We start from the raw sequence: 69,488 nt of genomic DNA, 5'->3' as shown, positions 1-69,488 counted from the left end.
ACTGCGATGTCCCATGGGTGCCACGGTGATGTCTGAGCATGTCCCATGGGACCCTGCAGCTGGCCAGTTGGCCCCACATGGCCTGCAGTCCAGCAGGATCAGGCCTGGCTGGCCAGAGCAATGGCTGCAGAAGAAAGGCTGAGTCCAAATGGGATGAGGTGGTTTCAAAGAGAGTTGTCAAGAGCTGAAATCTCCTCCTCAGATGAGCTTGGGGAGGTGGTCAGGCTCAGCTCCTCCTGCCTCTCCAGGTCAGGATGATCAAGCAGCTGGGGACACTGCTGTAGGAGCAGTGATGGAGAAAGTGTCTTTCCAGGCTTGGAGAGATGACAGCACTACTGAAAGACACACTCCTCCTTCTGAGGAGAGTGCTGGCAAAACTGAAGACCCCTTCTTTCTCAAGCAGCTCTAGAAGATTGCTTGCAGTGGTAAGTTTCAGTCCATTTGGTAGGCTGATGATGGAGTCTTTGTTATCACCAACAAAGAACGTTCAAGAAGGAAATGGTGGCAAGAAGGGGACTTGGGTGAGCTGTGGAAATGGAGAGCATGGAAAGTTTCCCTCAGCAGCTTGACCTCCATGAGCTGCACGAGCTGCCAGAGGTGTCTGGTTTGTCTAAACCTGTGGATGAATTTCCAGCAGAAGCAGCCACTCCTGCTCCCATAAAGGTACAGCAGTTCCTCTGCACAGGAACTGGCAGGAGATACTGATGTTCAAAGGCAACAGAGGAGATGGGGATGGCCATAAATGTCCTCACTGTCATTTCTTTCTCAGGGCATTTCTCAGGTGAAAACCTGGGGCTGGTGATGACATACAGAACCATATCATAATGTTTGAGACAGCCCCAGTGTGGGGTTTCAGACACCCCCATGAGTCCTTTTCAGTGCCCAAGTTTGGCTTTCGTGGTTCAGAGTCGTAGTTCTCATACATTTGCTCTTCCAGGACTGAACTGATTGCAACTAACTCTTGTCCTTTGCATTTTTTACTCTCTATTTTATAGCCCCAGCTTTAAGAGGGACCATCCCTAGCTGCTGGCAAGGTGCAAGCCAAGAGTGGGTCACAAAATGAGAACTGCATTGTGCCTGGATGTGGAGCTGGAGGAAAGCCAGTCCAGAAGCCACCAAGATCTACAGCCTGTTCAAGGAGCAGTGGCTGGGGGGGAGGAGGAAGCGTTCATGCCAGCTCCACCACAGGACACATGGGCATTTCCCCCTTGGGGGTGCCAGGCTAAAGCACATCCTGGCCAAACCCCTTCCCAGGCAGCTTCCCCCCTTCCTTTCTGAACACAGAGCACAGTGCAAGCCCAGACCGAATTTATGGCAACAGGGCACAAGCACTTTAATCATTTCATTAAGTTACCTGCTCACAAGGTCCAAGCTTGTACAAGCAGGATGCAGAACAAGAGCCCCAGCTGCCTTGTGTCTGGATGCAGAGTTGGGGGAGAAGCACCCCAGAAGCCGCCGAGATCTTGGGCCTGTCCGGGGAGCTGCGGCTGGAGTGGAGAAGGAGATGGTCACACCAACCCCACCGCAGGACGCGCAGGGGTCTCCTCACACCAAATCCAGGCTTCCCAAGGAACCTCATCACCAAAGCATATCCCCACACCCACAGACCCCCTACACCTCCGGGTGCAGTTGCTCCCACAACTTCCCAACCCCGCAGGGGCAGCAGGCAGGGAGAGCTCCAACCTTAAGGTTGTCAGGGAAGGCAGCAGGCCTGCCAGCAGCCTGACTCTCCTCACAGAAGACACAGGCCCTCACAATATCCTTGAGTTCCTGTGAGACAGGAAAGTTCCTCAAGCTGAGAGATATTTGGTAATCACCTTCTCAAAACACAGCAGCCTTGATGACGGGGTACAGACTGCCCTACACCAAGGAGGAGTTATGGGAAGGCATTTGGGAGTAATGGAACATGTTAAGAACCAGCCAGAATAGATGGGCGAAACAGCCGGTGTGCGGATGCCTTTAGACATCACAGGTAAAGTAACGATGTTTGGCTGTAAGAGATGCTTATCAGAACTTGTTATAATCACTAACCAATCAGTTTGGTGTGACCAGTGTGTGTAACCAATTAGCAGTTTCTCAGCTTGCCACGTTTGCAGTAACAAATGTCCCTAATCTGTGTGATTCCACCCAAGAAATGGCTTCACCTAAAATTCCTATCGAGTTGCGTGTTGCCCATCACCGACCTCCACAGGTCTAATAGAGTTGGTAAGAAAGGGAGCCAAATAGAGCTGGTAATAAACTCAACACTAACCTTTTGCAGTTGCCCTGTCCTCTTTGGACAGTGGCAGGCACTGTTCTTATGTAGCTTCACGTGGCTTTAATGTTCCCATTTGTCCTTTAGCGGTTGTAGCAAAAGAGACATCCCAGCCAACGTTGTGGTAACGCCAAGGAGTCCAGAAAAGGCTAAGCTCCTGTTCCACTGCTCAGGAGAACATCCAGGTGCCTTTCTTTCTCTGAGGATGAGCTGTTGGAAGGGGAAATGAGCCATTCAAAGAAGCAGCTGGTTTGGGTGGTGGGCAGTGGGTCTCACTGTCTGCCTGGAACTGGCATTGAACGGACCACTCTTCCCTCCTGCAGTTAAATTTGCTGCAGAAGGGTTTGGCTCTAGAAGCTGCTGAGAGAGGAGAAGGAAGCTGCAGGGGAGATGGTCAGGTGGATGCCACAGAGTTAATTCCAGTTGGAGCCATGATGTGGAGACAGGAAATGCAACAGGCAGTTGGTGGTGTTTGGCCCTGGTTGTGTTGATCTGCTGTTCCCCTCCGCAGCGTGCAGGAACGGCGTGGAGAGGAGAGCAGGTGGCTACCCTGGGTCTTCAGAAGGTGCAAGGCCACTGGGAGCATCGAGAGGGCATCTCAGAGAGGGCATCCAGAGAGGGCATCTCAGAGAGGGCATCTCAGAATGTTGTGTGCTTGCCCATGCTGACCAAACGTGGTGATGTCAGCAGGGGTTTCTCTGGAAAGGCTGTTGTCCTCCTGCCCACTCTGCTCTCAGCATGGCTGGGCACGGATCCTTTTGGCTCTTCCCATGTAATCCTTTGTGTGAGAACTGGATGCCCTTCAGCACGGGCAGACTGAGGCCATCCTCTGGTCTGCAGTGAGGGTCCGGCCTTTGGATATTTTGGGACAAAGACTTTTGACAAGATTGAGGGCTTAAAAGTTAAGACCAAATGTGACCCAGCCCAGTGGGCAGTGTTGATGGGCAAGCAGGCTGACAGAGTGTGGTGAAGAACTCAAAGCATGCTCTCCTGGCTGGTATTACCTCCCTGGTGTGTGAGGAGAGTGGTGCTGGACTGTGCAGCATTACTGTGCTAGCCAGGCTTGCCCCAGTGCCAGGGTCTGTGTGGTAATGCCCCTGCCAAGGGGGAACTCCACCTCCCAAAGGTCTTGGCTTCACTCCTGTGAACTCTGTTGGCATTTTCCTGGTACCGATCTCCATGCACTTTGGGTTCTGGCTTGATGCAATCGTGAGCTCAGCCAAGTGTGAACTCTGCTCACCCTGGCAGGCAATGGCAGGGAAAGTTCAGGGGCTGAAAGCAGCCACCTGCCTGTGGCCAGCAAGCTCAGCAGGGGCGCTGGGGGCTTAGCAGGCACCTACATTTTAGTAAAACAAAATGGCTGGGGAGCCAAGGAGTTCAGGGGTAGCCTGTGATGTGGGGAAGAGAGGGCTTTTATTCATAGTGCCAAAGGTGAAACCTACAGACAAAAGAGGTGCATGTGTCCAGGAGTCATAGCTCTGTGACTTGGGACACCATGATTAAGGACAGACCTTAAAAGAGGGTTTGATCTACATTCCAGTAACAGATTTGAAGATCCTACGGTGGCTTAAGACACAAGAACCAAAGCAAGTGGTCAGAAACAGCTTTGTAGAGGCCCTGAAAGCTGCTGGTGGGTAGTAGGCTGGATCCAGCTTGCCAGGAGCTCTCACTCCTGAATCCTTCCTCCTTAAGGACGGTTCTGGAATCTGTAGCTATGTGTGAGCTCCCTTCCCTCCACCACTCCTGGATGGCTGCAGAACTGTATGGCTTCATGCAGGCAGCAGCAGTGTGTTCCTGGGGTGCTCCAGGACATGTCCTGGTGTCGGTAGGTCTCTGCCCTGGTCACCCTCACCCTCACCACTTCAGCTGCAGTGATGTGCAGTGAGAGTAGTTCAAACCACCCGCAAAGGCAAGGCAGCACATCAGATACACCACTGCAATTAACAGGGCGCTTTCTGGCTCTCTGCCTAGCGGATGCTTTGGGTCAGAGACAGCCAAATTTTCTCTTAAGAGGCCCAAGCAGCTCCAGAGCCTGGGCTCTGCTCACACTTTGCTCTGCAAAGGGTGCTGAGGAGGGGCGACGGGCTCCCCCAGCCCTGTCCACCTTCTCCAGCGGTTGCTATAGTCAGCTTATATCACCTTCCTCCCTCTCTCCAAGGCTCTGATACCAAGCACCTAGGACAGCCCGGTGACCTTTGGCTGAGCTTCCTCTTTAAACTCCCGTGGCTTTTGCTCCATTGCCTGGTTGTTCCGCAGCAGTAAAGATCTGTTTTGATAGCAGCAGAGTCTGCTCCGCTCCCTCTTCCCCTCTTACACCAGATCAAAGCCCTCTGAATCTGCTTGAACAAATTTGCATTTAGGTCAGTGAGAGCTTTACTTGAAGAGAATTTGGGGTTTTTTTCCTGTTTCACTCTCTGAGAAAAGAAAATAAGCACAAAGGCAGGAGGGATAAAAAAAATCTGTGGGCTATAAATAGATGGGCTTGGTCCGCATGGGAGGGTGAAGTCATTATTAAGAAAGAAAATGAGTGATGTGGCAGCAAGAAGATGCTTCTTCAGCTGATGTACAGCAGCATTGCCCTATGGAAGCAATGGGACCATGTCATTGTCATCAGCTGAGCATCTTGGGGGACCCTCTGCAGTGCCTAAACTACCTGGAGCTGCCTCTTTCCACAGGAGCAGCAAGGGAAGGGCAGGCAGCAAGTCTCTGGGCTCCACTGACCTTCACCTGCAGTTCCTGGCTCCTCATAGCAATCTCCTCAGGCTGCCCATGTCCCCACTGCTAAATCCTGTGCAAAGGGGCAGTGACAGGGCGGCTGTCCCATCCCCGCTGGCTGGGTTGGCACACCCAAGCACTGCAGGGTTGGTTGCTCAAGGCCCCTGTCTCCATCTGTAGGGCATGTTGGGATGGGACACGAAACAGCCGTGGAAGACCCATGCTGGGATCACTGTGGTCATGGAGACAGGGCAGCCTTGTTCTAAGACTGCTGCTGGTGACTGGGAGACCAGGGTGGGGTTGTTGGTTCTATCTTAGCTTGCGTGCCTTTGTCCTGGCTAACTCTACATGTCTCAGTGCTTTCTCTGAGATGGCAGGTGTGTCTCCCCACTTGTTGAGAACCCCAGCTTTTCCAGGAAGACAGTCCCACCTTGGCTTTCTGAAGCCTGGCACACTGTCCCCCAGTTGGCATTATTCATAAAGCTGCAAGAGCCCATCCCGGGGCTGACGTGCTCAGCAGTTTACAGATTAACAGGACACGTGAGGGCTGCGGGGTTGCAAGGCAGAAGTGGTAAACACTCAGTTTAGTTGCTAATCTTAGGCCCTCTCACTCTAGCGAGAAGTTCAGGGCTTTGTGAATTGGGCTTGGGAGTCAAAGGTTAACTGCGATTTCACGCACGGATGACCTGCCTGAATCCTGGGTGGGTCTGATGCTGCGCAACAGCCCTGCTGCCCAAGGCGGCCACGCTGCCCAAGGCGGGCAGGGACCGCAGCCCGGGCACGGACAGCCCGGGCAGGGACCGCAGCCTGGGCAGGGACCGCAGCCCGGGCAGGGACAACCCGGGCAGGGACCGCAGCCTGGGCAGAGACCGCAGCCTAGGCAGGGACCGCAGCCCAGGCAGGGACAGCCCGGACAGGGACCGCAGCCCGGGCAGGGACCGCAGCCCGGGCAGGGACCGCAGCCTGGGCAGGGACAACCCGGGCAGGGACCGCAGCCCGGGCAGGGACCACAGCCTGGGCAGGGACCGCAGCCCGGGCAGGGACCGCAGCCCGGGCAGGGCTGTGCGCCGGGACACGCGAGGCAGGTCCTGGGGCTTCTCTGGTCGCTCACAGTCATCCAAATGAGCCCAAGGCAGGGCTCGCTGAGAGTTACCAGTGCCCAGGCCGGTGTCTGGAGGGGGCTGGCTCAGGGCTCCTGTCGCCCGCTCAGAGCTGTGGCGGTCTCGACAGGGAAGCTGTATGAAAGCCCCTCGCGTGCTATCCCAGCTCTCCTCCTGGCTGCTGTGCCCTTGGGAAGGCCGGGCTGGAGGCGGCCTGGGCCCGCCCTCAGGCGGCCGTCCGAAGGAGAGCAGGAGTCCGGCTCCTGGGCGCGGGGTGCCGGCGGGAGGCGGCAGCTGGGGACGGGCCTTCTCCCTGGCCAGGGCGCTGGGAAGGGCCTGGCGCCCGGGGCCGCGGCTCCTCAGGGCTGGGAGGATCCCATCCTGCCCAAGCCCGGGGCAGACAGTGCCACGAAGACGCTGAGATGATAGACAGTCAGAGCCCGGGCGGTGCTGCTCTGCCTGAACTGGGCTATCTGAAGACCCCGTCCTCTCTACTGCAGGACCCCGTTGCTCCCGAGGGCCTTTTGTTTTTAATCTAAGACCCTGGCACGAATATTCTTTAATTCTTATTCTTTTGGCACACTTTCTGGGCTGCTGCAGGTGTGACTGTCTCATCAGTGGGCTGATGTTTCCTCTGGCTGCTGCTGTGGTGCAGCTCCAGCCCCGGGCTGAGGACTTGGGAAGTGAAGTCGCCAGCCACGTCCATCACGCTGCTGTTATTGTCTAGAGGGTGGGTTGGGTTTCTTTTGGGTGGCAAAATCCTTCAATAAAAGCCAACGTTCCCATTTCCCACTCTCATAAGTAGGAGCGCAGCCCAATCCCGCTGATGGCTTTTCAGCTGGAGATAAATTAACGTAAGGATTTCTGAGGAGGAGAAAAGCTGTAAAAGGCACAAAAGGCATTTACATTAAATACATGACCAGTTGCTTTCTGGGAATCACAGGGCTTGACCGGGCTGATTCACATGAAGGAAAGCTTCTGCTTCCTTTTCTTGCTCTCAATTAGGAGGAAGAGGAAAGTAATTTCTAGTCCAACTTCAGCACAGCCTGAAACGGGTCTTGTGAAGGTCCCTATTGTGTGGTGAAGGTCCCTGTTGTGTGGCTGCTCTCCTGGGAAGCACAGTGGGTGCTAGAGCCCACCCACACTGCCCTACGTCACAGCAGGCAGCGTTCAGCAGCAAAGCCAGACCTGTGTAGATGTGAAGCAGTTTGGTAACACCGGAGCCAAAAGCATGTTGAACGGAGCTGTCAGTTCCTGAACAGCTGCAGAAAAGGCCGTTTCCTTTCTAACCCAACTCCACACAGCAGAATGAGCACCCTCCAAAAAACCCTCCTCCGCTGTGAGGTCATGAGGCCTCCAAACCAGCAAGTGCTCTGTGTGTATGAACAAAGCAGAAGTGATTCTGATAAAGGAACATCTCCTGCCCAGTAGGTGAAGAGGAAGGAGCACAACGTTTGCTGGTCTGTCGAGCAGCCTGTCAAACGCAGGCAGCGGCACTAGGGGCAGTTCTGCTCTTCATGGGCCCAACGTCACCTGCTGATGTGCTAAGAACTGTGTGGGATGAAAGAGCTGCCTTGGCAGCGGCCTGGGCTACGTGCTACACAGTGAAAAATTACAACTGGCCTGTGCTGAGAGAGGGGAGAAGCCAGGGCACAAAGTCTGGAACAACAAGGGTGACAGTGAGGGTGAGGGAGCCCTGGGACAGGCTGCCCAGGGGGTGTGGAGTCTCCATCTCTGGAGAGATTCCAGCCCCGTCTGGACGCCGCCCTGTGCAATATGAGCTGGGGAGCTGCTTTGGCAGGGGGTTGGACCCCATGGGCTCTGGGGGTCTCTTCCAACCCCTGTGATCCTGTGATTCTGTGAATCATTCTTCATGAGCATGTGGTGCCCCAGCCAAACTGTGGCACCCATATGTGGTTTTACCCCCAGATCCTACACCCTTCAAGCAGGACACAATGTAATTCTTAACCATAGGAGAACTTCGCAAAGCAGCTCGTGTTTCTGCAGCATTCTTGCTGCTTTGTCTGTTGATCCAGACACCCCTGGAGCCAGTTTTACTGGGGTAACTTGTGTGTGATGCTGGGGGGAGGGTTATTTGTTCCTCACAGACAGCTCTGAGCTTCCACACAGCTCAGACCCTATGCCCAGGGCCAGGCCATCCTTCTTGTTGGTTTATATAGCCAAGCCAGAGTCTCCAACAACATTTTGCTACCTCCTTATACCACCCTGCAGGTGAGGTCCCCCCAGAGCACAGCAGAGGGGACAATCCCCTCTCTCATCTGCTGGGGATGCAGCCTGGGATGGGGTTGGCCTTCTGGGCTGCAGATGCACGTTGGTGGCTCCTGTCCAGCTTCTCACCCATGAGTCCCCCCAAGTCCTTTCCCTCAGGGCTGATTCCCAGCACATCATCTGTATGGATAACGGGGGTTGTCCCGACCCAGGGACAGAGCCCTGTGCTGGGCTTTGCTGAGCCTCCTGAGGTTCCCCTGGGCCCGCCTCTCCAGCCCGGCCAGGCCCCTCCGGACAGCCCCCGGCACCTGCCGGGGCCACTGCCGAACAGACACGGGCCCCGGGGGGCTCCGCTCGCCACCGGCTTCCGTCTAGACCCGGAGCCGCCACCACCGCTCTCTACGGGCGCCTCATCCGCGGGGAAGGGCCGCGGAGCGGGGCGCGGGCATTCCCGCCGCGCTAACGGCCGCCGGAAGCGGCCCCGCCCCTTCCGCCCCGGCGCCGCTGCCCGTTTAAGGGCGGAACCGTTGCTACGGGGCGCGTGAGGCGCGGGAACTGGGCTGGGGGGTGTCATGGCCACCGGCTGCCAGGTGAGGGGCGGCCGGGCAGCTCTGCGGGGGGCTCGGGTAGCGCCAGGCTGGGAGGGGAGGGGAGGGGAGGGGAGGGGAGGGGAGGGGAGGGGAGGGGAGGGGAGGGGAGGGGAGGGGGTGGGGGGTGTCCCTGGCGCTGTCGGGAGGGAGGAAGGCGGCGGCCTGGTGCTGCTGGAGCGGGGCTGGGGGCTCGGCTGGGCTGGCCGGGCTGTGGGGCGGCCTCAGGCCGGAGGAGGCAGCTCTGGGGCTTGGGCCGCTGCTGCGGCTGGGGCCGGGCGGGGTGCGGGGGCTCTGGGGTGGTTCGGGGGGGGGGGGGCGGGGGGAGCGCCGGGTCTGGGGAGGGCCCGTGAGGGTGGCTGTTGGGGGGGGGGGGGGGGGGGGGTAGGTCAGCCCCGTTCCCCTGGGGCTGGGTGCTGGTTGGAGCCGGCTGGGGCTGTGCCCGGGTTTGAGGGGGAGCTGCCTGCGGGGGGGGGGAGGGGGTGGCCAGGGGAGCAGGAGCTGCGTGTCTGAGAGTGGAGGCTGCAGGCTCCTCAGTGTCTTCAGAAGATGGGGCGATTCTCAGGGGTTACAGCCTCTTGCAGTGGTTCTCTCTGGGCTTGGTGGGGTTTTGCCCCTGGCCTCAGGCTTTGTTTGGCCTCTGCAGTAAGGTGCTGTGTAGGGCTGTGCTGTGTCCCCCAGGCCTGGGGGAAGGGCAGTGGGTCTGTATCTCTTCCTGCAGTTCTGTTATCTCTTGCTACCTGTCTGTTTCAACAGGTGTGTTCAGTCTGATAAGCTTGGCCCTTCTGTGTGAGCAGTAGCCTCTTGGCTGTGCCTGAGCTGGGATGAGCAGCTGTCAGAGCAAGGTTGAGCTTAACTGCCTGCTCAGGAGGTCACTGACATGGCTGATCTGTTCCAAAGCCAGCTCTGGGGTCTCTGTGCCAGTGGCAAGCTGTGAAGATGTGTGAATGCTTCGTGTGAGATTGGGGGCTGTGGTGGGAAATGGGATTTGCTTGAATAACTTGCCTGCTCTGAAGCTTGTTAATGTGTGTGAATTTCAGATTTTGTGTTGCATGGTGTTCTTGTTTCTGCCTGGCTTTTGTGGGATGAGTGTGTGGCTTGGTTTGCTTGTCACTGAAATAAAATGGGTCTATTGTGCAAAGATGGTTCTATATCTATAGTGTAAGAATTTTATTGTCTCCTAGGAACCTCCATCCCTGGAGAGACACTTCAAAGGGCACCGAGATGCTGTCACCAGTGTGGACTTCAGCCTCAATAAGAAACAACTGGGTAATGTGGGTCTCTGTGTGTGGATGGCCGGATTATAAAGAGCTTCTCTGGCTTAGTTAAACGGGGAGAGCAGTGGGGGTACTGAGCTCTGTAAGAGCAAAGAACCCATTTTTGTGGTGAAGAGATTTCAGAGGCCCTCAGGATGAACACTTGGATGTGCTCTAAAAAACAATCCTGTTGTTGAACTGTAGGGGTGGCAGGCGGTGTGCATCCTGCTCATGCTTTGGAGGCACCTACTGTTCCTCACCTTGCTTTACTTTTTCTTCTCCCTCTTCTGTTTCTCTCCTTTAGACAACTGCCTGTGCTTATGCCAAGGCTTGTGTCCTCGTGGCTGTTCAGGAATCCTCTGCCTGTGCCTTGAGTCAGAACCTGGAGGGGGTTTGGCTCTCACTGAAGAGGCTGTTTGGTCTGTGGGGTGCAGTGGGCATTGCTTTGCCTCACAGAGAAGAGGAGGATGATAGTTTGAGGCGATAGATCTGGTAGGCGGTGAGCGCAGCAGGCGTGAGCAAACAGAAATGCAGCAGTCTAGCAGGTAATAATCCTGGTCTGGATCTTGCAGCCTACACAGTGCTCTGGGAGGTGTGAGGAAATGAACAGGGATAAGCTTGTCTTGGCCCCCTTCTCTCCCTGCTGCTGTTCTTACTGTTGTCTGCTGTGTTTTCCTCTCTGGTTCTGGCGCCTTTGGTTGCAGGGCAAGTGTTTGCTTTGCTCTGTGCCTGTGATTCTGCCTGTGTGTCCCTGAAGCAGAGCTCTGTCTAGCAGGAGTGCTCTGAATGTAACTTGGAGTTGGGTTTGAGTGGCCTTTCAGGGGTGGTGTGGGTGCCTTCACCTGCACTGTGAAATGGTTCTGCTTGGTGTCTTTAGTAAGTGAGGTCAGGTAAGAAAGGGAACCAACTCTGAGAGAGCTTCTTTTTCAGGTACTGTTGGGTCATTCATGTGTACTTGGCTCTTAGGGGATGTTAAAGTTCTTGTTCCCCACTTCTCCCTGCCCTTGCTACTCCATGTAAACAAATGTAGAGGATTCAGCCTTTATTCCATAGGACTGCTTGCCAAATTCAGTAAGCGTGCTAGTGATTGCCAATAAATCACACATAAGCAGTACCATACTGGAATGCTGTATTGATCCAGAGGGATCTTGACAGGCTGGAAAGGTGGGCCCAGGTAAACCTAATGAGGTTCAACACTGAAGTGTCAGGTGTTGCACTTGGGCTGGAAGAATCCCAGACATAGAAACAGACTGGGAGAAGAGCTCCTGGAGAGCAGCCCTGCTGAGAAGGACCTGGGTGTCAGGGTGGGTGAGAAACTCCCCATGAGCCAGCAGTGTCCCTGAAGGCAGCAGAGAAACAGGAGGGGAATCAGCTTGTTAAAAGGGTAGAGAATGGCAGGACAAGGGGGATGGAGTGAAGCTAAAGGAGGGAAGGGTTAAATTAGATATTAGGGGGAAGTTCTTTGCAGAGAGAGTGGTGAGGGGCTGAACAGGCTGCCCAGAGAGGGGGTGGGTGCCCCATCCCTGGGGGTGTTCAAGGCCAGGTTGGATGGGGCCCTGGGCAACCTTGTGTAGCTCCAGGCCTGGAGGTTGGTGGCCCTGCCTGTGGCAGGGGGGGTTGGAGCTCTGTGATCCTTGAGGTCCCTTCCAACCCAGACCATTCTGTGATTCTATGATTGAGTTGTTGGAGCATTAATTTCCTTACATTTTTTAACATGGGTCCTGGGGAAGCTGGGATGCTACAGCTTAATATCCTTGCCAGAGAGTGACTTTGTGTCATTATGACTAATGCTCAAATCTCTTAACACTAGGCTGTGTGCTCAGTCTACTTGTACATACTCCTCTCCCCTTAAAATTTAATATCCCCAAGGAAAGCTGTTGTCAGTATGAAACACAAACCCAACAACTGAACCAACTAATATGTAAGGGGAAACACAGCATCCCTAAGGAACATGCATAATGAATGATGCTGTTTGAACTGAGTATGTATCAATCCCAAATCAACAGCAGGAAGAGGGATGACTTGGGGTTTTTTTGCATTGAATTTACTGTGGAGTGGAAGGACACTTCCAGTGTGATTTGCTTCCTGCTTTGCCATAACACTAACCAACCAAAGTCTTGCTGTAACTGTGGTACTGCCATGTCAGAACTGAGCATCAAACTGCACCTCTTCTCTAGGAACTGATGGTCTCCCTGGTGATGTGCCCCGTTTGGCACTCTGGTAGAGAGCTGCAGGTGCAGCTTGGGTTTGTTGGCAGGTTAAGATATGTATGTCCTGTATTTGCCAGTGGAAAATCTACCAAGTTGTCATTTGGGCATTAAAATTGACTTGAAGGGATATATTTCCTGCCATTGTTTGAGACTTAAGTTGCTGTGGGCATATGTTTGCTGTGGTCCTGGTGCTTCAGGCTTCCCACAGTGTGGTGGGCTTTGTAAGCTTGGGTTTTTCTTTTTATATATTTTTAAAAGCTCCTGAACTGACTTTGATCAACGTTTTGCAACAAGAGAGATGTGTCAGAGGGAGGTGTAACTGTGTTACCTTTAAGTCACCAACACACAGGGCTTCTCTGCTCAATTTGTAGCATGTTTCTTGATACTTAACCTGCTGCAGCTGATAGCAGCCTCTGCTTCCCAAGAAGAGTGAGGAGAGAACCTTCATTCACTCTGTGTTTCCTCTGTGGTTATTTGGAAGAGGTTTTGCAGGCTTTGTGCTGTTGCAGAGCCTGACTCTTGGAAATAAGCTGTGAGGCCAGGCCAGCACGGGAGGCTTTGTTTTGCTTGACCTGCTGATGGAACACACAGCATGCAGCACACTGGTGAGGCTTCAGGGGTGATGAACTGGAGCTTCCAGGGCGCTGTGCTGGTGTGTTGAGTCTCACTGAGAGAGCTAATGTGAATCTTGGTTTTGTGGGGTTTTCTTTTCCCTCTGTATCACAGCAAGTGGCTCCATGGATTCCACCCTGATGATCTGGAGTATGAGACCTCAGATGAGAGCCTATCGCTTCGTGGGCCACAAAGATGCCGTGATGTGTGTTCAGTTCTCACCTTCTGGTCACCTGGTGGCCTCGGGCTCTCGAGACAAGACGGTCCGTTTGTGGGTTCCCACTGTGTAAGTAGCTCTTCCCTTCCCTGTGTCTTGTGTATTAACTGTGGTTTGGGAATTCTCCTTCCTTCTTGATAGTGCTTCTCCAGCTATGGAACTGGGGTCTCTTTGAGGGAATGAACAGAACAGAATCACAAGGTTAGAGACCTTTGAAGATCGAGTCCAACCATTCCCATCCTAAGCTAAACCAGATCCCTAAGTACCTCATCTACCCTTTTTTTGAACACATCCAGGGATGGTGACTCAAACCCCTCCCTGGGCAGCCTGTTCCAGCCCTGACAACTCTTTCAGTAAATATTTTTTTCTAATATCCAATCTAACACTGCCCTGGCACAGCTTCATGTCATTTCCCCTTGTCCCATCTCCTGTCCCCTGGCTGAAGAGACCATCGCCCACCTCTCTACAACCTCCCTTCAGGTAGTTGTAGGTGGTGATAAGGTCTCCCCTCAGCCTCCTCTTCTCCAGGCTAAACATCCCCAGTTCCCTCAGCTGCTCCTCATAGGATTTGCCCTCCAGCCCCTTCCCCAGCCTGGTTGCCCTTCTCTGCACTTGCTCAAGGACCTCCATGTCCTTTTTATGGTGAGGAGCCCAGAACTGCACACAGTACTCAAGGTGCAGCCTCACCAATGCTGAGTACAGGGGCACAATTACCTCCCTAGACCTACTGGCCACACTTGTTTTGATACAAGCCAGGATGCCATTGGCCTTCTTGGCTGCCTGGGCACACTGCTGGCTCATATTCAGCCTGCAGCCACCCAACTGAGAGAAGTACCCCCAGCTCCTTCTCTTCCGGACAGCTCTCCAGCCAGTCTCCCCCAGCCTGTAGTGCTGCAGGGGGGGTTGTTCTGTCCCATGTGCAGCACTCTGCACTTGGCCTTGTTAAACCTCATCCCATTGGTCTCAGCCCATCGGTCCAGCCTGTCCAGATCCCTCTGAAGAGCCTCCCTACCCTCAGGCAGATCAACACTTCCTCCCAGTTTAGTGTCATCTGCAAACTGACTAAGGGAGCATCCAATCCCTTCATCCAGGTCACTGATAAAGATGTTGAACAGAACTGGACCCAGGACTGAGCCCTGGGGGACGCCACTCGTGACCGGCCTCAGCTGGATTTGGCTCCAGTCACCACCCCCCTTTGGGCCCGGCCATCCAGCCAGTTTTTAACCCAGCTGAGGGTCCCTCTGTCCAGGCCAGTGGCAGCCAGTTTCTCAGTCAGAATGCTGTGAGAAACCGAATGATGAACCATTATGTGACACCTGTAACAGAGGAGAGGTAATTTGGTCTTGAAATTGCACTGGGAACAAAACAAGAATCCTTTCCAAATCTTAAAGCCAGTATTGATTTCCTATTCCAGTATAATATGTCACTAATGCAACTCATCCATGGTGAGCTGTTGGGTTTTTCCTCCCCTGGAACGCAGGTTGGGGTTTAGCCATGGTGATGCCCCCACCCTGCACAGAGAACACATTACTAGCTTGCAGGCTTCCTGCAGTACACAACATACTTGGGTGCCTTTAACTTGTATTTCTTGGTCTAAAACTATTAACTCTGTGTTCTCAAGGCTGCTTTGGGTTGTGCATTGACTCTTCTGTGAGGTTGTGCTTGATTCACTAACATTTACTTTCAGTACCTTTGCCTAATTATGAGGCTTCTGTTTCTGAGCCAGAGGGCTTTGTTGCTCTGGCTCCTGGATGCCTGTCAGGGCTTGGTGGTCACAGGCTGAGACACCGTGACTTCTGTTGTCTGTGACATGTCACTTGAAGTGGTAGCGCTGAATGGACATGGAGCACAGGCAGGAGAGCACTGTGTTCTGTATAACGTATACGTGTTCTGTATAACTCAGTGGGTTTGGGATGGATCAACCTTTTCTTCCTATGTAAGCATATGCAGCTCCCATCAAAGTGGTGGTTCCTTGCACTGCTCAGCACCCACAAGCTTTGTGTGTTCAGGTATATGATGTGCTTGCTTCCCTGCTGTGCAGTTTTAAAGTGCTCTTTCCTTCTCTACAGCAAAGGAGAATCTACTGTGTTCAAGGCTCACACAGCAACTGTCAGAAGTGTTCATTTCTCCAGCGATGGCCAGTCCTTAGTTACAGCTTCTGATGACAAGACAGTGAAAGTGTGGACGGTTCACAGGCAGAAGTTCCTGTTCTCCCTTAGCCAGCACATCAACTGGGTTCGCTGTGCCAGGTAAGTGCAGCTTTCTGACAGACAGAATCAGGAGCTTCTCCCCAAAAGCAGGGACCTGTGCATCTTTGATACAAGCCAGTGTGCCCAGGCAGCTGGAAAACCAACAGCATACTGGCTTGTGTTAGACACAGTGTGGCCAGTAGGTCTGGGGAGGGGATTGTGCCCCTGTACTGGGCACTGGTGAGGCTGCACCTCGAGTACTGGGTCCAGTTCTGGGCTCCTCACCATAAGAAGGACATGGAGGTCCTGGAGCGAGTGCAGAGAAGGGCAACCAGGCTGGGGAAGGGGCTGGAGGGCAAATCCTCTGAGGAGCAGCTGAGGGAGCTGGGGGTGTTCAGCCTGGAGAAGAGGAGGCTGAGGGGAGACCTTCTCCCCACCTCCACTGCCCTGCCAGGAGGGTGCAGAGAGGTGGGCGATGGTCTCTTCAGCCAGGGGACAGGAGATGGGACAAGGGGCAATGGGCTCAAGCTGTGCCAGGGCAGGGTCAGAGCAGATGGGAGGGCAAAGTTCTTCCCTGGCAGAGTTGTCAGGGCCTGGAACAGGCTGCCCAGGGAGGCGGCTGAGTCCCCACACCTGGGTGTGTTTAAAAAAGGTTAGATGAGGTACTTAAGGTTATGGTTGGACTTGATGATCTTAAAGGTCTTTTCCAACCTTGTGTGATTCTGTGATCTTGTGTAACACCTTTCTGTTCAGGTGAGTTTTGAAACTGGAAAAATCTCTCTAACCTGCAGGGAGATCCCTTTGGATAGTATTTATGTGTCTACTTTGCTTCTTCAGTGATCTTTTGTCAGGTGGAGACTTTCCTGCTTAGTGGTTGGTTCTGTGTTTTGTTCTTACCTGGTGTTGAGTCATCTGCATCCTGAAGTGGCTGGCAGAAGGACAGTGAGAGGTCTGTGGTACTTTCAGTTTAGTTACTCTTAGCCTTGTCATGCAGCTAGTTAAGAACATCACCAACATGCTGAAAGTGTTGCTATAGTGAAAAAATTACTTTGCAGACCCTCAGAATGATGGAGGTTGGAGGGGCCTCTGGAGATCATCCAGTCCCACCCCCCCAGAGGAGGGTCCCCTCGAGCAGGCTGCACAGGGCAGCATCCAGGATCACAGGGTTTGAGTGTTTCCAGAGGTGGAGACTCCCCAGCCTCTCTGGGCAGCCTGGCCCAGGGTTCTGCCACCTCCCAAGAAAGATGTTGCTCCCCATGTTTGGATAAAACTTCCTATATTCCAATCTGTGCCTGTCACCTCTTGCCCTGTCCCTGGGCACCACTGAACACAGACTGACCAATCTTCCTGACCTCACCCTCAAAGATTTATCAGCATTGATAAGATCCCCCCTCAGCTTTCTCTAGGCTAAAAAGTCCTGAGTCCCTCAGCCTGTCCTTGTAAGAGATGTTCTAGTCCCCTCAGCATCTCTGAGCCCTCTTTTGTATTCCCAGATAACTCTCAGATGGGATGTTTCAGGTGTCCATCTGAGATGTTCTGGGAGGTTTGTCTGTGTATGTGCACGAGGCTTAAAGCCACAGCTCCTCTGTTGGTGCAGAGCTCACTGCTCTGGAGTGTGGGGTGGCAGCAGCAGGTGCCTGCAGTGAGGCAGAAGGAATGGTGTTCTGCTATGTGTGATCCTGGAAAATGTACACCTCTGGAGAGACTGCTTGGTCTTGTGTGGGAAATGTTGAGATAGGAGCTTAATAATATTCTTCTGAGGCAGCTGAATGATGAAGCTTCTCCTGCTGCAGCTGTTGTCTTGCTGTGGCTGCTTGAGGCAGTTCTGAATCACGGCAGTGAACAACTGGAGATACACTTAAACTGAAACAGGTAGGTCAGGACATGCTAAGTCAGACTCAAGACTTCCCTGAGGGTTATTTTATGCACTTATGGACTTGGGGATAGTTTGAGGACTTATGGTGGGCTTTTTTCTTTCCCCTCAATGTAGTGATTGGATTTTTAGTCTTGCTGATGCCAGTGTGACCTCGTGAGGTGTGAGGTGTGTCTGTCTCCACACCTTGACAGCCGGCCAGAGCCAGTGGACACTGTCTGCCTTGTGTTTTGGGGTATTTCCTAATTGCTGTAATTCTTCCCTTAGATTCTCTCCTGATGGACGATTGATAGTGTCAGCCAGTGATGATAAAACTGTCAAGCTGTGGGACAAAACCAGCCGGGAATGTATACACTCCTTCTGTGAGCACGGGGGGTGAGTACCCGCGGTGCACGAGCACCGGCCGCCTTGTGGCTTCTGGAACTGGGAAATCTGGTGGATGTACCCTGGGTTTGTGACTGCAGTTAGAGGTCCCTGTCCTGGCAATCATTTCTACCTCTTAAAAAAACCCTCAGCTCCTATTACAAAAGCAGCCAGCAGAGAATGAGATTCAGAGGGAGCTTCCAGAATTGCTTTCACCTTTTTGTGAATTCTCAAGATTAGAACCTCAAGGGTTTATATTTCAGTAACTGTCCAACTCTTTGAGCCTCAGTTTTTTTTATGCAGACTTATTTTTGGAGAAGCTTAAATTCTTCTAGCTGTGTTTAGCTGTATTATTTTCCTCTGAGTTTGAAGTAAATTAAAAGAGCAACAGTGTACTGGCAGATTGAGGCTCAAATGCTTTGCTTCATCCTCAAATTTTTGAGTAGCAAGGTTATTCCAAAAAACACTGTATTCAGAAAAAAACCTGTTGAATTGGGTGTCTCTTTCATGGAGAATATTGAGCCACAGCAAAAGTTACTATGTCCAGAAACATGTCCTTGGAGAGCTGAGGCTGGAACCTTTCTGATTTCTCGCTTCGTTGAAGTTCTAAGTGCAGATTTGTGATGTTTCCAAGTAATATACAATATCAAACCAAATCCAGAACACATTATTTTTTCCATTGCTCATGAAAGGCCACTTGCACAAGTGATATTCTTGAAATATCCTGACTTCCTCAGCATTTGTTACAAGTATACTTAAAGGATAATTAATTTTATCCTGTTTGTGTGGATTGGTGTGTACAAGATGCTCTTCAGTAGAAGTTTTTGCAGGTTTTAATGTGTTCAGAATAAAAACTGGTTTCATACAGGTCCAGAAAGTAATTTGGTCCTGGCCTTGCTACCCTCTGAGTGCCAGCACACAAGTCCAGGTACTGATTCAGTAAGTCCTACCTTAAAATTAGTTCAGTGTCATAGCAGAAAAGCAGCTGTTCAGTCTTGTACACACCACTCTGGCAATCCAGTGAATTTAATACAAGACATGTATTATGCAAACATTAAGTGAACACTTGAGAATGGTGTTGTGACAGTTGGATCTATCAAATTCCCAGAGGCTTGTGTCTCCAGCTCCCACACCTGTAATGCAGCATGGGACAGACTGCATGCTTGGAATACTCCTACAATCCACTCACAGTCACAAGCAAGGTCCTGGGAGAAATTCAGCCATACAGACTCTCACTTTATCTCCTTGTTACCCTGACGTTCAGTGCATCCTGATGTCCCTTCCCTTCTTGCCAAGACCTTTCCCAAGAGGTGACTGTAAGCTGCTGGGTCTGCCTGTGCTTGCAGGTTTGTGAATCACGTGGACTTTCACCCCGGTGGCACGTGCATCGCTGCGGCTGGCACGGACAGCACGGTGAAGGTGTGGGACGTTAGGATGAATAGACTTCTTCAGCATTATCAAGGCAAGTTACCATCTCAGACAAGCCCTATCTTTCCACCTAACAATAACAAATTGCTCTGAAGTCCAAGGACTTATTTTTTCCATCACCTGCTGCTTTTCCAGAAAGGCACTGGCTCTGGTCTGCCTCTGGAACTGCTTTTTCACCAAACATCATGCTTTGCTTGGAGTTAGCTCTGAGACAGATCCTCACATACTGGTGAGAGACACCTCTGCTCTGATTTCTCCCCCTCTGCCCACCATCAAAAAGCAAAAACACCCCAGTGCTGGAGCTGTCCCATGTTGCAGGTGTGCCTGTGAGATCAAGGGGAGTGTGGCCAGCAGGTTGAAAGAGGGGATCCTCCCCCTCTGCTCTGCCCTGGTCAGGCCCCACCTGGAGTGTTGTGTCCAGTTCTGGGCTCCATGGGATAAAAAAGACAGGGATCTCCTGGAGAGAGTCCAGAGGAGGCTATGGAGATGATGAAGGGCCTGGAGCATCTCCCCTGTGAGGAAAGGCTGAGTGAGCTGGGGCTGTTCAGCCTGGAGAGAAGAAGACTAAGGGGGTCCCTTTATTAATGTCTATCAATATCTGGAGTGTGGGCAGGGGGAAATGGGCAGCCCCTTTTCAGTGTCTGTGGAGACAGGACAAGGGGCAATGGCTGCAAGTTGGAGCATAGGAAGTTCCACAGCACCATGGGGAAGAACTTTTCCCCAGTGAGGGTGAGGGAGCCCTGGGACAGGCTGCCCAGGGGGTGTGGAGTCTCCATCTCTGGAGAGATTCCAGCCCCGTCTGGATGCCGCCCTGTGCAATATGAGCTGGGGAGCAGCAGCTCCCCAGGGGGTTGGACCCCATGGGCTCTGGGGGTCCCTTCCAACCCCCTTACCTTACAAATGGCATCTTCTCCCACTGCCTGTTCTTTTTAAGCTGATTAGTGCTGCTGTTTGGTCAGCTGGATAGGGGAAGGGTGCTTTCCCATCCCTGTGAGCTTCTTGGAATTTGATTGTCCTGCTTGGGCTTCAAAATGAATATGTGCAGATCAGGGCTGCTCTTTCCTTCACTGTTAATGATGTGTAGGGCTGCTGCAGGATCTTGTAATTCCATATGTTTTCAAGCCCAGTTTCCAGTAGTGATAGCTCATTAATCTCAATATTTTTGGCCTTTCATAGAGACCACTTCTGATGTGCCAGGAAAACTGATCAGAGATACAGGGCTGGAGCTTGGTGTATTGTTTGTCCTGCCACCTGCATGGGACACTGTCAGCTCCTGCTGTGACATCCCCACAGCTGAATGCTGGGCAGAGAAGGTGGAGTAGTCAAATAGTTTAGAGTGGATTTCTGTTACCCTCATAAGTTGAGAGACAAAAATTGATTTCTAAATTAAAGCTGTTGGTCCTCCTGACTTTATGTAATTAGAATTGCTTTTTAAATGGTTTCTGGCTGTGTGTCCTTTTACTTAGAAGGCAGTGAAGGAACTTGCAGGTGCTCAGTGGATGTTCTCTGGTTTCCCTTGACAGAGAAAGGCAGTGAAAGTGTAGTGATGTTTAAGGAGTAGAGTTCTGGTTGTCTGGGGAAGATGAGACAATCCCAGAGCAGTGGGAGTTACTCATCTTGAAGCAAATGCAGACTGCAGAGAGGCTAGTAAGGTTACAGAGGTCCTCTGGGTTCTGTAACAAAGTAAACAAATGGTCCCCAAAAGAGGTTGCTGAGGAGCAGAAACAGTCTGTGGGCTTGAGAATGTAATACAGCAGCAGTGCAACAGCAGAGGGCTGTGCTTTTGCTCTTTGCATATAGATGGGAACACTTTGATCATCTCATCTGGCTGTTAGGCACTGGTGGTGACACCATTACTGGAACAGGGGTTTTCTACCCCTTTCCTAACATGAGCTGGCAATGTGTGTTTGCAGCCCAGAAGGTTAATGGTATCCTGAGCTGCATTGGAAGCAGGATGACCTGCAAGCTGAGAGAGGATTCTCCCCCTCTGTTCTGATGAGATGCCCTGCAGTGCTGTGTCCAGCTTGGGCATGCCCAGTGTAAGACAGATAAGGAGCTGTTGGAGCAAGTCCAGAAAAGGCCATGAAGATGCTGAGAGGGCTGGAGCACCTCTGCTATGGAGACAGGCTGAGAGAATTGGGCTGGTTCAGCCTGGAGAAGAGAAGGCTGTGGGGAGACCTTATAGGGGCCTTCCAGTCCCTGAAGGGGCTACAGGGAAGCTGGAGAGGGACTGGTGACAAGGGCAGGGAGGGACAGGACAAGGGAGAAATGGCTTTAAAGAGAGGAAATTAGATCAGGTACCAGGAAGAGAGTCTTCTCTGAGTTTGGGGGGCTTGGCACAGGGTGCCCAGAGAGGCTGAGGCTGCCCCTGGATCCCTGGCAGGGTTCAAGGCCAGGGGCACCCTGGGCTGGGGGTGGGAGGGTGTCCCTGCCTGTGGCCAGGGGTTGGAACTGGATGGGCTTTAACATCCCCTCCAACCCAAACCAGTCTGACTTCAAATGTGGGGTCCTCACAAGTGTACTCTCCCTGTGTAGTCAGGTCAAGGGCTCTGTGAGCTCCCTCAGCTGTGAGCTTGCCCGAGCTCCCTGAGCTCTCATAATGCAATGTTTACAGGTTATTCCTTCAGTTATTCTTCCAGACTCTTGCTTGCTCCCAGTTCTCTGACAGGAAACACAATCTAATGGAAACCCCAGCATCTCCTGAGCCAGAAGGGACCTGTAAGGCCCGTGGAGTCCCACTCCTGGCTCCACACAGGCCCAGCCAGGTCAGAGCAAGGGACTGAGCGCATCATCCAGACACTTCCTGCCCTCAGCCCAGCTCGGGGCTGTGACCCCTTCCCTGGGGAGCCTGTGCCAGCACCCAACCCCCCTCTCAGCACAGAACCTCTTCCTGACACCCAGCCTAAACCTCCCTGTCCCAGCTTCACACTCTTCCCTTGGGTTCTGTCCCTGGTCCCCAGAGAGGAGAGAGATCAGCGCTGCCCCTCGGCAGAGAGCCACAGTCCCTCCTCAGCCTCCTCTTCTGCATTCTGGACAAACCCAGGGCCTTCAGCCTCTCCTTGGGAGCCTTCCCCTCCAGACCCTTCCCCATCCTCACTGCCCTCCTCTGGACACTCTCTGATAGCTTCCTGTCCCTGTGGTGCCCAAACCTGGCCCCAGCACAGGGCAGAGCAGGACAATGCAACAATGAAGCAAAATGTGACTTTGTTGTGGGCCTGTGCTGCATTGTTAACTTGTTTCCAAGTCTTGATGTGGGTCAGGCCTGTCTGAAACTGCATTGCTAAAATCAGTGGTGTGCTTAAGTACCTGAGCAGCCTGTTGCTGTCCTTTAAGGTACTTCCAGCTGCTCAACAGGGGCAATATCTGCAGTGTGAGTTTCCAGCCACAGTATAAATTGGCTCAAAAACCATTTCTTCCTGCTTTCCACTTGCTGCTGTTAAATTGTCCAAATCTAATGTGGTTTAGGCTTAGCTGCCAAGTTCTCCTGTGTCACGGAATGATGTATTTCCCCAGTATCCCACCCTTACCCAGTAGTGTTTTAGTCTGGCACCCTGGCTGTGGAATTGCTTCCTGGTTTTAGTGGTGTCTTTAACAGCTGCTGTGTGAGTGCTAATTGTGTATTGACCCTTGAAGCAGTTGTAAAAGCCAAGGAAACCCAGATTTGTGGTGGTGGCTGTGTGCAGGCACTTCATGCACCTCTGGCTGCCAACTGCCACGTCTGGAACCTGTTCTGGAGGGGTGCATGCAAGCCTTGCTCCTCTGAGGGGTTACACACTTGCCTTTGGGCTACACCTGGTCTAGCTGGTGGTGAAGCTTCCACTGAGTCCCACTAGAGAGCAGCTGTCCCCCCAGGGTGTGTGGGGCTGCCTAGCTGCCTGCAAGGGAACCCTGCTGAAGCCTGTGCTGCTCCAGGGAGTTACAAGTAGCCCTGCTGCAAGCTTTCCTCTTCAAGTTGGGTTGTTCTTTAAAGCTGGCAAGTCTCTCAGCAGTGCTGCCCTCTTTGCCTGGGCTAGTTCCAGGTGTGACATGCCCAAATGAAAGCTGCAGTAGAGAGCAAACTGCCAAACCATTGGTGGTGGTTTGTGTGGTGGTGGTGGAGCTCTATCTGAGTGTGCTCAGAGAGAGCAGCAGATGCTGTATTCAGTCCTGTCCTTGGTGTGGACCTTCTCATGCAGCAGGTCATCCCCCTACAGAAATGGCCTGTGCTGAGCTGGGGGGGGCACACACCTCTGTTGCAGGTGTAGGGAAAGAGATGCTTTAAATTCCTGCTAAAGAGGAACAACTGGTGCTTCTCTACTGTTCCTGCAGGGCTGGGTGTCTGTTGGTGAGGCACTCTGCCTGTCTCAAAGTCCATCCTAATTTAGTGAAGTTCTTGTCCTCACTGATTACAGAAGGCTGGCTTGGGACAGTGATGTTCAGTCACTCTCCAGGCTGAAGTGACTCAATTTTAGTGCCACTGATGGGGGTGAAGAAGGGAGCAAGATCATAACTAAAGGGAAGTCTGCTGAGAAGGGAGGGGTGGGGGAAGGTGTTTCAAGATCTGGTTGCACTTTTCATCACCCGACTCTGGTGTCACTGGGGGTGTAGTGTCATAAATCAGAGAGTTTTCTTTCCTTCACTCTGTGTTAAGTCTGTTTTGACCATGTCATTGGTGACAGGATGATCTCTCCCTGTCCTTACACTGGCTCCTGAGCCTCTCAATAGATCTTTTCTCCCCTGTCCAACTACAAAGGGGAGTGACGGACCGACTTTGGTGGGTGTCTGGCCTCCAGCCAGGGCTGAACCACCACAAATGGCTGTGAGGTTTCTGGGCCCTGGCTGACAGAAGGGTAGCCTTGCAGCAGCAAGGCAGGGGAGATGCCACCTTGTGCTGCACTGGATTTATTGTTTATGACATGAAATAAAGTGAGGCTGCAGGACGTGCTGGCAAGTGTTTGGAGAGGCGTTGTGAATCCTCTCGTGGGAGGTATGAGCTGGTTTGGCAGAAGAAGATGAAGTTTTCTCTGAGCTTATGACAGCCAAGAATTCCTTGGCTCTGCATACAGAGCCCCAGTCTGCCTGATTCCTTTCCCTTATGAAAAGGTTTTCTGGTGAAACTGGAAATAGCTTATTCACTATCTGAACTTTGGAAAATAGATCATTAACTTTGTCTATTTCTGGTGTGATTCCTTTCAGGACTTGCCTTGGTTGACAAAAATAACTGCCTTTATCTAGATGCTAATGGGGTGAGGAATAGTGCAAATCACTTGGAATAAGATTGTCAAAGGAAAGTCTGTTTAGCACTCTTTCAAGAGGGAATGCTCCATGTCACTTCTTCCTCCTTTAATACCTACTCTAGTGCAGGGCTGAAGGGTAGGGTGAGATGCAGCTTGTGATAGAGCTGGTATTTGCCAACAAGAACAACTGTTTAGAAGCTACCTGTGCTGAGGCCTTTTAATAGTCCAGGTCAAGAGGAATTGTGCTGAGGAAGGTTATTTCACACATCTGCAAAAGAGATTTGCTTCTAGTGTCTTTCAAGCTGTATTTTGAGTGGTCCTTAACGTGCAGTTTGGATTTGAAATGCATGGTAGGCTCTCTGGAGAATACAAGTTTAGTTGGGGAGATCTATTAGTAGATTTGAGATACCAGGACATTTGGAGGGCACCTCATGTAATTAAGAATAATTGGGTGGTTGCAACCCTCTTCAAGCATAGTCAGTCTCACTAGTCTGTAATGTCACATATGCTCAGAAGGCTGTGTGTTCCTTAAAGTACTGCACGTCTCCTAAAGAAATATGTTCAAGAGTCTGTTCTGTAAGAGTCTGGGGAAGGGGAAGAAATAAGGCCCATGTTGAGTAGATGTTGAATGTTACAGTGACCTTAAAATTGTAGCTTGACTTTTATCCTAGAGCATTTTCTTCAAGTCTTTTCAAAATAACCCTTCAGGAAGGATTGCTGTAGGGGAATGTCACGCTCCTGGGAGTTTCTGTACTCAGACTTGTTTAAAGCTTTTGGTGAGGCAAACGAATGTCTGAAGGGGTAGTGCTCATGTGGGATCCCTTTCCAGCTGCTGGCTCCTGTTTCCTGGTCTCTCTTAAGCCCAGACATGGTTAGAGTTGGATAGCAAACCCAAAGTACCTGTGTGGTGCCAACTTTGAGTCTGGCTTTGATCAGCACTCCAGTCCTGCTTAATGTGCCACACAGATTTCATTCTACAGCCACCTGGGAGCAAGAGCAGAGCAGTAGTAAAGTATGTAAGGGTCCAGCCCCCTCCCTGAGCTGTAAGGCTTGCTTGTGCACACAGTTATGTTTTGGGGCTGCCCTGGAAGCTTCTGTAGCCTTAAATTTCCTTTTCCTTTTCAATATAGTGCCTATTTTGCAAGAATTGAATACTGCCCTTGTTCTCTAATGCTTTGAAGAGTTATTGGGGAATGTTTTCCCTGTGATGGTTTTCCTGTTAAACTTTGTAACAGAAAATTGGAATGTGCTTGTACTTTATTTCATTCTTTTGCCTTGGGATTGTGTAAACTGGTCTCAGTGATTATCATGTACTTTTCTTTCCATCTTTAGTGCACAGTGCTGTGGTAAACAGTCTTTCCTTTCATCCCTCTGGAAACTATCTGGTTACAGCTTCCAATGATTCAACTCTTAAAATTCTGGACTTGCTAGAAGGAAGACTTCTGTACACACTTCACAGTCACCAGGTGAGACAAAACCTTTGCTACAGCAATGTACCAGCTCACAGCAAATGGGGTGAACTCATCACAGCATCACCAGGTTGCAAAAGACCTTTAAGATCGAGTCCAACTCTTCCCATCCTGTGCTAAACCACATCCCTGAGCACCTCATCTCCCCTCTGTTAAACACACTCAGGGAAGGTGACTCAGCCCCTCCCTGGGCAGCCTGTGCCACAGCCCCACAACTCTGCCAGGGAAGAACTTTTCCCTCCCATCTGCTCTGACCCTGCCCTGGCACAGCTTGAGCCCATTGCCCCTTGTCCCATCTCCTGTCCCCTGGCTGAAGAGACCATCACCCACCTCTCTGCACCCTCCTGGCAGGGCAGGGGAGGTGGGGAGAAGGTCTCCCCTCAGCCTCCTCTTCTCCAGGCTCAACACCCCCAGCTCCCTCAGCTGCTCCTCAGAGGATTTGCCCTCCAGCCCCTTCCCCAGCCTGGTTGCCCTTCTCTGCACTCACTCCAGGACCTCCATGTCCTTCTGATGGTGGAGCTGGACCCAGCACTCAAGGTGCAGCCTCACCAGTGTCTGGTACAGGGGCACAATTCCCTCCCCAGACCTATTGGTCACACATGCTTCAGCCTCTTCTTCAGGGCTAAAAACCTTTGGAAAGCTTCCTCATATAAACAGCACTGGCAGTCCTGACCTCAGAAGTGATTATTACACCCTTCTGAAGGGAAGACCTGTGGGGAAGGAAGGGAGAGGATGAGCCAGTGAGGCAGGAAGGGAGCTGTGGTACTGAGGATGCAGGTCTCAGACTGAAGGGGCACAGTCTCATGTCTGTCCTGTGTTTTCTGGACCACAGCTCTGTCTCCCTCTCTCTGAGTGGTGCAGATCACCCTGGGTCCCCTTATGTAGGTGTTGGGAAGAGAAATGGGATTTCCCTGACAGGAGCCTTGAGGCCAGTGGTGGTGAAATGGAGGAAATATATTTTGGGATGAGGCTGGGAGCACACTTCCAATTCCTTAATGGACTGAATGAAATAATCAAAGGTGATAAATGCTGCTGGCTGTTACAGTTTAACTGACTGGCCTGCTGGTAGTGTGCTGCTGGATGTGTTGCTTGTTAGATGAGTTATATGAATACTTGGAGCTTTCTTTTGGAATGGTAAATGACAATCTATAAACCAGCTTCATTATCTGTGCTGAGTGGGGCTCAAAGGCATGAAAAATCATACCTGCTATAAAGGTTCCCTTTCCAAAGGGATGAAGAAAACAGGCAAATGGGATAAGCCCTAAAGCATGGGAACTAGCTGGGGTAAGTCACAGTCTGAAGTGGTTGAGGGTGGAGGGGATGGTTCTGCCTCAGCTGCTGAAGGGATAATTCTGGTGGCTTATGCCTTTGTTTAGTGACTGCCTTGTCTGCTGTCTGGGAAGGTCAGGTTTGTTCTGTAACTAACTTTGTGGTGGTAAACTTGTCTCCTTTCTTGCAATTGTAATGGAAAAAATAAGACAATGTCATACTTTAAGTTCTATTTCACAGGAAGATAATGATTAAATCTGACCAAAGGCTTCAAATACTGAAAAGAGTGGGGAACAGATAAGAAATGCTGGCTGTCCTAAGGCTTAAACCTCAACTGCATAACACTTCCTTCATTTGGAAGCTGCACTAAGGGACCCTCCTCTTAGGGGCTGCAAAGCTGCTAATGGTTGTCCTGACCTCACATTGAGTTTTGGTTTTGTTGCCTGTGTCAGTTGGCCAGGGGTGTCTTTAGGGAGAGGGTAAGTGTGAGTGACCCCCTCTTGCCCTGCCCTCAGGAGGGGATGTGCTGGTTCTGCTGCTCCCAGGAGGCTGGACCTGCTTGTCCTTTTGCTCCCCCTGCACTGGAGGCTGCTCCTCAGAGTGCAGCAGCACAGAACTGAGTCCAGCTTTGGATGAGAGCTCAAAACTGACAATGGTGGTTAGATATCTTCAGAATTAGGCCATACTGAGTCCCTTCAGGTTGGTGCCATGCTAAACTGAGGGCTTCTGCAAAACACTTTGGGAATCCTCTGCTCAGCAGCAGAATGAAAGCTCTGTGTTCTTCCCCACCACTGTTCCAGAGCTGTAAGGCAATGTCTGCCACTCTTGGGCACCTGACTGGCACTTGGAAACCCTCTGGCTTTAGCACAGCTGAAGGGCAGTTCCCACTGTGGGATTAAACCTCCTTTGGGTTGGAAACAAGTGTTTCCTGGTTGTCTTCAAGGGCATTGCATGGAGATGGCCCAGCCCTCACTGGCATCTTCTCTGCTGGTGTGTGCTCTGCTCTTGTGGGCTGGGTCTCTAAGTGTCTGATTTGAGATACCTACATACCAACCTCTTCCCCTACACGTGTGCTAACTGCTGCTAACAGTAAACAACCATCAGTGACAACAGGCCCTGCTCTTGTCAGGAGCTATGGGGATGAAGGTCTGTGCTGGCTGCTTCTCCAGCCTCATCAGAGAGAAACCCAGGCTACTTAATACTGATGGCTTTTTTTTTCCCCTTTTTCCTCTGTTCTCACTGATTTCTGCCAGTATCTATCCCCCAAGTAGCTCAAAACGAAGGGGGTGTGGATTTTTTTTGGGTCATGAAGTAGACTTGCTGCCTGAAGTGAGAGCTATAGGTCAGTCACCAGATGAGCAGCCCCCTCTGAAGACATTCTTGAGTTGGGACTTTGTGTGGGTGACTACACTGGCTGAGACTTGGCTCCTGCTCCTCTAGCTGGCTGCTGCTGAGGCTGTTCTGGGAAGGCAGCGTGAGAGGGGACACTTGAATGAAAAAAAAACTCCCCTGAAGGACCTTCAGGCAGAACTCTTGACGCAACTGCTGGAGTGCCAGGAATTTGTTAGCAGCTGATTAGCTGTAGTTTACCTAGGGAGGACTGCCAAGTTTACATTGCTGTCTTCAGTTGTAATGTAGCTGGTCCCCTTTGCCAGAAGGATCCTTGGAGATTGCAGCTTGGAGCTGGCATCTTGCAGCTGCAAGCTATCACTCTGCTGTGCTGCATGCTTGAGTTCTGGAGTGCTTCAAGCTGTGAAGTCCTCTTGCCTCATTCCATTGGGATGAGACATGGGGCTGGTACGTAGGTCTGCCTCTGGGACTGCATCACTGTGGGGGAACAGAATGTTTTGGGGCCTGCAGCCCTGCTAGAGCAGGGCAGGGACGTACATGGTGCTGGTCTGATCAGAGCCTTTCCAGGCTGACTTCTGGAGGGCAGTGGGAGGCCTCAGCACATGCTCAGGAAGCATCCTCATGGCTACATTTATAAATAGGAAGACAGGAAACACAGAAGTTCCAATGCTCCAAGCAGGCAGCCTTGACTTGAACATGAAGTAGCTGCATTCTGCCTGCCTGGGTGGTGTCAGTGCTCTCTGCTTTGTTGGCAGGGGCTCTTTTGCTGTCAGCTCTCCCAAGGTGGCATTAAACATCAGTGCAGGCTTAGTCCTCTTTAAAGGGTATGAGCATGTCCCAGGGCTGTGCAGACCTGGACCAGCAAAGGGAGAGAAGGGCTTGTTGCAAACAACAAGTAGTTGCCTTGAGGTGAGTGTTTCTGAGTATTAAGAGGAAATACAAGTACACTATTTGTTGGTCCAGTGATACAAGCTGAGCACTCCCACCTTACCAAAAGGTCTGTTAATTAAACTCTGTCTTCACTGGAGTCTCTTCACTGCTCTCTCTGCTGCTGAAGCCAAGTGGTAGGTGAGACATGTGCATCCAGACTCTGTGTTCTTTGGTGCTCAGATGCCTTTATCAAGACTCACCTGCTCTCTGTGGTTTCCAAACTGTTTTGATCACTTAATCTGCATCTTTTGCTCCTCTACCCTTTGTCCTTCCAATGTCCAAGTGTGACTTGCCCTCTTCTGTGCTACAAAGCCATGGAAAGCACTGTGAAGGGTGGGAATGACTACTCTGTTCAGTAGTCTTCATTGAGACCTTGAATGGGTGATCCCAGTGTATTGGTCACTGTTAGATTTGCTTCTCAGACCTTGTTTCTGCTTGTACAAAGAGAAAAAGGAGATACTAGTGAATCTATTCCCAGAGATGCACTGATTTGTCTTTCCCCAGTTCTATGTCTCCTTTTGTGGGCAGGGGAAGAGGAAGTTCTCCTTTAATTCAACTGTTTGCATCCTTTAGCTATGTCTGTTCTTGGTGCCTCCTTTACTCTTGCCTGGCTTCTCTCTAGGATGTGTTAGTTTCTCCCAGAGAAAAAATAAATCTATGGGCATCCCTGACCCCACTTGTCTTCCCAGCTACCTTCCTCTGTCTCTCCTTTCATTGTGCAGACTGTGCATCATTAAACTACTCTCCCCTGGTTCATTTCTGGACCCTCTCCAGCCTGGCTTTTGTTTCTCCTGTTATGCTGAAGCCCAAAGGTTAGCTCTGTTCTGAACTGCAGCTTGCAAGTCTGGCCTTTCCTGACTTGAAGTGACTGTTGGTGTTGGCTCTGCTGTTCTTGAAATCACGTGCTTTGTGTCTTCCAGCAGCCCTGTGTGGGAGGCAGTGGTGCTGAAGAGGGCTTTCTCTGGGGCTGCTTATTTATAGACAGCACACATTCATCTGCTGTCAGCAGGTAGGACTCTGCTCCAGGCACACTTCCATTTCTCCAAACTAAACTCTTGGCCTTTCTTTTAGGTACTTATATCAGAGAGATGTATTTTCAGCTCCACCTTTTGAAAGCTTTGTGTTCAGGCATGCTGTTCCTGCTCTCTTATCCCTGTGTCAATGCTGTTAGCATCCTGCCAGTCACTTGTTTGGTAGTGTAATCTGTGTCCTGGCTTCAGATCCCACCTCTCCAGGTGATGAATGCACTCCAGCCATCTGGAATAGTGCTGAATATCTCTTCCTAAGGCCACATTAAAGCTGATCAGCCTGGGACTTGCTAGGGCAGCAAAGGCCTTGTGCTTGTTACCCTCCTGTGGGAAGTGGGGAAGTGAGGAGGTATAATCCCCCTTGGGGTGGGTAGTCTGCACATAGCTCAGTTTGTGTGACATGCTGTGCCTCACCCTTCTTGCCTACCTGGGCAGCTAGGAGTGGGATGTCACCTGGTGTTCCAGCTGCCATGGCATGGTTATCTGACCTGCCCCAACTCTGCTGCAGAGGACTAGGTTTAATCCTGTTATCATTCCTCCTGTATGGATTTGTTTGTTTCCAGTTTCTCTGCCACATCCTGTGTGCAGGCCCTTGGTGGTTCTCAAGGCTCCCTGGTGCTTATCCCTGTCCTGGCAGTCCCTGCTCACAAGAGATGAGTATCATTTAGGGGCAGTGTTCTTCCCACTCAGCACACCCTGTGTGCTTTCTCAGACTCTTCCAGCTCTCTCCCAGTATCACCAAAATCAATACTGTAGCTTCAAACTCTGGCATGCACAGAAACTCAGCAGTGTTCCTGCTCTTGGTCAGCTCTGGACTAAATAGGGATGTTCCTTACCACTGACTTGGTGTAACCCTTCTTTCTGCAGCTTGCTCTTTAATCTAAGGCAAGAAGCTGTAGGAATTTGGGGATTAGTGCTAGCAGCTTCTGCAGGCACAATAAGGCTGCAGACCTGGGAATTCTGGAATAACAACAGAAGGGTGCTTCTGTCTGGATGGTCACACTCAGTTGTGGTCAATGGTGCAACATCCACAGGCAGGTGTAAGGAGTGGTGTCCCTCAGGGGTCACCCCTGGGACCAGCACTGGTCAGTATCCTTGTCCTGACATGGACAGTGGGATTGATGCACCCTCAGCAAGTTTGCCAACGACACCAAGCTGTGTGGTGAGGTTGACACACTGGAGGGAGGGGATGCCATCCAGAGGGACCTGGACAGGCTGTGGAGATGGGCCCATGTGAACTGCATGAGGTTCAGCAAGGCCAAGGGCAAGGTCCTGTGTGTGGGTTGGTGCAATCCTGAGCACAAGGACAGGCTGGGGGGAGAAGGGATGGAGGGCACCACTGAGGGAAGGACTTGAGGGTGCTGACTGAGGAGAAGCTCAGCATGAGCCAGCAGTGTGTGCTAACAGCTCTACCCTTTTAACAAGCTGATTCCCTCCTGTTTCTCTGCTCCCTTCAGGGACTGGAAGGCTGCAGTGAGGTCCCCCCACAGCCTTCTCTTCTCCAGGCTGACCCAGCCCAGCTCCCTCAGCCTCTCTCCGTAGGGGAGCTGCTCCAGCCCTCTGATCATCTCCGTGGCTCCTCTGACCCCTCTCCAACAGCCCCACATCTTTCTTGTCCTGGGGCCCCAGCTCTGGACACAGGACTCCAGCTGAGGCCTCACAGGGCAGAGCAGAGAGTGACAATCCCCTCCCTGTCCCTGCTGGCCACCCTTTCTGGTGAGATTCCTCACCTGAGAGCTTTCTGTAAGAAGGCATCAAAACTGCTGGGACCTGCTGCAGTGAAGGGGTGATCCAGCAATCCCTCAGCGCTCTGTGCTCGAGTCACTGCACCCACTGGAGGTTTGCTGGTGTAACCCTGTGCCAGTGGGCCACAGGCTGCAGTGAGCTGGGTGCTCAGCCAAAGGTCAGTCATGGGTGTTTGTTTACCTTCAGGGTGAGCTTCCTTTTATGAAGGAGAGAAAGAAGGGAAGCCAGAAACAAACTGGGAGTGAGATTTCCATCGAAGCCCACTGGGAAGATGTGAACTCCCAACAGAATAATCTGTCCTTGCAACTCGGTGCAGGGTGAGGAGAAGCTTCTTACTTGTCTTCAGAGATACATGATCTTACTGGGAAGACAGTAACTCCAGGCCTGTCAGGGTGTGGAGTGGAGTGTTCTTGTTTCTATGGCTCTTCTGGTTGTGTTTGGCTGGTTCTGTTTGTTCTCAGCCTGTCACTAGTTCAGCTTGTTCCCAGCAAACTTGGCCCCAGGCAGCCTCTGAGATGGGAAGAGGCAGGGATGAAAACTCAGGCTTAAGCCAGTCTGCAGGTAATGTGGTCAGGAGCTCACATAAACTTCACTGGCCAAGTTCTCTGCTGTTTATTCTACACAGAACAGTTTGTTGTGCATGTGCTTGAACACACTTAACAACTTCCCAGCTCTGTTTTAACTGTGTCTCCACATCTGCCTGCTCCTTCCTGTGTGCTGGAGGGAAGGCTGAGGACATGGGGATGGACATGGGGTGTGCTGTGTGTGCTGTACTTAGCAGGGCTTTGCAGTCAGCACCCTTCCAGGTCTGTCAGAACTGACTCTTCTAAGAGTGAGGCTTCTTCAAATGCCAACCTGTGCAATATGAGCTGGGGAGCTGCTTTGGCAGGGGGTTGGACCCCATGGGCTCTGGGGGTCCCTTCCAGCCCCTGTGATTCTCTGGGTGGTTGGCTGCAGGCAGCAGTTAACAAAACTTAACAGTTTCACTACTTCTAATAAATATCTGAGAGGGAATGGGGGAAAGTCTGGAGCTGGAACACTTGGTTTGTTCCAGGTTTAATGCTGTGGATGTTAAACTGTGTCTTAAACAGTGGACAAAAATGGGGAGAATGGTAAGTGTGTGCCAGTGAGCTGTAGCCCACTTGGCTGACAGGAAAAAGCTTTTTAAATTTTGCCTTTAAACTAATGAGCAGAGCTTTTTAACTCTTTGTTTTCTTTCTTTTTTTTTTAAATCTCTTTGCAGGGGCCAGTCACCTGTGTAGCATTTTCAAGAGCTGGAGACTTATTTGCATCTGGAGGTTCAGATGAACAGGTATCTGACTAGCTTAATTTGAGTCTTCTGCTCTGTTGTCACTGCTTTCTTGGCTTCTTGCTTCTTTCAAAGAGAGAAGAAGATATTAAATAGCACAAGATATTAAAGGAGGAGCTTTCTTACTGAGGAAGCTCTTCAGACAGGTTTTTTCTAGGGATGGGTATGTTCAAAAAGGAAATACTGTCCCTTTGAGGTGGGGAGTAGGTTGGATGGGTGTATAAATGGCCATGGTGAGAGACCCCTGTGGTATCAAAGGCATGCTGATGGATTGCCTCCTGCTCTGCCACTGGCTGGTTCTGAGACACGAGCACAAGGACCAGGCAGGCATATGCTTTCCCTAAACACTCCTTCCAGGCTCTGCTGGCCTACAGAGTTCTCTAGTTTGTGTTCCCTAGTGCTGCTCTCCTCCCACAGATCTTGTCTCTGAGATGCAGTGATGGAGATCAGATTGGTTTAAGTCTGATTGGCTGTGACTGGAGGCTGTGGGCTGCTTTGTTAATGAGCCCAGCACAAAGCTGCACTGATGCTGGGGCTGCACAGTGTTTTGGGTCAGAGTTGGGCTTTGCTGACCTTGACATGTAGGTTAGGATTGGGAGCCTGGGTGTCATGGATAGGGGTTTTGTGGATGAAGCAGGTGAGGCAGGAAGGGAGGTATCTTCCTTATAGTTCCAGTTCTGAGTTGTGTTCCACAAGCCATGTTTCTTTAAAAGCTGCTGGGCTTTGTTTTCTCTTGCCAGTGGGTGGAAAGCAAAAATTACCCAGTATGCCCAGACCATGCTGAAATGACTTGCTGGGTTCCTCATCTTTCAGTGGTGCCATATGGAGGAGGAAGCTAATCCTGGGCTTGTAGCTGGTGACAGTCCCATTAACCTGCTGTGCTTTAAGCCCATCTTATAGCTGTGCTGAGATGTGCAGTGTGACTTGGCATCCCATCTCCAGGGCACTTGTGATTTCAGGCTTTAAAACTGACCCCTTGGAAGAGAAGCATCCAGGTTTTTGTCTGATTGTATTGGGGTCACTGGATAAAGGTGTGTGCTTGCAGTGCTCATTGACTACAAGCAATAAATACACCTTTTTGCTGTTCCCCTTAAATGCCCTGGTGTAGCTGGAAGGTGCAGGTGTAGAGCAGTTCATCATGACTTGTTTGCTATTGATTATGTGCAAAGCTTCATTTGTCTTTGATTTCTGGGCTCCCAGAAGCTTTCAATATCCTTCAGATATTGATAACCATTGGTCAGATCCCCTCTCAGTCTTCTTTTCTCCAGGCTGAACAGCCCCAGCTCACTCAGCCTTTCCTCACAGGGGAGATGCTCCAGGCCCTTCATCATCTCTGTAGCCTCCTCTGGACTCTCTCCAGGAGATCCCTGGCTTTTTTATCCCAGGGAGCCCAGAACTGGACACAACACTCCAGGTGGGGCCTGACCAGGGCAGAGCAGAGGGGGAGGATCCCCTCCTGTGACCTGCTGGCCACACTCCTCTTGATGCAACGTACCCCTGCTGTAATGCAGAGCTGCCCTGCTGAGGATGTGATGGGCTTCAGCCCAAAGCAGTGGTCTGAGCAGGAGTCCATTTCTGCTGGTAGTCTTCACTGAGCTGCATTTTGTTGCTCTTAACCCTAGGTGGCTAAGCCCATCTCCCTCCTAACACCTTTGCTTGCTGTGAGGAGACAACCTGTAGGATAAAAGAGCATTGTGGGGGGGTTCTGCTGCAGAACAGAATGGCTTTGGTTACTAACACGTGAAGCATAGATGAAAATTTGTAGGTGAAAAAGCACTGCTGTTTCCAGCAACCAAGAAGAGCTGCCTGGGTTCATGGTTGTGTCTCTGGCTTTCAAAACTGTTGATGGATTATTTTTGATTTTTTTAAAGACTTGGAGCCACTGCTAAGGATTTTGCTCTCTAGATTTGCTCTTGATATGATGAAATGGTTTATGTGGTAGAGGCCTCTCTTCTCTCTGTATGGTATTAGTATTTCAGAAGAGAAATTGCCTATAAGTGGGATTTAATTTTCATGCTTAGCTGATAAACTAACACAGGATCCCTAATGATAATTTCTGAGTGTTAGCTCTCCCTTTCCTGTGAATGAACCTCATAATAAACCAGTGACCAATTGCTTGGGGTGTGGCTGATAGGTGCTATGATGCTAAGCATGTTATTTTAAATATCTGCATTTTTCCTGGTGTATTCTGCATGTTGCTTTGAAGTTCTCCAGTTTCACAAGGGTTCTGACCCAACAGATGTTGGAAGAAGTCACTTTCTCATTGAGAACACTGTAAATATGCTACTAGCTCCAGACACAGTATAACCAAGAACATCCTTAGTTACCAATGGCAGAACTTTTCTTGGGTAAACTCTGGTGTGGGTGTGTATCTACTGACTCTTCTGTGTTGACAAAATTGATCTTTAAGCAAACATAGGTGGGAAATCTTAAGGGACTGCTTTGTTCTCCAGGTGATGGTGTGGAAGACAAACTTTGATGCAGCAGATGACGCTGACGTACTGAAAGCCCAGAAGTCTGGCACTAGTGTGGATGAGACCCATCACCCTCTGGTAGGTCAGAGTACAGAAACAGCTTAGAAACTTGGCTTTGAACCAATCCTGTACTTGTTTTGTGAAGTGTACTTTAGAAGAGAATGCTATATAATGAATTTAAAGGGAAATACATGTAGTGCATGTATTACCAGCCTGTGTTTCAAAACATGTGGTGAGCTTGGGTGGTAATTCAGAGGCACAGACCTGCATAGCAGCCAGGAGTCAGGTTTGCTAAGTGATGTGGATCTGTCAGGTTGGTGTCAGGCCCCAAAATAGAGGCTGTTCATGGTATCTTTTTGTCTTTGCTGTCTGTCAATGGAAAGAAAACTCTGGAGACCTCACACATGAGAAATAAGTGAGGTATTATACTGGAGCTTCTTTCCTCGTTGCCTGAACCATGTGGTAAGAGACATCTGAGTTCTGACTATATCTAATGGATAAATCCACAGAGTAATTCGGTCTGATGTGCTGATCTGAGTGTAGGACTGGTGCTGAATGTTGTGGCTATCATGAGAGTAACCCTACAGAGTCCCTGCAAGTTACTCTCTGCATGGTGATGCCTCCCTTCAGCTTCTGTACTTTTGTCTTGTTAAGCTTTGGATATTTTTGATACACTTGAGCATATCAGCACCTCCAGGATTCTGAAATACATTATTGTAGCTGTGTTGTGGTGCTTCTTCATCGTCTTCAACACGAGCTGTAAGTTAAAAAGGAGGTTTTGAACTGCAGGACTTACCTCATGTGGCATTGCCTTGGTTGAAAGGTAAGCTTCTAGCTAGGATCTGCTGCTCTGTGGCAGCACTTTTAATCTTATCAACTGAAATCTTCTTTACTGGGCTACTAAACTTCTGTTCTCTTAAACACAGGAGCGTTTTTGTTTACTGTTACTTCAGTCTGGTGCTGGAGGTGTTGGCACAGCTGTGGTACTTTGTGATGACAAGATTTGAGCCTGCAGCTCTAATCCTGAAACCTTCCTGCTCTGTAAAGAAGGCAAAAGCACCCAGAAGGTGTTAGTGCTGGGTGGATGGGAGGGGATGGTAGGGAGCAATCACAGCTGGAAGGAGGTAAAAGTGTTTAACAGTCCTTGGCTGGTTTTGGTGAAAGCTGACTCTTCCTCCTCTCCTGTGTGCTCACTCTGAAGCTACACAGGCTGTTAAACTGGCAGTCAGTGACCTCTTTATCAGCCTGTTGAACTGGATTAACTCTGAACTCTCTCTGCTTTTATTTAAGACATTGTGGAGTGTTAGTTCTGGGCTGGAAATACAGCAGACACTACAAAAGCCTTTATTGTAAGAGAATACTATTTTTGGCTTGTAACATTCCAATGAATGGCTTCAGTAGTATAGACAGGGTGTCTGTGTGGTGGTTTGGCCCTGGCTGGAGGCCAAATACCCACCAAACCACTTGCTCACTCTCCTTTTCAGCTGGAAAGGGGAGAAAATATATATTGGGAGGCTTAGGACTTGAGATAAGGACAGAGGGATCACTCTGCAATTAGTGCAATGGGCAAAACAGACACAGAGTAAAGGAAAGAAATGTGATTTATTACACTACAACTACACACCCAGTGAACCACAGTCAGGTAATGAGAAGCGTGGCCAGGTCTTAAAGCACCTTCTCCCCACCCCTCCCTTCTTAGCAGACTTAAACTTCATCACGATTTTACTCCCTTCTCCCCCCCCCAACATGGTGTGGGGAGGGGCAGGGAATGGGCAGTGGGGTTCCAGTCAGTTCTTCACAATGTGCTTTCCTCCTCCAGATTTTAACACTTCTACTTCCCCCCCACCCCTCCCTTCTTCACAGAGCTTGCTTCAATCATAATATTGCTCCCTTCTTCCTCCCATCACAGCGTGGGGAAGGGCAGGGAATGGGGAATGGGGGTTTTCAGTCCCTTCCTCCCGAGTTGTCTTCAGTCTCAGCTGGGGGGCGCATTCCACACACCCCCTTCCCCTGCTGCACTGTGGGGTCCCACGCATGTGAGAGTTGTATCCACAAACTTCTGCAGCATGAGCCCTCTCTGTGGGGGAGTCATCTCCTCACCACAGGCCTCTCAGCAGGGCTCTCTTCTGTGGGGTGCTGATGTTGGGGCCCAGACTCCCCTGGCCTGGTCCCTGCAAAGTCACAAGTCCCCCAGCAAGCCTGCTGAGGCGTGGATCCATCTCTTCACAGGCTGTAGATGTCTCTGCTCCCCATCCTTATCCATGGGCTGCGAGGGGACACCCACTCCATCATGGACTTCTCTGCGAGCTGCAGGGGAATCTCTTTCTGGCACCCAAAAGGCCTCATTCTCCCCCCCACCCCCAGCCCCAACCTTCTTCCCAGGCCTTGGTGTCCACACTGCGTGTTACATCTTCTCACTCCCTTCTCCAGTGGCAAAATATGTCTGCCTGCAGGTTTTTTTCTCCTGTATGTGATTCCCTGAGGTGCTGTGACCATCTCCAACTGGCTCAGCCCTGGTCAGCAGCAACTCTGGCCTTGAAATGACCAATGTTTACAGTGTGGGGCCTACAGAGAGCTTCTGGCTGCTGTTTGCAAAAGCCATCTCAGCAGCACAGCTACACAAAACTGCAACAGTCTGCTAACAGGATACTCTGGTACAGCTTATCCCATCTGTACTGGTGTATTGTGGTCGTTGTTGTGAGAGGAGTTGTGTGTGAATCTGCCTGTGAGGAGCTCTCATGCCTCATGAGAAAGGAAAGGCAAAGATATGACCAGTACCACAACATCTATGTGGGTCAGGGTAGGAGGGATGAAAGGCTCTGCAGTTTGGGCTGCACTAATGTCAAAGGTAGAAGGGGAAGAATAAACCATGTAGTCTGAGAGCTTGTTTGGAATACCATAGTTTGAGTTTAAAATTAGACTTGATACTGCTTTAAAAAAAAAGGTGATCCATCTGAAAAATGGTTTGGTCTGTTAGTTTCAGTAAGTTTAACCTCAGCATGGAAATCTTGGCTCTGTAGTAACTGTCTGTTCATGGCAGCCATCTCTTTTCTGTCAACTGAATTTAATGGCTTCTATCTTTCAGAAGTGTATCATGCTGGGCCCTTAAAGAGCACTGTCGCTGCTACAGCCTCGGGGCTTAAGTAGGGTGGTGATCAGTGGAGCAGAGTCTGGCTGGAGACCTGTGACTAGTGGTGTTCCCCAGGGCTCAGTGTTGGGTTTGGTCTTTAACATCTACAACCTCAATGAGGGAACAGCTTCCACCCTCAGCAAGTGCCACTGCTCCAGAGCTGGGAGGAGTGGCTGACACGCAGGACACTGCGCTGCCATCCAGAGAGACCTGGACAGGCTAGAACTGAGAGACCTGCTTGTGTGAATGGATGTGCAGGCAGACTCAAAGGCAGGTGGTCCCTTGGTAGGGCAGTTTGGGAGACATAAGCAGGGATCTGGAAATGTTCTCTCACTTCTTTCAAGAAGTCTTTCTATTCTTTGGAAGTTCAAGAGCAAAAGTGTCTTAACCTCAAAGGAGCAAAAGATATTGAAGTGGTGCTCAGTTGTGGAGCTACTGAATTGGAAAGCCTGTGGCATAGCAGGCTTGAGTGCAGTTTGAGAAGAGCAGTGCTTCAGCTGAAAAGACTTTTAAGCAAGCAAGTAGCTTCTGATCCTTCAAATGCTCTTTTAAGACAAGTATTTAGGCCTCTCTATGGGTTGAAACTTTTCTACAGGCATTAGACTATGCTTATTTCTTCAATGGCATTTTTTCCCCACTGTTCCTGTTAGATAGGACTGGAGATAATGGTCAGTTTGTGGATTTTGGAATTAACGCTGTCTGAAGCCTGCAGATGTCCACAGCTGACTCCAACTCTCTCCTTTGCTGGTTCTGTTTCATGTTTGGTGACCTTGAGGGTCTCTGTGCTGACTGCAGCAGTTCATTCTGTCAGCTGCTTGTCCCTTGTGTAAATAAATTCCTCCTGAGTTACTCACAAGCCAGATGTGCCTTTTCTCTTTTTGGCCTTTTGACTCCCAGACTGGTAGCTATCTCAAATCTTGGTCTGTGTTAAAACTTATGAGTACTTCTGTACTTTTTTGCTTGCTGTGAAATCCCCTCCTGGGAAGCAGCTTCATTGCCCAGAGCTGTGACTCTTCCCTACTGGATATGATTGAGTGGTGTCGTTTGTACCTCCACCACCCCTTCTCTTTATTTTTTTTTTAAAGTATTATAAAGGAGGAATCTTGTATTCAACAGCAGGGGATCCAATCTCCTCAGCCTTCAGGGTAAATGCAGTCTGCAGGATGATTATTTTTCTTAATCTGCTTGTCACCTTGTTTTTTGAGGTTTTTTTTTCCAGGAACCTTTTAGTAGCTTCCTCCTGGAATAGGTAGGTAGCTTATTTACTTAAAAACAACTGTGCTCAAGATCCTTCCACTGTTCTCTACCCTGCTTAACTGTCCAAGCAGAAGCTTCATAGGGATGGGCAGGACTGATCACAGGATGCTCAAGACCTTTTCCCCACGTCCCTTGCAAGCAGTGCAGTTGCAGATGGTTACCCCTATAGCTGCCCAACCTTCACTTCCACCAAAGGAAGCTTGCTGATGTAAAGCCACTGCAGCATTTGGCCTTGCAGGTTTTTTTGCAGGGAGATGGAGGCTCAACAGGAACAGACTCAAAAGCTGCTCCTTTCACCTCCCTCCTTTGTGGGGTGGACAAAGCTGGGTCTCTGCTTTGGCCTGTGCCTGAAGAGGCTGTGCTTGTAAACTTCTGGGAGCCAGAACAATGTCATTTTCTTGTTCTCATCCTTCTAGTGAGAACAGTTCCTGTGCAAGAAGCATGCTCCTGTGGTGGTTCCCACTGATTCTGTGATTCATCTTACTGGAGAAACCAAAGACTCAGAGTGGGATAGGCTCCACACTTCCTCGACTAAAGGAGCTGCCATGGTTAGCAAGCCTTTTGGGAATGTTTGCTTGTCCTTTTCCAGCCTGGTTCAGCATCCTCACACTCTGGGGAAAGGAATAATTACAGTGCTTCCCACTGTGGTGATACAGTTAGCAGGCACTTGAGGTGATGTGGGCCAGAAAACACACGCTGCCTGTTCATGTATAAGCACGTGTGCCACGCTTATATGTAAGACCAAGCTTCCTTCTCTCATGCTGTGTGCTTCCAGGCCTACCTGAACTCCTTTACCCTGGGACAGGTAACCTGGTTCCAGCCCAGAGCATCAGGCAGGAGGGCATCAGGGTTGCATCATCTGTTCTGTGAGTAGTCCCTGAGGGAGCAAGCCCTTGGTTTCCTTGTTGAAAAGGCAGGATCCAACTGAGCTCTAGAGTCCAGCTCTAAATGTCTGGAGAGTCAAGTCTAGCATCACAGAATCACCAGGCTGGAAAAGACCTTTGGGATAGACTCCAACTATTCCTGTCTTCTAGTAACCCATATCCCTGAGCACCTCATCTGCCCATAGTACCAAGCTTCATCATGTTGGGGAGCTGGAGTTTCAGCAGAACTCAATAGCTGTATCAGTTGTCAGTGCTCTTTGTAGAGCCTCACTGCAGATCATGATTTTGATGGTGAGGGTGCATCAGAGCAAAACAAGTGGTTTTCTCTCACTCCACTAAATGAGTGTTTACCTCATGACTGGCTGGCAGTGGAGCTGCTTTCTGGAAGATGCCCAGGAGGCCTTCTCTCATAGCTAGCCCTCTAATACTCAAGTCAGTTTTGTTGTTGTTGCAGTGTGGAACTGCACTTTTCACAAGCTAAAGGGCATTGCCCCTATGTTCTTGCTCTTTCTCCACGAGGTTTGGCTCTGGCTGGAGGCCAGATACCCACTAAAGCTGATCCATCACTGCCCTTTTCAGCTGGACAGGGGAGAAAATAGATATTGAGAGGCTTAAGAGTGGAGATAAGGACAGGGAGAGATCATTTTGCAGTTATCAGGGGCAAAACAGACTCAACACGGAGTAAGGGACAGAAAACTCTCTAACTAATGACACTGCCCTGCACCCCAAGTGACACCAGAGTTGGGTGATGAGAAGTGTGACCAGATCTTAAAGCACCTTCCCCCACCCCTCCCTTCTCAGCAGACTGCACTTCAGTCAGGATTTTGCTCCCTTCTTCCCCCCATTGTGGCACAGGGAGGGGAGAATGGGGGTTTGGGTCAGTTCCTTATGATATGTTCTCCCCCTTAGCTGGGGAGGGCATTCCTCCCCCTTTCCCCTGCTGCACTGTGGGGTCCCACCCACAGCAGAGAGTGCTCCATGAACTTCTCCAACATGAGTCCTTTCCCACAGGGCTTCAGATCTTCCCCAGCTGCCCCAGCATGGGTCACTGCTATGGGTGCAGTCCTTGAGAACCAGACTGCTCCAGCCTGGTCCCCCACAGTCACAAGTGCCCCCCACAGCAAATGTGCTCCAGCACACATCTTTCTCTTTCTCTCTCTCTCTCTGTGTCTCTGTCTCTCCACAGGCTGCAAGTGCTGGCAGGGGCTTGTTACAATGCAGGTCACAGCATCTCCTGTCTGTCTCCCCCTGCCCCAGTGTGGGGCCTCTCCACAGGCTGCAGGTGGGGTCTCCCCTTTCCCATGGGCTGTGGGGGGTCACCACTCCACCATGGGTTTCTCCAGGGGCTGCAGGGGCATCTTTCTCTCCAGCACCAGCCTTGGTGCCTGCATAGCACCTCACATCTCACTCCCTTCTCTGGTGGCAAAATGTGGCTGCTTGCATTGTTTTGTCCTCACTGTGACTCCCAGAAGTGCTGTGACCATCACTGATGGGCTGGGCCTTGGTCAGCAGAGACTCCAGCCTGGAATGGGCTGGTGTTAGCTCTGTGGGGCTGCAGAGAGCTTCTGGCTGCTGGTTGCAGAAGCCACCCCTGCAGCCCCCCCTTCTCCACCAGAATCCAGCCACACAAAACCCCAACACCCCTGCAACTTTTGGGTTTGCTGTTCTTTGGATCTGGCCAATGTGGGGGAGAAGGCTGTCCATGGCAAACAAACATGGCTTGGGTCTTCTCTGACTTTGCACTTCAACATGTTTTACACATTGTTGCAGGCTGTTGATCAGAGTTCTGAAGTCTCATTTGGGTGAGGGATTTGGAAGGAAGGGGATGGGGTGTAGACACCCTCAGCTTGGCTTTCCAGGTGGTTCTGAATGGCTGTGCTTTCTTTGCCTGTTAGGTGGTGGGTGCAGCCACACTGCTGTGGCTCTGTTCCATTGGGTGCTGGTTTGACAAGATTTATAGTTTTTGGTAGAAATAAGAGGATCAGGTTTTAATTTCTGTCATCTTACAGTGAATAGATTTGTTCTTTAAGGATCTGGAACAATGAGGCGAGTCCTGACAGGCCATTATTGGGCAGAATAAAAATTGCCTTTTAAGTTCAGCATCTCAGGCTAATTAATGTAAATTCTCCTCCTCAGGCTGCTGCTGGATGTGGCTTGGTGTAAGGCCTGAGTCATAATTCAAAGAGAAGAGACACAGGCAAGATTTATATTGTTTCCCAGCTGCTGTTCGGTGGCAGCGTGGAGATGGATGAAGAATTCTCAGGCTTTAAACACTTCTGAGGTCTCAGACTTCAATCTGCTAAGATCTGAACCTTCAGTCAAGGGTAATAATAACTGAGCATGTTGTACCATGCATGTACCCAGGGCTTGGTGTTGGGTCCAGTCCTGTTTAACATCTTCATCGACCACCTTGATGAGGGAACAGCATCCACCCTCAGCAAGTGCCGCTGATCCAGAGCTGGGAGGAGTGGCTGACACGCAGGACACTGCGCTGCCATCCAGAGAGACCTGGACAGGCTGGAGAGCTGGGCAGGGACAGACCAGATGGGGTTCAACAAAAGCAAATGGAGAGTCTGGCACCTGGGAAGGAATAACCACTGGAATCAGTACAGGCTGGGGGTGACCTGCTGGAGAGGAGCTCTGTGGAGAAGGACCTGGGGGTCCTGGTGGGTGACAGGGTGGCCATGAGCCAGCAGTGTGCCCTGGGGGCTGAGAGAGACAATGGGATCCTGGGGGCATCAAGAGGAGTGTGGCCAGCAGGTCACAGGAGGGGATCCTCCCCCTCTACTCTGCCCTGGTCAGGCCCCACCTGGAGTGTTGTGTCCAGTTCTGGGCTCCCTGGGATAACAAAGCCAGGGATCTCCTGGAGAGAGTCCAGAGGAGGCTACGGAGAGGATGAAGGGCCTGGAGCATCTCCCCTGTGAGGAAAGGCTGAGTGAGCTGGGGCTGTTCAGCCTGGAGAAAAGAAGACTAAGGGGGGACCTTATGAATGTTTATCAATATCTGAAGTGTGGGATGCAGGGGGAATGGGCAGCCCCTTTTCAGTGTCTGTGGAGACAGGACAAGGGGCAATGGCTGCAAGTTGGAGCATAGGAAGTTCCACAGCACCATGGGGAAGAACTTTTCCCCAGTGAGGGTGAGGGAGCCCTGGGACAGGCTGCCCAGGGGGTGTGGAGTCTCCATCTCTGGAGAGATTCCAGCCCCGTCTGGACGCCGCCCTGTGCAATATGAGCTGGGGAGCTGCTTTGGCAGGGGGTTGGACCCCATGGGCTCTGGGGGTCCCTTCCAACCCCTGTGATGCTGTGATCTGCTCATACTGACATACAGAACATGTGTTCTTTACACCTAAGGAACACAGCCACATGTAATGTGTGTGTCATACGGTGTTATACGTTCTTCATTAGAAAAGGTGGAGAATTCTGATGAAGCAAATGAGCTGGAAGCTGCTGTTCACACTTCAGATGACTTTCTGGTTTGCTCCTTCTCTTGGAGGCTGTTGCTTTCAGTGTAAAAGAACCTGTAGCTGGCCAGCCCAAGGCTGGGGATGAGCACTTCATTTCAGCATTTGGCTGCTTTTTCTTGGGAGCTTTTCCCAAGAGCAATCCTAAATGGGGCCAAAGAACAGTAGTTGAATTCTTGGTGAAATTTCTTACCAGTGGTTCCCTTATCTACCTTCTAGTTCCTCTAGTGTTTCCACACAAAGCTGTTCCTTTGAGATTTTTGGTGCTGCTGTTCTCCAGCAGCAGTGTTTGGAGAGGCAGTTGAGCATCACCTATACAACAAAACTTAATTATTCAATTTATTCCACTAAATTCTGGAAAATCTCCTAAGAAAACACCTAGGACCATTGGGAGGGGAGAATTAGTTATGGGAGGTTAAAATACATAGATGGAGTAGGAAGAGACACATCTAAAGGCTTGAAGGTTACCCTTAGTTGTTCATTCTGTTTCACTTGTCCAGGTACTCTTCCCCAGGGCTTTTGATGTCTGGCATCACTGTTACCCGTTCTCACCCATTGCAGAAATGCCAGTTGTACTTCTGGAAACCCAGTAGATGTAAAACTTGCCCATTCTTTGGTATTTGTACAGGGCTTTTTAGCTGTTTAACAAGTAACTCAGCTGAGGAAGGAGGTGACTGGTGGTGATGATGAGTTCCTATTGTTTTGGTCTCTTAGCCTGTGGATGAATGTAGTAATGCATCAGTTGCTAATAGCTTGGAAGCCCTACCTTTAACAACAGTGAATTCCCCACTGGTTTTGGCTCCTTTGCCAGAGCTTACCAGGAGCTGTGACTTCTATTTCTCCCAGTGCCAGATACACCCCTCCTTGCAAATCAGTGTGTGTGGGGGTCTGCTTTCTTTTAACTTGTTCCATAAAAGCAAAGACAGCATTGCAGCAAACCCCAGAGCCTGATCCCAGGTGGAACACAAGCAGCTGATGCCATGGGATGTACAGTGGCAGGCACTCACTACAGCCCAGCTGCAAAGCCTGGGCAGCACGTAGCTCAGATGTGCTCACCAGTCTGCATAGATGCTTGTTACCTGAAGTAACCTTTAAAACCATGATTCTGCCACCTGTCTTGATTTAAAAGTGGTACTTAGAGAATACAGAGGTAACCTGATTGGCCCAACAGACAGTGAACCCAAGAGCAAGGTTGCTGAAACACAGGAGAGGAGCAGAGATCACCAAGCAGCATCCCTTGCAGAAACAGGATCCTAGTGTTCCTGTGGGCAGATAGCAGTTTGAGTCCAAGCACAGCCTCCTGTGTGTGGATGGGCTGGTTCCATGCCTGTGGAGTACTGCAGCCAGCCAGTACCCCTGTTTCTTTCCTCCTTGGCAGCTTGGTCAGCCCAGCTGGATGATGTGATGCTGCTTCACTTGAAGTCTACAACCCTCACTCCATCTGCCTGCCTCTGCCAGGGGTGCACTGGGCCTAAAGGGGGTTGAGATGCACCTGTAAACTCTGCTGCTTAGGGTCATTGCAGACAGTATAGCAGTGTGGTCAGGAAGGTCTGCAGCATCCTGGCTTGCATCAGGAACATAATGGCCAGCAGGACCAGGGAGGGGATCATCCCCCTGTGTTCAGCTCTGGTGAGGCTGCACCTCAAATACTGGGTTCAGTTTTGAGCCCCTCACTCCAAGAAAGCCATGGAGGCCCTGGAGCGTGTCCAGAGAAGGGCAACAAAGCAGGTGAGGGGTCTGGAGCACAGATCTGATGAGGAGCAGCTGAGGGAGCTGGGGGTGCTCAACCTGGAGAGGAGGAGGCTGAGGGGAGACCATATTGCTCTCTCCAGCTCCCTGACAAGAGGCTGTGGTGAGCTGGGGCTCAGCCTCTTCTAGCAGGTAATTAGTGACAGGACAGAGGGAATGGCTGTGAGTTGTGCCAGGGGAGGGTCAGTTAGAAATGAGGAGACATTTCTTCTCCCAAAGAGTGGTTGGGCATTGGAACGGGCTGCCCAGGGAGGTGCTGGGGTCACTGTCCCTCAGGGTGCTCAAGGAGAGGTTGGATGAGGTGCTTAGGGACATGGGTTAGTGAGGAATATGGGTGGTAGGGGGATGGTTGGGCTGGATGACCTCGGAGGCCTTTTCCAACCTTAAGGATTCCATGATTTATTGGTCTATGGCAAAACATGACCATCACTGTAGTTTGAATGTTTTAACTTTGGTTTAGTTAGCACCAGCAGGGAGAAGGGTTCTGTCCACTTCACTTCTGGTGTGAAGCAGAGATGCAAGCCAAAAGCCAAGAGAGGCAGTGTTCTTCTCACCTCCCTGTTCTCTTTCACCTTCTTCCTTTGAAATCCCCTTTTGTTATCACAGCTTGAATCCTGAAATAAGAGGTGACCAGGGATGAAGGCTCACAAACCTTTCTCTACTCCTAGCTGTCAGCCTCTGCTGTCCTGGAGGGTAGGTATGGAGTGCCCGTGGAGCTCACCTTCAGCCAGTGTGCTGCCACTGGATGTCACTGTTGCTCTCTGGGAACGTGCTTAAACATCTCACTTTACCTGTGGTGGAAATGACTCTTGGAAATAGTAAGGCTTTTATTGGTGCTTCTCCCTCCTCGGGGTTAGTAGAATTGGAGTCTGAAGAACCAGGGTACATCACCTTTGGGGGTCTTCTGCTTCTAGGGGAATGTTCTCAGCTAAGACAGTGAATTGAATTGCACTCAGTGAATGCTAATGCACTGGGGGGGTGTGTCCCTTAAAGGGAATGTTTATGTTTGCTTTCAAAAAGCAGAGAACTCCAGAACCAGTAGGTATGCTCTGGAAATGGGCTTTAAAGGGACTCAAAGGTAAAGCTGAACCTACCCCCTTTGCACCATTTGGTTCCTCCCTTCTGGTGGAGAGGGTTGAAGAGAAGGGGCAACACTTAATCCCTCTAGATTGAATTAGAAGAATCCTACTTTTTTACTAGTAGGTGAAAAATGCAGGTGGGTAGTTATCCTGGTGATGTGTCTTCCAAACATCCATATGTCAGAGCAAACAGGGGGGTTTTCAGCTGTCCCTTGCAGTTCTGCTGAGGATGTGTGTGTCCTGGAGCCAGGATCAGCACTGGAAGAGCTGCCCAGAATGCTGTTTAGCCAGAAGAATTTTCGTAAGAGGCTCAGTAAGAGACCTCTGGAATGAAGGCTGATTAATGTTCCCCTTCCCCCAAGTAGTTACACTGTGCTGTCTTTAAGTGGTTGCTATAAATAAATCCCTTCTGTTTTCCCTTTGTCACTGAGCCTGTATTGTGTTCTGGGACTGCTTGGCTATTCTGCCTTTAATGTTCAGCTGCTGCTTCTCTACTCCCTGTGCTTAATAAGCAGATGTCATAATAAGATATTGGCAAATGCATCTGCTTGGTTGGGCTGAGTAAATCATGTGTTTGAACTCTGAGTAAAAGCAGTGAAACCTCTGCAGCAGCAGCAGCAGTGTTGTGCCTGTCCCCAGGCCTCAGCTGGCACCTCACCACGCAGGTGAGTCAGATGGGAGGGCAGGAGTAACTGGGATGCTCCTCACTGCTGAGACTGCCACAAAGCCCATGTGTTGTGGGGGCTCTTTCTGTGGTTTTGTCAATGATTTAAAAAGAAAAAAAACCTGTTAGGATTTTAATGCCTAGTGGCTGGCTCACCAGATGTGTGTTGCTACTGGGAGAAGGGTGGCTGTAGCTTGGTGTGTGAAGGTTTTCCTATGGGTTGTAGCAGGGGTGATTTAATCCTCTCTCACAACATCTGGAGAGGCAGTTCAGTTCTTCACCTGGGTGTGTGTTTCAGATGTCATGGTAAGTACAAAGTTGCAGTCTGGCTGCCACAACACTTTACACTTCTTATTAAAAGTTCCCCTGATGGACCCTGCAGTGGTGCTTACTACTGCCAGGTCTGAAAGCCTTACTAACAATGAGTAGGCACGGCCTTACAGCCTTTATAATTCATCTTCAGCTGGTGTCACTGTTGTACTTGAACTACAACAGAAGGTGGGTGAGTGCTTATGGTGGACAACCTGACTCTGAGCATTGTGCTTGCTCCAGGTTTTTTAGCAGAGAATGTGTTTGAGCTCATCAGTCCTTTGGCACCTTTCTAAAATTAAATTCTGGGTGTCCATTCATATTTAGGACACTTGTAAAGTGCCCCAGCATCTGCCCTCTGAGGTCCTGGTTGTGTTTTCTTAGCAGGCAAAGCTTTTCTTGTTTGGAGGGGAAAGAAAAGCAAGGGGGAGGGGAAACAACAGAACTAAACCCCCAGCTTTGGCATGGAAACCTGCAAGGATCAAAACATCCCTCTGTCTCTCCCCTTGACGCTGTGGTTGGGAGGCCATGGGATCTCTTTCCCTCCTGTTCAGAAGACTGCTAGTAGCAGAGGGATGCACCTTGGGTAGTGCCAGCTCCTTGACACATTGACATAGTTTTTACTTGCTGGCTGGATGTGTTCCTAGTTTAGATAGACAAACTGACTCAAATTTGTTGCTGAACAGAGTAGCTAGAGGTTATCATCTTCTTGATGTTGGGCTCTAAGGAACTGCTCAGGCAGCTGCAGTGTCTGAAATGGGGCAGTGTGTCATGTTGGCATGCTTCTGTTTTTAAAGGTAGGTAGACCTCTCTTCTTGGGGGTGTTGCCACTATTCAGAGTGCATTTGGGAGCACATGGGGCTTTGTAGGGGTGGCTTGCTTGGCTTTTCATGGGGGTGGGCTGTAGCCTGGGAGCTGATCAGCAGAATGTGACATCTGTGACAGAGGGCCTGACTTCAGCTTGACCCGATGAGGGACCACCCCATCTCTCCAAAGCATCAGGTGTGGGAACATCTATGCAGTGTTGGGCTTGCAGATGCTGTTGGATTCCTCAACTTGGTGAACTGTAGTGAAGAGAACAGCAGCTCTGAGTTCAGCCACAGAGCTCTGGATGGAAAGCTGTCTGACAGATGCTGTGAAGCTAGAGGGAGAAAATATGTTGGTACAGTCACTCTCCTGCTCCTGTGAGTCAGCTTGTTCTAATGGGTTTTGAAGTGGAGAGCTTATCATCTTTGGGGTTTTTAAGTGCAGGTTGCATGCCCTGTTAGCTCACTCAGATTTCTGCTGTGCCACGATTGACTGGCCTCAAGTTACATGGTCAAAATAGGATAGTCAGCCTTAAAATAACAGGACACCATGCTTTTTAATGCTAATTAGCCACTGAAAAGCCCTGTTTGGGGTGGGGTTTAAATTTAAGCAGCAGACAGCAGCTTTGGGAGGCTGACTCTCTCATCTCTGCAGTATTTTAGTTGATGAAAGTGATGCACTGGGGAGCAGCACCTGGTCCTGGACTACCTGCAGCCCTGGCTCCCATGCTGAGCCTGTGCAGTGTGACCTGTGGTGGGTCCCAGGTACCAAAACAAGTGGGAGGAAGCAAATTAGTGGAGGTTGGTGTGGTGTGGCTGATCCCTCCTGACACCCAGCTGCATCCCAAGCCTGTGGTCCCTGTGGAGCAGCTGTTGTATGTATCCTTTAAACTTCTCCCTTCCTTTCTTGCTCCTTAGGCAAAGCTGGTCCTGAGAAGCTTGGCTGCATCACAGTTTGCTCGGCGGGGTCTGCAAGAAAGACTGGCCCTTTTGGATTGCCCTCTTCCTGCTTTTCTATTCCTCCCTTTCTGTCCTGTCCCCCCGTGCCTCCCCAGTGCCCAGCTCCCCTGTGCAGTCACACTTCTGTTCTTTGCACTGCTTAGTGCTTATTTTTCCTACTTGGTGACTCGGCCTTGGAGCCTTTTTGTGGCCTCAGTCGGTGACTCCCAGCTGCACAAGTGGCTTTATCCCTATTTGGGTTTTAAACCATATATATATATATACACACACACAGGTGGCATGTGTATACATGGGGATGTGTGTAGCAGTTTTGTGTAGCTGTGCTGCCAAAATGGCTTCTGCAAGCAGCAGCCAGAAGCTCTCTGCAGGCCCCAGACTGCAAACATCAGCCAGTTCAAGGGCAGAGTTGCTGCTGACCAGGGCCGAGCCAGTCGGAGATGGTCACAGCACCTCTGGGAATCACATATAGGAGAAAAAAAACCTGCAGGCAGAGGCATTTTGCCACCAGAGAAGGGAGTTAGAAGATGTAAGGCACTAAACAGCTTTGAGTTTCAAGTTCTGAGCTCATCTAAGGTCTGGTTGCAGCTCAGTTGCATGTCTGCGTAGGCTTGGCACCAACCAGAGATGCGCGGGCAAACCAGCTCAGCGCTGAGGAGGGATGCATGTGCCTGCAAAAAGAAGATGTGGAAGCAGCTCCTCACCTTTTGCTGAGGAAAAAGTGCACGTGGGAGGACTTAGAGAGTCTGCTTTCCAGTCAGTCACAGGGTTCTTGCTGCTGTGTGGATTTGCAGGCGTCAGTCGTTTCCGTGAGCAGGGAGTGCGTGGGACGGAGCCGCACCAGGCAGTGGAGAACTGCTCTTGGAGTGCTGTGGTCTTGGCCTTAAATTCCTGTCCTGTCTCCTGGTGTAAACCAAGAAACTGAAGTCTGCAATTGCTTAATTGGTTGGCTGCCTTGTGTAGTTTGTAGTTCAGAGGAGTCCGTCCACTGGCAGCAGCGCCGATAAATAGTGGGAGCAGTGTTTGTTGTAAAGGAAAGGTAGCCTTCTGAAAGAGCAGGGAAGAGGAGTAAGTTCTCTAGGAGAGATCTACTTGTGCTTTTGAAACTTAATGTATTCTGAATGAAACATTTAAGCTTGCATAACTAAAACAGTGGAAATTAAAACTTCAAAGTAAACTTGTTCTTAACCTCATTGAGGAGGGGAGACCAGTTCAAGATATAAACAACATTACAATGGCTGTATCAAAACTGTCTGGTTTAACACATCTTGGAATGTCTGGCTGTTCTGAACTGAGCTGCAGCACTGCATCCTCCCCCCCACCCCTTAACTTCTGAACGTGGAGAGGCTTCTGCTGTGTTGTCAGGGTGGGACAGTTGGTTTCCTCTCGGGGTAGCTCACTGCTTGTGATTTGGAGGTGGTACTTCTGTATGTCCCAGCTGACCTGAGCAGCCTGCACGTGCACCCCCTGAGCACGCAGAGCTCTTTGCATGTACAGAACCTGAACCTGGCAGGATTTGGTTTTAAACCTTAGAAAACACACACACACGCCCACCCCTGGAATCCCTCCACCTGGGGAAGGCCGAGGAGACTGCAGAAGCTTTTCCTCTTCCAGCTGTGGCAAGAACAAACCATTCCTCTTCTTTCCCTGTGTTTAACAGCCCAGGCTGTCCCAACACACACTGCTCTGCAGCACAGGAACCCTTTGCCAGCTGTTGGCAGTGTGGTGGCAGATGATGTCTTGTTTTTCCAGCAGTCAGAAGTGGATGGTGATGTTCATCTGAAGAAAACAAAAACTCAGGATTCTGGTAGGAACCATGAGCAGCAAGAGGAGGACATCAGCCTTGCGAATACCTTGGAGCATATTATGGGACAACTGGATGTTCTGACTCAGGTATGGCTTGTTCTTTAGTTTTGTAATGGAGGAGGTTTGCTGCCTAGAAGAGTTGGGAATCTTTTGCAATAGTTTTGTAGAGTGTAAGTGTGGCTGGTTCAAAGTCTCTGCTTCTTAGTAGCTTCTTGATTAAGTCTGTCTTCATCTGCATGTCAGTTTATTGGCTCCCTTGCATCGACTTCCAGCTTAAGCCCCACTCTTCCCTGAACTCCTCTGTGCCGCAGCGTGGCAGAGTGTTACTTGAGCCAGCCTGTGCTATCAGCCAAGGCTTATCTAAGGTGATCCCAAAGGAGTGGTTTGAAGGGGGCCTCTGGTGAAATAATCTGTCTCTCTTCCCTCCCCATTCTGCAGGCTGTAGGTAAACTCTGTTCAGATCCTGCTCCCTTCCCCCACCCAGTGTTCACCTACACAGTCCAATTTCTGCAGTGTTCTGCTCCCATCAACAAGTCTGGGCCCTTCTGTGCCTCATCTCTGAAGCCTGCTTCTCACCCACAGCTAGCAAACAACTACTCCTCGCTACAGCATTAACATCAGCTCTTCCTCAGACTCGCTGAGCAGTGGTTGAACAGTTTGTCATCACAGGATGTGTGTGTTTAATAAGAACCTGGGGACAGAGCTGGCTTTTGGTTTAACTGAGTAGCTGCTTGGTTCTCCCCTTAAGTGATATCACTTCTGCTCACTGCCCGGGCCTGAACTTCATGGGGTGTTTCTTGAGTTATACAAGTAGTAGGGAGAAAGCATGGGACAGAAAACCTCTGGTCTCCTCCATCCATCTAGAGGATTGAAAAAACGGTGGGAAGGTTTTTCTGTGAGTTGGAGTGGGTTTTCTTCTGGGGAAGAACAAGCAGGTCTCAAACACCTGGGGCCGGGTGAGCTGCTTGCTTGTCCCAGTTAGTTCTCTGCTCTTGGGAAGGGATACTTGTCAAAAAGTCTAAGATGATAGGTTGGAGGGCCCATCAGGGGACTGAAGCAGGGCTGATACAGGGATAAAAAACATTCCAGAACTCCAGACAGCCTTAAATAGTGTAGGTTGAAACCCAAAAGCTGTTTAGGTTCACTTGGCAGACATGCCAGATGGCACTTTGGCCTGTGGTCGTTGAAAGGCCCAGCGCTGGAGGGGAAGGCCTGTGCATGACCCAGGGCCCTCATGCTTCAGAGTAAAGTGCAACCCAGTGTACACACAGAATATTTTATTACTGGCTTTATGTCTCCCTAGCAGGTTTGGAATGTGATCTTTATCTTTCATTACATAAATCAGATCCTGGCTTCTGATGATGGATGTGTAATGGCTCCTTTTCAACTTCATAGGTGTTTAGAGGAGGCAAATATTGCAGTAAATAGTGTGTGTGGGATTTAAAGTAGATATAAGCAATGCAGACCTCTCTCAAAGATATTGTGTAACTGAAGAAAATTCCAACTGTTGTTTTAAACCTAGCAGAAAGTGAAACTGAGATCAGTGGGGGAGGAATAAATTAGGCTATAGGATAAAATTGGAAATAGGCCTCAAATTATAGTAAAAAAAAAACCACTCCAAAAGCTATCTTGATTAACTCTGTATTCAGGAACCTTTTACCTTTTTGTAGCTTTTTTTGCTATCCTTAAAGTACTTAATTTCCCATTGGTTCTAATCTTTGATGCTGTGTGTTGCACTAACATGGCTGTAATGCCTTTGGACAAAAGCAGATGAGCCAGACACGCTGCTGAAATAGCTTCATAATTATTCCTTTTCATGCCCAGGTTCTGAGATTTAGCAGGGGAAAACACACCACCAAACAAACTTAGGCAAATGAGCGTGGAAGAAACACTCATTCCCTGAGTAAGGGAGGAGGTTCCCCCAAGGAGAGGGATATGGGAGCTCTGGAAGGTAACTCTGGCTATGCACGGGAAGGGTGTCCAAGCTTTGTTCTCCTTGTGCTGATGGCCTGTAACAGAAGGGAAGGCAGCTCTGGCAGAGCCTCTCTCCTGCAGTTGATGTTGGCTCAGAAGAGCCAGGGCATCCTGACTGCTGGGGGGTTGGAGCAGTGTGGGAGCAGGCATGGCTGGGGGTGTTGGCTCCTTCCTAGCCATCCCTGCCAAAGCCCAGCTGGGTGCTGCTCCCTGTGTGCAGCAGATCCCGACCTCGGTTGTGTTTTGTGTGGTGACTTTGGGCTGGTGGGCTGCTCTCTGTGAAGGGATACCACTGCTGTGAGCAGGATGGAAAGCCCTGGTGTGTTTCTGCTGTGGTACCTGACGTTTCTGAGCTCGTGGGAGCTTCCTACACTGTTGGCATGATGTGGTGTACCGGGGCGGGGAACTTAGTTGGGCTGAACTACTTTCAGAAATAAACATAAACCCAGTTTATTCTCCTACTACCTTTCTTTAGCTGTCAGTTCAGAGTTCACTGTGCTAAACTTGGTAGGGTGGAAAAGTGAGGAGCAGAGGAAACGCTTTCCATTTCTGCTGCAGGAGGTGGTAGGAGGCGACAGCCTTTGGCTGTGTTTTCCTGCCAGTGCACAGCTCTGTTCTGAGCTGCATGCTTGGAGGTGCATTGTCTGCTCAGCAATCACAGGTCCCTTCCCTCTGGTGACAGCAGGCTTCCAGATAAGCAGGGTGTCGAATGCTTGGAGGCAGGGGGGTTGCTTTGTTCCATTAGGTCTCCTCCTGCCAGCCACCACCTGGCAGTAGAGGTGCTGAGGCTGGTGAGGTGGTGTGCCCCAGGCAGCAGGACCACTTCAGTGCCCCTTAGAGAGAGAGATGCATCAGAAGCAGCTGGTGGCTGTTGTGTGCCCTGTCTGGCTGTAACCACTATAGGGATTAGCAGATTACAGTGATTAGATATGCCACTCTCAGAAGCTTCATTTTTTGTTTGTGCCAAGATGTTATTCATTAAGGTTTTGGCAACTTTCTTTAAACAGGTCTTTGAGTCAGAGAAACCTTCCTCCCTCCCTCCTCACTAGGGCGCTGCCAGGGCAACTCTTGTTTTACCTGTTAGAAGGATTTATGAAGTGACCTGACAGGGTCTTCATTTGTATTCTTTCTATCTGTGGTTTGTCTTCAGACATTCTTCCCCACAGATAAAGAAGTTAGTGTTTGGCTGCCTCTTTCAGAAGAGTAGCATGTGCTTCATAACCCTGCTGCCTTGGAGGACAGAATGAAGCTGGGACCAAACCATGCTGTTTCCAGTAGTTTGGGACTACTTGCCCTTGTAGGAAAGCAGGCAGTTCAAACCTGGTGAAGGAATGGATTTTCTGCATTTCTGGAAGATCATCATCTGTGAGCAGCTGTCTCAGCTGGGGTGGGAAAACTGTGTCTGCAGCCATGGCCTTCAAAGAGCCTGTATGCTCTTTCCTTCACTCCAAACACCTGCAGCTGCCACGTTCGCTCTGTTAATCCCATAGTACTGGTGGGCAGTGGGAACTGAGGCAAAAGCTGCTGGTTTTATGTGGGAAGGAAGATGTCTGCTCTGAAGGAAGAGTTCAGAATCAGGTTAGCATCAAAATTCATAAATAGCTGCGATAATCCACCCACAGGAAACAGCTTTATATACTTCCCCAAACTCATCTTGCATTGAAGCTGGGAGAAGAGAATGCAGTGAAATGGAGATGACTTACTAAATCTGTGCAATAATTCAAGCCTGAGCTGCAGGACAATCTAGCTCACATAAGATTAAAGGATTATTTCACTCCAGAAAAGATTGTGGAGGAAAAGATTGCAGGGAGAGAGAGGAGAATTTTTTAAAATTAAATTCTTGAGCATAAAAAAAGACTTTTTCAAGTGGGTTGCTTTTTAATTAAGGCAGAAAAGGTTTCTGTGTGTCAGTGAAATCAAATTTCTTACTCCTTTCTTTGGGATGTGGCCTCCAAAACCCGTGCTGGTGAGGAGTGAAGGGCTCCTCTCTTCTGAGAGGTACTGAATGTAGATTGAACAACTGGTTTAGGGACATAAATGTTTTTAGGACTTCCAGTGATTACAAGTCAAGAAAGATGATTTCTTTTTTCCTTCTTGTTATAAGCCTTGCACAAACAGCTTGGTTTCTGCATCACTTTCAATACCTGAACACCTGCTGCCTACAGGTGGACCCAACACACAGGAGAGAACCTGTAAGCTCTCTTTATTCCAAAAGAAAGTGCTTGGAATTCAAAACACTCATAAAAAAAGTTCCCAGCTGAAAAATCTCTGAAATGCCAGGTGAGCATGGCTTTTAAAGCTTAATTTAAAGGACATAGATAGAAGCTATTGCTCCTGAGTCAGAGCCATCTCTTGGAGATGCAGCAGCTTTGATGTTTCACTCAGAGCAGAGGACGTGCCCTGGTTGTTGCCAGTCCCCTGTATGGTGCCACCCAAGGTACTTTTTCTGAAACTCACCTCCCAGATACGCTGGTTACACAGTGTCCAGGTCTAGATGCAAATGGGCTTGTCTCTCTAAGACTCTGCTCCTGGGGATATTGCTGTGTGAGCAGGGCAGTGCCCAAAGGCCAGCTTCTCAGAAGTGCTGAGCATCTCCCTGGAGGTCCACAGGACCTTGGCTTTCCATTATCCTTCCATGGGAGGAATGCTGAACACCTCCCCAGTTCGTTTTTGCAAGCACACCTTTAGTAATATAAACTGTTGTTCAGCCCTTGGGTCCCAGCAGCTGGGTTAATTTAGCTGAGTGATTTCTGTCCTAGGTAGACTAGGTGGCAGGGGAAGGACATGGGGTGTCTTTGAAGCTGTTCTGGTTTGGGGAGACCACTAGTCTTTTGGGGTCACCAAGCTCTATTGCACAGTTGTTCTCGTGGTCCGTGGTTGCATATTTTGTGGTAGCTCATCCTAACTTGCTGTGTTTCCATAGTCTGTGGGGAAACTTGAAGTCTCCTGGCTGCTTGTGATGTGCTGGTGTAACCCCAGAGGTCTGGAACTGCTGTGCACAGAAGTGTGCAGCCACCCCCTTCCAGGAACTCGCAGGATCCGATGCCAGTGCCATCACTTTTGCTTTGGCTGAGGGATTGTCAAGACTGATGCACCAGCACTGTGCCATGAAACCCTTTTGGTAAGAGTGCTGTAAAAGGCAGGGCTTGGTTACAGGCTGCTCCTGTGCCTTCTGTCCCCTGCTGTGTGGAGGTTAAAGTGTTGGCTGACCAACTGCAAGGAAGCTGCAGTGTACTGGGAGATGGAAGGAGAGATGGCAGCTGATAATCATGGAATTGTATAGTTGGAAGGGACCTCAAAGCCCATCAAGTCCCATGCCCTGCCACGGGCAGGGACACCCTCTCCCAGCCCAGGGTACCCCAAGCCCCATCCAACCCAGCCTTGAGCCCTGCCAGGTATCCTGGGGCAGCCCCAGCTTCCCTGGGCACCCTGTGCCGAGGCCTCCCACCCCTCACAGTAACAATAATGAGGGAGGGGTAGCTGAGCCATACTGGTTCTGACTTGGATAACTCCCAGTTCCCTTCTTGTACTGCTCTCTGCTGTTAAATATAAAAACCAGGTTACCTCTGGAGTGTTGGGCAGCACGGTGCTGGCTGGCTGAAGGCACCTGCTGTACTGGAGAACAGCCAGTTTAGCACCATGACTTCTTGAGCAGGTCTGGAGCTCTGTGGGTATCCCAGTGAGGATGTCTTAGCATCTTCCTAAGCCATGGGACACACCAGTGGTACTGAGTGTGCAAAACTGATGTTGAGGGGTCTTGTGGGACTTCCTAGCCCAGAGCTGTACAGCAGCACTGAGCAGTGTATTCCTCACTAGCCCCATTGGAGGTGAGTGTTTTGGTGTTCTGCTGTTCCCATGCTCTTGCCCTCTTTGCCCCCAGCTCCAGGTTAAGCACTGATTTAGTTCATGAGCAGCATCCATTGGGCATCTGTCATTCTCTCTCTCTCTCTCAGAGGGACTCCTGCCACTACTGAAGGGGGTTGCTGATGGCCCTGCTTGCTCTGGACTCTGCTTTTGAGGTTTCCTCTGGCAGCTGGAGAACTGGTTTGTGTTGGCATTCAGTTAGCACCAGGTTCTGTGGTCCTGGGCCAGGGCAGGGGTGGGGTGGACAAGAGTTGATTGTCCCATCCTGTCCTGTGTCCATGCTCCCCCTCATTTCCCTGCTGCCACAGTCTCAGCCCTGAGGCCGGTGGTGCTTTAACTGTCTCTGCTACTTAATCAGGCAGGGAAATGTTTGGAATGGACTGGGGGAAAGGTGCCAATGGAAGCATCCTGGAGCCCTGGAGTGGCATCCTGCATGGCTATTGTTTGGGTTGAGGGAATTAGGGGGTGTGTCATCGTGTCATCAGGGTGACTGGCTACTGGGTGCCTCAGTTGAGGTGTCCCCAGTATTCCCCAGAACCCAAAGTTCTATTTTGCTACCTAATTTCCCATTAATGTTTCCATACAAAAAGAAAAGAAGAGGTTTTTCTCTGGGCTGAGCCAGGGAAGATGAAGAGAAGCTGTGCAGGAGGCGTTGGTGAAAGTGATGGGAGGAAGTTTTGTGTGTGAGAAATTCCAGTTCAGCGGTGGTGCCCGTGGCTGTGCGCCGCGTGCCGCTGGCGTGGCGGAGGGCTGCTGGAACACATGAAGAGCCCCATCTTCTCAGTCGAGCCTAAGCTGCTATTCCTCTGCCTCTTGAGCCAAGACTTTACTAAGTTACCTGGCTTTGAACTCCCTGGTGTGTGTAATGGGGATGTGTGCTGTGCCCTGGCCGCACAGGAAGCCGGGATCCTGCCGCAGGCACCGGGCTCCCGTGCGGACCCGGCTCCAGTGAAGCCTCCCAGCTGCTGGTGTGTCCTCCCTGGCTGGCTGTTGGCTCATTATCTCCAGAGAAGCTGTAGCAGGAACTGGGGGCAGTGGGCTGGGTGCAGTTTAATTCCCCTCCCTACGACAGGATATAAGGAGCGCGGCGGCAACAGTGACGCCGTCAGCCGCTCGCCAAGGACCGTGGCCGTGCGGAAGCTGCGGTGGAGCCGGGGCAGGGCTTGGGCTTCCCCTTACCTGCCTACGGTGTCGGGTGCCCGCTGGGCTTGGGCGTCTCAGCACAGGTCTGTGGGCTGTGGTCATCACTTCCTGCCTTGGGCTTCCTGGAGTTCATTTCTGCCTGCTGCTTTTCCACTTGGAGCTTCCAAAAAATACTCGCTACAAGCTTTCAGCTCAGCCCTCCCTGCCACTTCATTCCACTAAGGTTTCTCCTTACACCTTTTCCATGAATCCAGCGCTTTCTGCAGCCCACTCTGTACGTGCTCAGCCTCACGGCGCTGGGCGAGGGCACGGGGCTGCTCTCAGCAGGACTGTGGTGGTGATAAATCACAGGGTGCAGGAACCATAAGTGATCAGGGGCTTTGCTTCTGGCAGGGTCGTGGGGCCAGGATCTTGAGGAGCCCTCTGAAGGGAATTGGAGGCAATGCTTCACACCCTCTTTTTTTTTTTAACCTGAGTTACTCCTTACTCTTAATTTTAAATCACAGAAAGCTTTGGGTGGGAAGGAACCTCAGAGATCATCCAGTTTCAACCCCCTGCCATGGGCAGGGACTAGCCCAGGGTGCCCAAAGCCTCATCCAATCCAGCCTCGAACCCTGCCAGGGATCCCGGGGCAGCCCCAGCTTCTCTGGGCAACCTGGGCTGGGCCCTATCCCCCCAATTCTCCCCCCTCAGAGTAAAGAATTGCTTCCTAACATCTGACCTATCCCTGCCCTCTTCCAGCTTGAAGCTATTATCCCTTGGCCTGTCCCTGCACTCCTTGGTGACCAGTCCCTCTCCCACATTCCTGTAGGACCCCTTTAAGTACTGGCACACTACAATTAGGTCTCCCCAGAGCCTTGCCTTCTCCAGGCTGAAGAATCCCAGCTCTTCCAGCCTGTCTTCACAGGAGAGGTGCTCCAGCCTCTTGATCATCTTCATGGCCTCCTCTGGACTTGCTCCAGCAGCTCCATGTCTCTCCTGTACTGGGGACCCCAGAGCTGGACACAGCATTTCAGGTGGGGTCTCAGGAGAGCAGAGTAGATGTCGTGCTGGGCAGTGTTGAATGCCTTGCACAAGTCTAGGAAGATGATGTCTGTCACCCTTCACCTGTCTGCTGTCTCTGTTACTCCATCCTAGAAGGCCACTGGGTTTGTCAGGGACGAGCTGCCCCTAGTGAAGCCATGTTGTCTGTCACCAGTAACCCCCTTGTTCTCCATGTGCCTGAGAGAGTCTCCAGCAGGATCTGCTCCACGATCTTGCCAGGCCAGGATCCCAACTGCTTTTGATTCTGTCTGGCTGCTTGCAGGGTAAGACTCCTGGAGACTCCTGGTAGACTTTCAGCCAGCTGTGTTCTGCCCTGAGCAGCTTTACTGCTGACCTCTGTGAGGCAGGCACGTGGCCATAGCAGGGCTGGATACGAGACAGATGAAGTCCTCCTTTCCCATGTCCTTCTCCCAGCCCTTGTCTGTCTCACTCCCTGAGTCATTCTACAGGAGACTTTTTCCTGGGCACTGAGTGGCCTTGGCCAAGCCTTTCCTCTCTTTGTGCTCCTGTTTCCCCAGCTGCAAAAGGGGGACAGTGGGACCTGCTTTCTGCTGTCCAGCCCCTCGAGGTGTGTGCATGGAGTGTGCTGTTAACAGGCTTTCTGTGTGTAATGTCTGTCCAAACAACGGTTGTCTGAGTGTATTAGAATCACTTTCTTGGAGTCCAAGGCTCTGGACATCCTGTGTTCCTAACAGAGGAAGTTATTTATGTGGTCAGAAAGCCCAAAAAGCAAAGCTATTGATTGTTGCTGATAAGTTTATGGATATTGAAGCATTAAATCATCACTGCCTATTACTGGCTGTTCCGGTGTCTTTGGAAGCTGAAAGCAGTTTTGCATAGCTGGGTCCCTTGATTACCTCAGAGTGATCAATAAAAGGGTTTCAGCAGAGGCTTTTACTGCCATGTGGTTACAGTGTTCTTCCTGCACATCCTCTATGTGGTGACTTCAGCTTGAGGGGGGAGTGAGCAGTCCTTTGGGGGTAACTGGGTTACACAGAGGTGTTTCAGCATTGTGTCAGGGTAGATGTTGCTGCTTTGGGTTCAGTTCCCCTGCATCACCTGTTGTGCTGCTGTACCCTGGGAGGGTTTTCTTGCTTGTTGTTGTGCTTGTCCTGCAAGTTTTGCATGTTTTAATGGATGATGTTCAGGGAAGGGAGGAAAGAGTTGGAAGCAAAGAGACAAAATCCAAGCTAGAACTGGGCAGAACTGCTCACAGCCTCTGTGTGTCTCATTAGCAGAAGAGCTTCTGGTGAGCTCCCCAGTGTCTGGGGGCTTCTGACTGTGGCAGGATAAAACCTGTTGGTGAGAGGAAGCACAGAGCCCAATTTGCAGGGACCAAGTACCCAACGAGCAGCTGGCACTGTGCCTGTGGGAGAGCTCTGTCCCTGCCAGCCTCTGCTGCTTCTCTCTGAAGTTGTGTGGTGCTCAGCCCTCGTGAAGGGCTGATGCTGGAGCTGCATCCACCCTGAAATGCCTCAAATAGTCCTGGGAATTTAGCATTTCGTTACCCACTGAGGGGAGGATACATTGTTTGTCTTTCTGAGGAGCTTTCCTTTGGTTTTGCAGACTGTTTCCATCCTGGAGCAGAGGCTGACCCTCACTGAGGACAAGCTGAAGGAATGCCTTGAGAACCAGCAGAAGATCATTCAGAATAAAGCCAGCTGAGTGCCTGAAAGGTGCTGGGAGTGAAGGCGTTGGGAGGTCTGAGCTTGGGTATGTTCCTCCCAGGCTGTGTGTGACTGGCTTTAATGACTCTGGGTGCAACTTCTTTTTCACTTGGGCTGTACAGTTGTTGTATCTGTAAATAAGCTTTGTTACTTTACTGAAATAAAAGGAATGTTTTGTTCATAAGCATGGGTAACAATTGGCATCTCCTGTGTTTTCCAGAGACATGGCAGCCAGCGTGGGGTCTGAGTACTGACAAAGAAGGTTGCATCTCTCCCACCTTTGGTGGTGCTGAGTTAGTTTTAAAGCATTTAAGCACCTCAGAGATCCCAGACATCTGGCAGAAGCTGTGTTAGGGCTGCTGCTGAGGTCTGTGCTGGCCTCAGATGACAAGTGAAGAGCTCCCAGGGTATTTTGGGTGGTGAAGCTCTGCTTTCGGTCCACAGTGAGCAGGTGAGGTCCCTGTGCAGCCAGCACCTGGAGAAGGGTCTGTTTCACCTGGCAGACCTGATGAAGAGAGTTCAGACCCTGAATGGTATTTGTGCAGAGGTCATTAAACCAAGTAGTGGGATTTAACCCCTTCCCTCTGCAACATGTGAAAAACAGTTGCTTGAGGCTGGAGGAGAGGCCCTGGAGGGTCAGACACACGGTGCATTCCGAGGGTGTTTTACTTAGTCTGCTTTTTAAGTTAAAGGCAGTGGAGAGAGCCAGGAAAGGCAACCAAATAGCTGAATGTTCACTTCATTGTAGAACTTCCCTCTTCTTTTCCTGAACTGCCTTTAATTTTTTGGTCATTTTGCAGATGTTTTCACAGTTGAAGAGCTCATCACTCACACCTGTGTGGTTACCCTGCTCCCCTCCTGGCTTTTTTAGGGCTGCAGCAGGTGTTTGGCATGTAGCTGCACAAGAATCCGGACTTCTGGGACCTTCTGTTCTCCAACACCTCTCCTGCTAAGGCACACCAGAGGTCTCCTTCCTTGCAACGAGCTGACATTGCTGGAGAAATGAGCAGTGGGAAGTCGAGTACCTCTGAGTTCACGAAACCCTCCTCCCCACAGCCTGATGCCTTTAAACTGGGAGGCTGTGCTGATCCCCAGCTCCAGGTGTGCTGTGGGCATTCTGGATGCTTGCCTGAGTCCTGGCTGGCATCTTTATTTCATGTGGGACTTAGGAGATCAAGTGTTTTGGGGGGAGGGGGGGTTTCTTTGTGCCTGTTTCTGCTGCTGTCACAGCACCTTGATAGCGGTGACACTCCTCATCCCACTGGGTGAAGCTGTTTGCATTCACCGGGAAACTTCTGCTCCCCTTCCCTCTCCTCCCAGAGCTTTGTACATCCCCAGGAACCACTCACTGGCACTATCAATATTTCACACTCTCATTTGCAGGAGGCTGGGAGCTTTCTTGTTTCCATGTTTATTGGGCTGGTTATAAATCTGAGTTTCTCCTTATCCTGACACAGACTGTTTGTTTTCTGCTTCCTGCTCCGAGGCTCATAAATCATTATTTTCTCTTAGATTACACTAATGGAATCAATTCACTGATATTCTTCTGTGCTCCTGCTCTGGGCTTTCAGGGGCTTTCTGCTGAGACTGACATCATTTTCATTGAAATGAGCTTCTGTTGTGGTGCAGTGGGTGGGGAGGAGGGGACTCAAGGTAGGGTGGTCAATTTGCTGCTAGGAGAGGGCTGTTCTGATCCGCTGAAGCGATGACAAACATGAGCTGGGTTTATCAGCTTGATCCTCAGTGTTATGGGCTGGCCTTTGGGGTGGGGAGGGGAGAAGAGAACTGAAGCTGTTTATCAATTTTTCAGCTTTGCTTGAAAAACAGCCTTTGCTTCCTTTTACCTGTGGTTTCTAATGCCTTAGAGACCACAGAACCAATTTGTGTGTCATATTTTAGGGAGAAGAGCGATACAAATGCCTTGGGTGTGTTTGAGAGAGATCCTTTTTACATTTCAGATCAGCTGAGCAAATCCATTTGCAAGACTTAATTGTGTTTCTAAAAGGGATGAGATGCTGTGCTGCTGAAGGGCAAGCCCCTGGGACCTGGGGAGAGTTGCTTTTCTGGGCTGACCCTCTTAAAAGCTCTCGTGTGGTCAGTACCTCGTACCGCGGGGGTATCGGGGTGGCAGCGTACCGGCTACTGCTTGAGAGGCAGGTGTGAAAGTACAAGACTCAAACTATAATCCTCATGCTGAAATGTTGATCAGTAACCTCAAAAACACACTGGGGGAGCCCAAATCCCACGGCCTGTCTCATCCCAGGCTCCGTGCGTAGCTCTGCAGCTGAGCAGCCCGGGCTTTGAGTGCGGAGGGGAGGGAGCAGCCTCTGGAGAGAGTTAAATCCACTTCTCCTCTTGTGCTCACTGTCTTTTTCTTGACTTGGGACCCTCCTCAGCAGCTGATGGGTGAAGCTGTTCGCTCAGGAGCCGTGGAACAGCGGGGCCAGGGGTGGGTTGCTTGTCCTTGGGCACCGGGTGAGGGTACACCCGACCGTGGGAGCTGCCTGCAGCGAGCGCGGTGCTACGAAGAGTTAAGGGCTCTGGTTTGGATCTCCAAGGCATGCTTGAAGCCAAGTTCTTAAAAAAGGAGTTTAATTTGTTGCTGTTCCATTTGCCAGGCGTATGACCTCACTAAACTTTTAGCAACAGTTCTTTGTGCCGAGCCCGGCCCCTGGGGAGCCTGGCGCTGCTGCAAATGGCTTCTTGGCTGCTGTGAACATGGAGCATGTTAAACACAACCGTGAGTGAAAAAAAGTAAGAATCTTCAAGCACTGCCCACTTCCCTTCCTGTCTGGGAACTGGAATTGGATGGATACCACAGCTGAGCTCATAACTGAGCAGGCAAAAACCCGGCGCTGTGGTGTTGACTCTTCTGTCTGGGAAGCAAGAGGACCAGGAGCATCCTCTGCCCTCGGGGTCCTTGCTGGATGTGACTCCACCAGTTAAGGAGGAAGGGAGTCCAGCTATGAGCTAAGGAGCTGGGCTAAAACCAGCCAGCCTCGTGGCACGCGGCGCGTGTTACGTAAGGACTGTGGAGAGCCACTTCTGAAGGAAATGCTGCTTGAAACACGAGGGAGTAGGAGGGGAGGGAAGCAAATCGCTTTGCAGAGATTTGTCACTGGTGACGTGGGAGCTGGGCTGCGGTGCTGGTCCTGCTCTTAGAACTGGTTGTCTCCACGTGCCACGCACGGGGCGTGACCCCAGTGCTGTAGTTTTGGAAAGGAAGAGCACTGGGAAAGAAGATTTTTCTTCGTGATGTTCATGTGTATATTTGTCCTGGATGGAGCTGTAGGAAGCTTCATGTGTGTCTCTGGGAAAGCTGGGAGCTATTTCCAGCTCTGCAACAGAGCTGGCGTCACAAGCACGCATCCCTCCCTCCTCAGTCCCCCGCTCTCCTCGGGGGCGAGCCATGGAAATGATGCCTTCCTCTCTCCAGGTGCAGGCTCGGGGGATGGAGATCTCCTCCCAGGCTTGCACGGCGTGTCAGGGGAGAGAGGTGGGCTTGCTTCCAGGGCGCAGGTCCCAGCACCCTGTGCTTTCTCCCTCTCCTCGTTCGTAGCGCGGCAGCCGGCACTGCTGGGGGCTGCATGCTGAGCTCTGTGTCACAGTGACAGTTGTCACCCTGGGCTGAGTTTGAAGGTAACCTGTGTGGCTTCTGAGTGCAGATTGGCACATGCCTGCATCAGCGCATTGGGACCAGGTGCTGCAGGCTGGTCTCTGGTGAGGGATGAGCATGGTGACCAGTGGGATGCTCTGGCAGAGGGCAGCCTGTTGTCTCCTTAGCTGTGGCTGGCTGAGCCGGGTGACCGCTGGCTGAGGCCATGAATTTGTCTTTCCCTGGTGGCTGCCCTTAGATTCCTTCACACTTGCTCCAGCCCTCCCTCCCTGACAACACAATGCAGCTGGAAACCCACCAGTCTGTTGTCACAAAGCGGGTAGGCTGAACCAGCACTGTGACCCAGTGCTGAAAACCTGTCACCTCGCTTCTCCTCCGCTGCTTCTGCTCCCTGCAGGCATCTTCCACGCAGCCCATAGCTCACTGCAGCCTTCGGGATGCCGCTGGAGCTGTGGGTGACAGCGATGCTCCTTCCGCAGGTGTCGAGGCAGGAGCTTCTCAAAGGCTGATCCTGCTTGCTCCAGGTGGTGTGTGCTGTTGGCTGAAAGTTTTGCCTGGCTTCATCACAGGGACTCTGGGAGCGGGGCAGACATTGAATTTGCAGCTTTGCCTCTGCAGCATCTCAGTTCACCTTGTGTCTACTGGCAGTGATGGAGTTTAAGAAGCCCTTCCTTCCCTGAAGCAGCTTCAGGTTTGGCCAGTGTAGCAGGGTCAAGCTGGTTTTCAGGCTCTGCTTCTGAGGTCACTTAATGTGGAGAAGCTTTGCACAGCAAGGCTCTGACCAGCTCTTCTTCCACTTGCTAGTGCTCCAGCACTACCACTGTGTGCCTGGGGCTGCGGTGAAGTCCCTGGTAGGGAACTGGTCGCTTACAGGAGTGAGGTGAAGGGCCAGAGGGGAAGCGGCAGCATTCGGCTGGGAAGCAGCTGCCCCCGCCAACCCCAGCCTCAGGTCCCACAGTGTGGGTGGGAAACGGTGGGGCCTGGTGCCATTCCCACCACTGAGGTGGCCCAGGAAAGGTGTTCTCAATCCTTCCAGCTCACCGGGCAGCTCCAGTCATGCTCCGCAGCAGTGGTGGCACAGCTGGATGGCAGCTGTCTAGAAGAAAAGCGTAGGATGGGTGGGATGATCTGGAACAAAAGCTCCTGAGGGTGCTCCAGAAGCAGAGACTGAAATCCTGCCCGCAAGCTGGAGAGGAGTGATTTGGGGGGGGTGCAGCTGCCTTGCCCTGAAGCTGCTCTCTGAGGGCTCGGTCTGCAGCGTGATGATGCAGCAGACGATGCTTCCCTGCCTCCCTGCATGAGGAGGGCAGGGGTCAAGCTGCGGGTTTGGGGGCTGAGCCCCGCCAAGGTGACCCATTCAGATACGGCCGTGCCTCTGCGCTGTTAAGTCGATTAACAAACAGCTTTAGTGCCACTTGATCTCTTGCTTAAAGATCGATCTGTGCCCGCTGGGTTATGTTCTTTGCAGCTGCTGTTTGTTTCCTAAGGGAGGAGGTTGTGACCCGTGCATTGGGGTGATGTATTTCTTTCCTTTATTATTTATGAAATCAATAGAGCTTAAAAAGGAACATTTGCTGCAAAGCGGCCGGAGCGAGGTGTGCTGGAGAGGGACTGCAGAGCCGGCCCCACGGCCTTCCCATCAGCTGGGCAGCTTTGGTGGAGTGGGGGAGGGCAGCTCCCCTGAGCCCAGGGGCTGGTGTGTCCCTGGATGTGCCTTGGCAGTGGTCCCGGTGACAGGACAAGCAGAAACTCCTGCCCAGATACCTGCAGGTCAGGCAGTGAAGCGTGGGCAGGGGTAGGGGGTGGTTTTTACCCTTGTTTGTGGAGGGCAGAGCGGTTGTTGCTGTGCAGCACCCTGTGCAAGGTGCACAACACTGTCCCTTGCCTGTGCCAAGGCTGTCTGGGCACTGCTTGCCAGTACCCCTGCCACAGTCCAGGTTTGTGCCCTGCACGGTGCCACCGAGTCCTGTGCCTCTGGACTGTGCAGCTGCTCTGAGTGTTGGGTTTGTGACCATCCCTGCAGACTGGAAAAGGCAAAACCTGAGTGTGAGGAGGCAGCAGCGAGCAGCCTCACTGCCCTAGCCGCCCAGGCTGTCCCCCGTAGCCATGCCTGGCGGTGGGATCCACTGGTGAGGCAGCTCCTGGATGGCTGGGGACATCCGAGGAGTGACCCAGGAGCCTCTGTGCCAGCAGGGGAGGGAGCCTGGCTCAGGCTCTGTCACAGGCTGGTGTGATGAATGTCCCCTGTGCTCCGCTGGCACTGGGCAGGAGTGTCCTGGCACTGGTGTGGCATTTTTAGAGGGACTGAAGCCGTCAGAACCAGCAGCTTCCCAGCCTGCCAGTGGGGTACCTGCCTGCTCTCAGCTCGGCTGTTGCAGGAGCTGCCTCTGCCCACAGCCTGGCTGCTCGCAGAGACAGGTACCCCCTCCCTGCTGCTTCTGCGGCGAGCGGCTGCTCCCCTCACATTGAAGGCAGCCTGAGTCCCAACAGAGCGAGTCCTTAGGGGATGTGCCAGAGCTGGAAGGGAGAGTAGGGAGAAGAGTCCTGGAAAAAACAGGCAGCAGGACCAGGAGAGCTGGAGACAAACTATCCCGTGCTGCTACCAGGCAATAAATCGGGTAAGGGCACCAGGCAGTGAACCACTCTATTGTCATGCATGGGGCAGCACAGTGAGGGGGCAAGGGTAAACACAGCCACACTTGAGAAAGACCTGGAGCTTGGGTTTGGTGTCGGGTCTGTCCCTGCTCTGGGCATCAGTTGCTTGTTTTGCTTGCAGGAGTGAAGTTTGCTTCCCTCTCCCACCTGCTGAAGTTGGATGGCAGCTTTGAAACCTCACGTGGTCATCTCACCCCGACCCTGCTGGGCTCCACTGCAGCGAAACGAGGAGCCCCTTCGCTCCGTGCTGCTGCCTGGGCCCAGGGGTTGCCTTTGCCACCTCGCCAGGCTGGGGTGATGGGGAAGGAGCCACAGAAAGCCAAAGCAGAGTCAGCTGGAGGCATCTTGCCCTAGCCCACCCCGGCATTTCGCAGCGCGGTGCTGTCAGTTGCCCCATATCCTGCAAGGAGCTGCACTCACCCTGTCCTGGGCAGAGGCATCACAGCCAAAAAGCCCCTGCAGCAGCTCAGGTTATGCTGGGAGGAGGGTGTTGGAGGTGGGGGGGTAATGAAATGCCCATTGTAGATCCCCAGCAGATGCTGCAAAACTTCTCCCCATCTGGAATACTGACGTCAAGTGGAGCCAGTGGCAGGTGAGGCATCTGGAGATCCCAACAGCCTGGCAAGCCATGGTGTCACTGGTGGCAACGTGTCTCTGCTTCCAGCAGAGTGGCAAAGCCCTGTGTGTGGTGTGATCACACAGCCCGGGGTAAGTGTGTGCTTCGGCCTCAGCAGGTGTGGGGCTGAAAGCCTTGGATGTGGTCTGTAGCCCAGTGTTTGTGTGATGTCCCCTTGGCAAGCTGTGAGCTGGGATTTGCCCATGGGGACAACCATTAGACTCACCCCCCTCCTTTTCCTTCACCCAAGGACATGGTCGGGCTCTCCTTCCTTTGCCAGCCCTCGGCCATCAAGGAGAGGATGGAGGTCTTGGGTGAGCTGAGGTTCCACTGCTGCTGAGGGATCCCTTGTGGACTTCCCACAGGCAGGGACAATATTTCTATTAATGGGGTGGTGGGAGAGTCCAAGCCAAGCGAGCAGAGGTAACGCTGAGAGACCTTCAGGTGTTTGGTCTGAAAGAGGTCCACGCTGCAGTGATCTTCTCTCCACTGATTTAGGGCAGGAGGCACAAATGTTGGTCAAAATGGGTTGTTCTGGCTCACCCTCAACATCTGGAGCCTGCAGAACATTGTCCTAAAGACAGGTCCCCACAGTTGCCTGCGTCCCTCACCAGTGTCCCTGTTTGGCTGAGGAAATAGCTCATGGTTGTGTTGAAATGTGTTTGGTTGGGTCACAGCCCAGGTGCAGAGCTGTGGGTGCTGTTGGATTTCCTGTGCATCCAAGGGCTCATCTCTCAAGAGCTTTCTCAAGAGGCTTTCTTGTCTCCCACACCAAACCTCCTCCCTTGTTGACTCTCCACAAGCTGGTTTCCACACTCTGACTTTGTGCCTTAATCCCTTCCCCTTTTTCTCCTGATGATGTTGCCTGGTGGGTTCACTGGAGGCTTCTTGGAAGGGATGAATCCGTCTCTCATTTTTCTTCCCCAAAGACTTCTTCTTCCCTTGATACAAAGGCTTTCTCCCCCCACGCCAAGTGACCAGGCA

The 69,488-nt window shown here is 51.1% G+C and overlaps 1 protein-coding gene across 2 annotated transcripts; it reads left to right on the top strand.

Moving 5' to 3' along the window:
* The first annotated feature begins 10,014 nt into the window (after positions 1 to 10,014).
* Positions 10,015 to 61,801, top strand: POC1A (POC1 centriolar protein A). 2 transcript variants are annotated; one of them, XM_084269850.1, is made up of 10 exons: positions 10,015 to 10,154; positions 13,078 to 13,249; positions 15,250 to 15,429; positions 17,510 to 17,617; positions 18,952 to 19,067; positions 25,582 to 25,715; positions 33,285 to 33,353; positions 35,804 to 35,902; positions 51,872 to 52,012; positions 61,517 to 61,801. In XM_084269850.1, the coding sequence occupies exons 2-10, from the start codon at positions 13,089 to 13,091 to the stop codon at positions 61,613 to 61,615; spliced, it is 1,107 nt and encodes a 368-aa protein (XP_084125976.1). In that variant the 5' UTR covers positions 10,015 to 10,154; positions 13,078 to 13,088; the 3' UTR covers positions 61,616 to 61,801. The 2 variants fall into 2 exon arrangements, with proteins under 2 accessions (XP_084125976.1, XP_084125977.1); XM_084269851.1 differs by lacking the exon at positions 10,015 to 10,154 and having other exon boundaries at positions 35,804 to 35,912; positions 51,879 to 52,012.
* The last annotated feature ends 7,687 nt before the right edge of the window (positions 61,802 to 69,488 follow it).

Source organism: Gallinula chloropus (assembly GCF_964237585.1).
Source record: "Gallinula chloropus genome assembly, chromosome: 12".
NCBI lineage: Eukaryota > Metazoa > Chordata > Aves > Gruiformes > Rallidae > Gallinula > Gallinula chloropus.
This window is presented reverse-complemented; position numbering and strand designations above follow the sequence as displayed.

Coding starts and splice junctions, on each gene's coding strand:
- POC1A (XM_084269851.1), top strand. CDS start 13,089: ATGGATTCCACCCTGATGATCTGGAGTATGAGACCTCAGATGAGAGCC. Junction 33,354..35,803: donor CTGGAGGTTCAGATGAACAG/GTATCTGACTAG, acceptor TTTGTTCTCCAG/GTGATGGTGTGGAAGACAAA. Junction 52,013..61,516: donor AACTGGATGTTCTGACTCAG/GTATGGCTTGTT, acceptor TTGGTTTTGCAG/ACTGTTTCCATCCTGGAGCA.